Below are 72,089 nucleotides of genomic sequence, written 5' to 3' on the forward strand. Positions count from 1 at the left end.
TTCTTTTTTTTTTTTTTTAACCCCAACCACTCAAAATTTTTGAAAAAGCATTCTTAGCTGATTGGCCATACAAAAACAGATGGCAAGTCAGGTTTGGCTCATAAGTTTGCCAACCTCTGTTCTGGATAATGGGTTCTGGAGTGTGAAGAATAATGACACGGGACAGAGAACCCAGGTGACCCATGAGGGACATGTGGCATGATGACAAAACTTTCTTGTGATGAGCCACTGAGATTTCAGCATTTTTTGTTACTGTAGCATAACCTAGTCTATCCCAACAGACAAGAAATCCTAAAACATTCTACCTGGAGAAATTTAGATTTTTGTAAAATGTTACATTTGAGATAAGGGTAAGATGCATAAGATACTGCATCCTTAAAGAAAAAAGGAAGTAGGCATTTTAAACAGAGAATACAGTTGGGCAAAGGTTTGGATTCTTGAATGTGTATGGGTAAGGATAGGGAGAGGGACAGGTGGACAGGAAGGGCCAGGCGGGAACACTAATTGAGAGGACGGCATTACTGCATTATCATCTGAGATGCTAGAGCAGGATGTGCTTTACAGAGCCTACCTGCTTAGAACATTACTGATGTTTATTTGTAGAAGTTTTTTCCAATCATTGAGGAAAGTCATAACAGAGAATAAGCAATGTTGTAGTGTAGAGAAATAAAGATATCCAAGTCCATTGTATGGAAGCTAAATATTCTTCAGAGTCCTTCAGGACTATTTTTATGATTTGAGCAGTACTTCCTAAAGGAACTAAAGATTTTATGGAGGTTTTGATGACAGCTGAATCTCTTCAATACTTCAATCCTCAATAACCAAGAGTGAGGCTAGGATCATGTTAGTAGTGATTCAAATGAGTTTTTGGCATACTAGCTGTTGTCAAAAACTCAGGTGAAGCAGAACACATACATTACCTTATAAATATAATAGGAATAGGAATTTGGGACAGGAATTTTAATCCTTTAGCCTAATCAGTGGAGAAAATATTTTTTTTCTAGTGTATAATTATTAAAGTGTAATTTCCCAACCTAAATATTGAAGTATGGAGTAATAGTGATGAAGATACAACTAACATTGAAATTGATCACCTTATTATCAATCAAAAAACTCAGTTGATAGAGCCTTATAGTTTATAGATAAACTAATGTGGGTAATTTGCATTTTAACTCTCTGACTCCATCCCAATTATATTTTTAAAAAATTATTCCAAATGAATATTTGATTATACAGGGATTTTTTTGATTACTCAAATTAATAACTTTTACCCTTTTAACTAATTTATAAACTTCTAAATGTAAAATTCTAGCATTTTCCATCTTGCATCTTTAGTTTTCGACTAAAACAGAATATTTCTGCAGAGATTGACATTAAGATTGGCAAAATATAACTATTAATACATCCCAGTTACCCTGGATACTAACAATGCATTTTCATTAACACATTTATGAAAATTTCAGGGTAAATGTTAATGTCTTGACAAATTGAGAAGTCGACCCAGTAAACAGAAACTCACAAACACTTCATTCTATATAATGTGACATTTCAAATTGTTCAGTCATGAAAAAGATGGGAGATGGAATAAAGGGGGGGCATTTCTCTGGAAGAAGAGAGAGTTAGGAACCTTACAATTATGATATGAAGACCTCTCCAGTGATCGAATATTTTTCTAATTTTAACTGGGAACCAATACGATAATTTTCAACAAAATTTTAGCTGGCAGGCTGCAAAAATCTTTCTACTAGGTGTCTAAAATGAGCTCAGCACACAGACAAATGAGGCAAATCCCAAAGCTTAAAAAAATCTGTCTGGGAGGATGGAGTATAGAGTCAGCCATGTAAAAGGAAACATGAATTCCCCTGAGGTGAGCACAACGATAAAGTGCATAATGAGGCACACGTGGCAACCTAGGGAATCCTAGAAGGGCAGAGATTCAAGAAACATTTCTTGACATAGGAGCAAGTTGTCTGGTAGAGTCTTAAGTGATATATAAGAGGCAGGGGGATAAAGGGAGAAGCAAGCAGCTTGGGCATCTCAAACGAAGGAAAATCCTTGTGAGAAGTTCTTTTCTAGGATTACCATTTTCTTACATACAAAGTTATTTGGAAGTTCCATGCATATATTGCAGTAAATGTATACTGTAAGTATATGTTACAGTGTAGTATACTGCATAAACTATACTGTAGTATAGTGTCCAGGTCCTCCTGGGGAGAGAAGGGAAAGAACATGGAAAACCAGCTTGTTGGTAGAAAAGAGCCTTGACTTCTTCCCTGCATCAATCTGAGATATGGGTTCCAGAGAAAGTTTCAGCCCAAAATTTACTCTTTATATTTTGACATCAAACTGTATCAAGGTTTAGCTATGCAAATAATTTTGATATATGTAAAATAAGTAGAACAATAGAATACAATAATATAGATTTTTTATTATTAATATAGACTAAATTATTAAATGAATGAACTATTCCATTTCTTAATTTATCTTGATGGAAAGCAACAGATTCTTAAGAGAAAACAAAGTTTAGGGGTGCCTGGGTGGTTCAATTAGTTAAGCGTCCGACTCTTGATTTCGGCTCAGGTCATGAGATCGCTCCCTGCATTGCTCCCAGCATGGAACCTGCTTAATATTCTCTCTCTCCCTCTCCCCCCATCACCCCACCTGGCTCACACTCACTCTCTCTCTGAAAAAAAAAAAAAAAGAGAGAGAAAGAAAATATACTTTTTCCTTTTACTTGGCACTTCCAAATAGTTACTATGTATTAAGTAGTCAGCTGAGAACTGTGGAAAATCCATGAGAAATGGAGTAAAATATGTAAGACCTAGGTAATTAATAAGTGGGTGATCTATGGTAAATTAGCCTCTATGGAAAGGAACAACACCCGCCTTATCTGCTTCACAGAATTATGATATCTTGGGAGAGGACAATTGGAACTAGAAAACATCAACAAATGTCAACTATTTTCATTCTTGAATTTATTGTCTTTTGAAGATTTTACTGTCTTTTTCATTTCTCACTGGCTTATCTATCTCCTTTTCTTCAACTTCTGTAGCATACAATTTATAATTTAATTGTATAATTCATTGTCTTGTTTTTACTGCTTCTTGGGCTTGTGTCTCCAAACTGGATGCAGACTGATTACCATATTTTTTTTTTCCTGTCCTCAATTCACCTAACATGGAGCTGAGCCCATTTCTTATAGTCTCCCTCCTTTAGTTAATTTCTGTCCATATGTCCAAAAAGAGTCATGAGTCTCCTGCTCATGGTAAATGAATTGGGTTGGGTTATTTTTCAGAGCATTTGTTTCCCAGGTTGCAAAGGCAAAGAGACCCTGGCATTGGATCCAAGTTCCAAGTAACCAACTAGGTGTGAAGGTTAGTGACACTCGCAGAGACCCAACTATTCAACAAGAATGAAGACAAAGGGTCAACCAAGACAGAAGGAAGACTGGAAATTAATTAGCTTATTAGTAACATACACTTACTGAGTGCTGTGGGAAACCCAAACCCATGGCAGTGGCCTTGATTTAGACATGAATCTTACTTTTCAGAGATAAGGCAAGAACATCCTCTTCTCTCATAATTATTTTGCACAACACACTGCTAGTTTGTTTTGTTATTTTTTTTCTCATGCATTATTCTATCCAAGAGAAACCCATGTTTAAAGATTTAGAAGATTGTCACTCACATCTTTCCCCCAACTCAAGCCAGATGTAAACTTTCCTCTGGGATTATGCAGAAAGGAGTTCCTTTCGGGGCGCCTGGGTGGCTCAGTCGTTAAGCGTCTGCCTTCGACTCGGGTCATGGTCCCAGGGTCCTGGGATCGAGCCCCGCATCGGGCTCCCTGCTCAGTGGGGAGCCTGCTTCTCCCTCTGCCCCTCCCCCCACTTGTACTCTCTCTCTGTCAAATACATAAAATCTTTAAAAAAAAAAAAAAGGAAAGGAGTTCCTTTCTCAGGATCACATTTGGTTTATAGAGATGTGAGTAGATGCTTTCCCCAGAGCACAGAAGCTGAACTGGAAGACTCATTCAGCAGGATGTGTCCTTTGTCTGCTTTGGAAATAAAATATGTTCGCAAGATGAAATGGTTTATCTTCATCCAAAACTTCTTGATTTGCAAGTTGGAAGACTCAAAATTTCCTAAAAGATTCTAATATACAAGAATCCCAGTTTTCTCCTCAGGGTCATTGGTCTTATATGCTAGCATTCCATTATTGAGACTCCAAGGCCCTTTGCCAGGAGAAATATTTTTCAAGTCAGAAACTCCATCAACTAAGTAATAAAGTTCTCTATTTTATTTTTGTTTCATGGAACAATGGGATGGGCCTTTTCTCTCATGGATGTAAAATATAGAACTCTAAAAAAGGAAAGATTAAAGGAGTAAAATCTCAACACTGGAATATATTTAGTAGACATTATACATTTCTGTGTTGTATGGACCCTAATAGATGGCAGTCTTTCTTATTCTAAGAATTATATATACATTCCCTACCTACTTTATTGAGAACTTAAGGTCACTTTTATAAAGACCTTCAGTAAAATAGAAATAATATGAATAATCTAATATCAAAAATATTTAAAATAAAGAGCAATAAAACTCATAAACATCTATACAACTATTATAGCTGAATGGAAAATTAGGCATTCAACTTCCTCATTCATAAAAGACAGAGGAGAGGAGAGACAGTCAGTTTGTATTTAACTTTCTCCATATCAAAAAGTCTTAAAAAATTTTTTTAGGGAGAGGGCAATGTTTCAGAAATGAGATCATAAAAACAATTTCTCATGTGGGTTTTCAAATTCTGCTGTGCATTTACTGGCTGTGTGAGATCTCTACAACTTACTTAACATCCCTTGTTTTTGTTTCTTCAAGTGAAAATGGAGGTAATAATATAACAAATTCATAGGGTTATTAAGAAGATTAATACATTAATATGGGTGAAATAGAATAGTGCCTGACACACAATAATTGCTATTTAAGTGTTTACTAAATAAAATACAGAAAACACATAGAGATGTAATGGACATCTTCAGTAATGTTCCTGCAAAAAATGCAACAGTAAGGATTGCATATGGAAATCATGTATAGAGGCCCTTCACAGAAACGGAGATCACAGTAACAAATCCCAGCCTAGTGAAAGTATTAGTTGTAAGGTACTTTAAAAAATGCATTCCAAGTATATAGCTTTCTCATGCTCTGGCAAAACCCAGTGATAAAAAATAGCCTCTCTGTCACATTAGATTTTAAACCAAGCTTCATGGTATCCCATTAAGATATAGAGTCTACCTTGAATCTGAAAAGTTTCCTGTCTGTTAATCTGTTTTAGAAATCAATCTTCCAAAACAAATCAATTGATATGTCTTACAAACCAATTTCCATTATGAAGGAAGGAAGAAAAGAACAAGGAAGGAATGAAGGAAGGAAGGAAGGAAGGAAGGAATGGAATGGAAGGAAGGAATGAAGGAAAAAGAAATGAGAAGTTAAAATCAAATGTGAGAATGTGTCTTTGCTTACATAATATTTTTTTCTCTCTCCTCACTTACTAACCAAACCTGAGAATTAACCAAATCCAATTCAGTTATAAATTCTGATTATCCAATCATAGCAATTCCATTTTACCTTACCATTTATTGATTAAGGGTCGAGCATGAACACAGCTCTGGCCTAAGAAATGTGAGGGAAAATTCTGTTGTGGGATTTCAGGAAAAAGTTTCCTCTCTCTTAAGGATATACCAGAAAAATTCTCTCTTCACCATCTTGGATCTTCTTGTATCTGCATTTGACATAGAACACCTGCATTCACCTTTCAGTAGTAAGGGAAGCCAGCTTGAGGACAGAACCAGGAGACTAGATGCATTCCAGTAGAAACACAGAAAAAACCCAGGTCCCTGCAGACATTGTTAAGTCATTAAATTAACTGCCCTGGCATCACGCTATCTCTGAATTTGTTATGTGAGATAAGTCACCTCATTGTATAATCCTGGGGAGCTGAGTTTTCTTTTACTTGCTGACCAAAGCTTCCTAAATTTAACCAATGGTTCTGATGTTTAAAAAATGAGAAATTATTATTATTATTATTATCTCTTAACAACGTGCTCATCAGTTAATCCTCCACAAGTATCAACTTTTTGAGAAAAGTGTTGGAAAACACTTAAGAATTAGCAAGAAGTTGGGATAGGGGAACTATTTGAGAGAGACTAAAGTAAGGTTATTTCAACTGATTACAGATATAAAAAGAAAGAAGATAAACAATAAGAAAAAAACAACAGGAAGGCACTCTGAAAAGGAAACAAAAACCCTCATATAAGAGAGAAGTTGAAATATAAACATTTTAGTTGCTGAGAGCTCAGACTCCTCACAGAGTCTCACTGAAAGAATTAGTAAATGATGTAGTTGCATGAGACTTTTTATACCAGAAAATACTTTATTTTTTAAAATTTTATTTTATATAAATCAATTAATTAACATATAGTGTATTATTAGTTTCAGAGGTAGAGTTCAGTGATTCATCAGTTGCATATAACACCCAGTGCTCATTACATCAAGTGCCCTCCTTAATGTCTACCACCCATTTACCACATCCCCCACCCAGCTCCCCTCCAGCAACCCTCAGTTTGTTTCCTATAGAGTCTCTTATGGTTCGGCTCCCTCTCTGATTTCATCTTATTTTATTTTTCCCTCCCTACCCCTATGATACTCTGTTTTGTTTCTTAAATTCCACATATGAGTGAAATCATATGATAATTATCTTTCTCCTTCTGACTTATTTCACTTAGCATAATGCAAGATGAGATTTTAAACCAGAAAGGAAGGAGTAGGTTGCACAAAGCAAAGGAAAACAAAGACATTGGTAAACATGTGGTAAAAAGAATTGGTAAAAAAATTAGTAAAAAGATTTCTTTTTATATAATCAGTTACAATCTAGTAACATTTGCACAGGGTCCATGGAAGGAATCTGTATGTATGTTGTGTTTGTCTCAGACCTGTCAGTGGTGACTTTTTTAGAGCTTTGCCAAAATTTCTAATAAGGTGACTTTATTTTGTATAGCTGAGAGAACCCGCACATGCTCTCTATCTTAAATAAATATTCACTTAGCATGTAAAGAGACCGATTTCTTAACACAAAGCTGGAAATAGAATTTGTAGGTTGAATTCCTTATTTTCTTCCAGTACACATATTTTGTGACTTATAGGACAATAAGTAACATTTATACAGCCTGTGATAAACATTTTTTTAATATTTTGTGAGCTTCACAAACATTATGGTTGAAGTTATATGCCTGAATAACAAAGAGACATTGGGGAAAGAGACATTTTATATTTAAACTTTAGTATACCACGGAAAGTCATTCTGCCTTCTTAAATATAAGGAGAAAAACCAATCATTGTCATAAAATTCATCAGATCATGTAGTTTTGAGCTTAAACACAACCCATGCTCCCGCTGGCTAATCTCTAATGGTATTCTTTGTGTGTAGAACCCATGTGGTCACTGGAGTGAGATTTTTAACCTTCTCTTTATCTTCCTACTTCTAACATGTACTCGAGTACTGTCAACAAGATAATTCATCCGTCAAGATTTCTCATAAAATTCTAAATTACATTTCTAAGTTTACATAATTTGCATTTAAAGTTATGGTATCTGATTTTCACAAGGCTCAGAACTTTCTATGAGAGCTCAGACTGTCCATTTCTGAAGTTTGATGTAACCCTGTATGGCTTTGAAGTGAAGGGAGACTTCAATAGTTTCTGTCCATGTTTCCAAGTTTACTGCTCTGAATTTTTATGGTTTTGTTGCTGGAATAAATGAAGTTCTTTTTTTTCCTCTCCATATATTTTCTATTAGTTTCTCTATGTAACAAACCTTTTGATTTTTATATATTTATTTCATAGCTGATCTTATTAAATGCTTTTATTTCTAAAAGAATTTCAAGAGATTCTTTTGGATTTTCCAACTGATTGATTTTTTTTTTAATTCAACAATTCTGTATTCTTGCTTACTCTTTTTAAGTATGTACAGTTCTAATTCCAGAAGCAGCATCCAGGTCACTGGTAATCAGCATTGACTGTGTTTTTGAAAGGATATGGATTTGCATTCCAGCTCTGTAATTCCCTAGCGTTATCACTCCCAAGCTTGGAAAAGTGACTTACTCCTTCAAGTCTCAGTTTCCTCATGGGTAAGCTGGGGAGGATAATACCTTGTTGTCAGAAGCAAATGAAATAACACAGGTAAAAATTTGAGAGGGTTCTTTTTTTTTTAAGATTTTATTTATTTATTTGACAGAGAGAGACACAGCGAGAGAGGAAACACAAGCAGGGAGAGTGGGAGAGGGAGAAGCAGGCTTCCCGTGGAGCAGAGAGCCGGATACGGGACTCGATCCCAGGACCCTGGGATCATGACCTGAGCCGAAGGCAGACGCTTAACGATTGAGCCACCCAGGCGCCCCATAGAGGGTTCTTGACACATAGTAGATACTCAAAACATAGTAGCTACTATTATTTCTACATAGGTATAAGGTTCTTAATAATATATATTAATTTTGATAGAAGAAACTTTTGTCTTATTTCTGATTCTAATGGGGAGGTCTCTAGTGTTTTGCTCTTATTGTTGATATTAGCAGTTTGAGATAATCTCAGGATGTCGGAATAGGAACTGAAGCATAAGGGCATTTGTGAAAAGCTTATAATAGAAGGTACCAGTGTAATTCTATATTTTTCCTTCATTACTGCATAACGGGTAAGGAGGTAGAGTTTAGTTGTATCTTTAAATTTATTGTTTATAGGATGGGAAAGTATCGAATCTGGATTCAATCGAATATAAAATTCTTCAGGATTAAATGAAGAGATAAAAACCATTATACATATTTTTTAAATCAACTTTATTGGGGTGTAATTTACTCACAATAAAATGGCTGCTTTTAGGTTTACGTTTTATAAAGTTTGGCAAATATATATGCCATAAAGTCACCACTATAATAAAAATACAGAATTGTGGTGGGGCACTGGGGTGGCTCAGGCAGTTAAGCGTCTGACTCTTGATCTCAGCTCAGGTCTCCATCTCAGAGGTTGTGAGTTCAAGCTTCTTTCTCTGATCGTGCCTATGGCGATACTGGAAACAAAGATCCCCATGGAATCACTACCATTTTCTGTCTTCCCTTTCCTTAATCCATCTCTACATACCTCTAGATTTGAGACAGTAATTATCTAATAGATTTAGGTTTGGGCTGTGAACTTTAGTTTTTGGGGTTTTTTTTTTTGTTTGTTTTTTGTTTTGTTTTGTTTTGTTTCTCCCAATACCTCCCTACATATTTTAGCCGACAAGTAGCTTTATCTGGCTGCTGGTTTAGAAGCTATTTTAAGCCTGACATCCTCTTAAGGTATTTTGTAAGGCAATAATTTGAAAGCAATACCAATGACCCAGTGAAAAACTTCATTTTTAAAGATTCTCAGAAAATCAAAGAAGTTATTACCCCGTCACAGTTCATTCTGATGTTAGGAAAGCTCAGAAAAAACTATTTTCTTACTTAGAACCTAATCCTTGGAGGCTTTGTAAAACCTAGTCTTCACTTTGTCCCCAAAGTTTCTGAGTATTTTTCTGAGACAATTTCAAAGAGAAATAAATATCTCAGTCACCTCCACTGGGAGTCTTGCCTTGCTTCTATTCAGTAACAAAGATAGTTTATTATTATTTTTAAAGATTTATTTATTTATTTATTTATTTATGTTAGCCGGGGAGGAGCAGAGGAAGAGGGAAAGAGAAAATCCCAAGCATGGAGCCTAACATGGGGCTTGATTCCATGACGCTGAGGTCATGACCTGAGCAGAAATCAAGAGTCAGATACTCAACTGACTGAGCCACCCAGGCACCCCCAAACATAGTTTAAATAGAAGAGAAATGACCCCTGAAAGGGTAAAGTCTGAATATGCAGATACAACATTGGATAGGTATCAGAAATCTGACCGGGTTTGGAAGAACTACAGCAGGACAGCTTCTTATGAACCGATAGAGGGAATATGTGCATTGTGTCTGTTCATTAAAACAAAATTCACTCACAGAGAGCTTATCATCTTCCATTCTAGGTCCAACTCCTCAGGATCTTATTGAGAAATAGTACGTGTTGGAAGGCCACAGTAGGGGTCACCAATTAGAAATTGGTAAGATGGGCATTGCCATGGCTGAGGCCACCCAAAGATTCTCTTTTCATCTTCTCTCTATAAGTGATGGAGGTCGTACATAATGGAAGTTATGTAACTTCTTTCTTATACGCATATTTTTTTATATGAATACCTGAGCAGAGATTGCTGTTTCCTTTAAAATCAATGAAAAAAGTCCACTGGAAAGGTACTGTCAAGAGAATGGCATTGGAGGTTGTGCCTCAATTATTATGAATTCATTTGGATATTACTTTAAGACATTTTAGATTTGTGGTAGTCTAAGTATGTGAAAGAAAAGGGATTCCATCAAGTTTGAATGTCTTGAGAATTCCATGGAAAAGGCATTTCCATATGCTAACCACCAGAGAAATGCACACTCCAACAAAGGGATATGGGGTAGAGAATTGGATGGCTCCTGTTAGACCACTTCCATCTTGAAATTATATCATCAGTGATTGAGGTTCAGTGAATCCCCCAGGAATCTGTCAGCCTTTTAGTCAAATTTCCTTTTCCTTAAAATGCTAGCTTCACACATTCTGATAAAGCAACCTCAAAATTACATGGGATGTTATCCCCCTAACTTGTGTGAAATTACACAAAAGTTTCTTGGTGGGTGAGCATGTTTTAAATCTGGAAAGATTTAGAATTAAATATATAAATGTCTGGGAGAATCAAGCCCATACCATTGATCATATTTTTTTGGCAGTCTGTGTATATTTGTGATTTTATATAGCAGCAATATTTTAGATATTTTGACATATTAGAAAAATGGGTTAGTCATATATTTCATAGATTTATACTTGTGATTTATATAGAGTTTTGAAGCACTTAGAACACAAGGCTCACCATATATGTTCAAATTATCAGATATATAAAAGTTATTTAAGTACTTGGAAATAATTTGTTTATTAATTCAGACAACCCAAGTACTTAGAAAGAAAGTATAAATTTCATGAAATTGTAAATGAAACCAAATATTTTCCAAAGGTAATTAGGTGGTTGGTAAAATTTGCTATAATTTTAAATAGAATTATATGAAATGTAACTCAAACAAAAGCTTCTTAAAAGAGATGATATGTTCTTGTATTTTGTAGCTTTAATGAAATGACAACTTTTAAAACAAAGTAAAACTATGAATTGACTTTTTCGCATACAAAACTCTCCTAAAATTTACCCCCAAAATCTTATGTAACATGTAAGTAATAAAAATAACCCAGTTGTTAAAAAATGTTTTCTGTTTTACCTACTATAATACCTATTTAATGTTTACCTATATTAAACCTTAAGGCATCTATTCAATCTTTCAAATTCCCCGTGCATAGGCAGTGCTTGGTCTTTACTTAGAGGGTTTTGGGTGGCGGTGATAAGCTTCCTGTACAAAAAGCAGAGAAAAAGCACTAGTTGATTGGCATGACTGATGGGAGAATGCCTCCAGTTACCCACAACAAATAGCGCTGATTCACCATAAAGCCCACTGCACATTTTTTCCCTAAAAGAGATACATACTGAGCTTCAATTTTAAGGAGACTCCATGACCAGCATGGAGCCCAGCACAGGGCTTGAACTCACAACCCTGAGATCAAGACCTGAGCCAATATCAAGAGTCAGAGTATTAACTGATTGAGCCATGTAGGTGCCTTGTATTGACCCTCGATATTAGATTATAGAATTAGTTCTGAAGTGCTGCTAAAATGTTGGACCCAAAGCAAGAGAACTCAATAAATTGCTATTCCAAGAGTTTCTTTCCCAAAAGGCTGTTACTCAAAGAACCAAAGTTGTACTAATAATATACTGTAGGCTTCATGGGTACTTATTCAACAGGCATTCATTGGGTACCCACTATGTGACAAGCACTGGAAATGCAGAGATGAGGACATGGATGTCCCCCTCCCACCAACCTTTAGATAGAACCTTCTAGATAGAAGGTAAACAATTAAAGAAGCAATATATAGTACAGTATGATAGGAGAATACCTCAAGGTGAGGGAACACACCGTAGGGATCCCCAATCTAGCCTGCAAAGATATAGAAAAAATTTCAACAGATATTAACCTTGAATAGTAAATAGGAGTTATGTTTGCTTATTTTATTCCATAGGAAGGAAAAAATTATAAAGATGACATTTCAATGAACTCTAAGGTTGCTTTGGATACTGTCAAGCAAAAGGAAAACACGCCAAAAATAAATTCCTCCTTAGGCATCATGGTAAAAGTGGAATTAAATATATTTGCATTATTGGACTAACAAAGCTCAAATTTTAGATTTTAAGGGGAGAATAAATAAGTTGTACCTTTCCTGCACTGTAACTGGGTAGGACAAAAGGTTGGGGAGGACTGGGCATGCATGGCAAGAACTAGAATATGTAACCAGTGTCCTAGTTTTTCAGAAACCTGGAAACTCGTTGTTAGGCGATGATCCAAATTGGACAACTGGTACAATGTGAAACTTCTCCCTGATGATACACTATGCTCTGGTGGAAATTCTACAAAGTGCCATAATCATGTCAGAGTCTGATAAAAGTGATCAGTTTTTTTGGCACAGACGTATAAAATATCAAAGCACACAATTCTAAGGGCTAAATTTAACATCTCCTATGCCCTTTTAATCTAAAAATATAAAGACCAAATAACACCCCAAGGAGTGAGACAATGCATTCATGGAATTTCACATCTGGGCTTCAAACAATCGATTTTTATTTAAATTTTATTTGATTCTTCTTTAATTTAAACTTAAATTTTTAAATTTTCTTGTATATATTGAATAATCAATAGATAATTTTTAAGAACTTTTTTAAAAAGAGGTGTTTCTGTGTCAATGTTAGGACCGGCATTTTTTTCTGCTTAGGGTGAGATAATTTGTTACATTCATAAAAGTTGGCATGCTCTATAGTGTCCTAATCTATGCCTCATTAAAAAGACATGTTTTCCAAACTGTTTTGTAAAATCCTTATGAGTCATTGAATGTTTAATTGCTGAGCTTGGTCTGTGATATATATGAGATGCTCAATTAAAGTTTGTTTAATTGGGGCAGCTGGCTGGCTCAGTCAGCAGAACATGTGACTTGATCTTGGGGTCATGAGTTCAAGCTCCATGTTGGGGGTAGATCTTACTTAATTTGTTTAATTACATGTAATTGTGTTATGTTGAACTTGTGTTGCCTTGCACTGAATTGGTTTGGACTAAGTTGAGTTGCATTTGGAATAAATTGACTTGGATCACAGGGAATTGAGTTGCACTGAAATGAATTGAACAGAATTGGCTAGACTGAGAAAGATCTCAGGGGCCATGGCCATAGGATGAGTAAATAAGCAAATATACAATATAAAACAGTATAATTGGTGTTGTAACAACTGGAGAACGATTCACACTGTGGGCTATGAGATCACTACATTCTAGAATTGCTCATTGTAATGGCCTTGGGAAGTAATAGAATAAATACTAAGTCCTAAACCAGGACTACCACCTGATTGTGCCCTACACAAAGGTCCCTGATGTGCAGGGTGGTGAGTAGTAACTCTCTCTGTGTTACACTAACCAAGCTATTGGCCTTCCGAGATCTGTCTTCTGACATTCCCAGAAAGAATTTTCCAACTCAGTTATATTGTCACATAGGTCAGAGCCATGAAGAGTATTGACTGAAATAATTATTTTAAGTGAGTGAACAACTTGATCTTTTTTCTTTTTGAAATCAATATGAAGAATAGTTGAAAAGCTGGAAGACCATCTAACCGTTAGTTCAATAATGTTTTGGGGGTGTTTGCATCAGAGAATTTATTTCTCCCATCTTTCTGGTTGCTAAATTTCATTTTATTTGCTGGATCTTCTTCCTACAGTCTACCTTCTAAATGTTGGAATTCCTCAAGGATCCATCTGAAATCAACTTACATTCTCTCTCTATGCTTAGTCCTAAATAGTCTCCTTCATCTTCTGGTTTTATATACTATCTGGTGGTCTTCATGCCCCTGATCCTAACCTTATCCCTCTGCTCCACTCCCGCTTTTCCAACTACCAACTCGTCTTCATTTGAATGTCTCCCAAGAAACTCAAGAATAAAATGTCCCAAATTGAAGTCTTGATTTATTTTCTCATTGAAATCTCTTCCTTCCTGTGTCTTTCCAATTCCACTGAATGCTGTTATCATGTATCTAATTCCTTATGCCTCAGACCTGTGAAGTCACTTTTGACCCTGCCCCTCTTGCAAACCTTATTCTCTATTTTCAATCCCCGTAAAGGCAAGTGGTTTTCAAAATGGGATCTGAGGAAAATGGGTCATTGCAAAATAAAAAAATGCTTCATGGTCTATGAAGAAATCCATGTTATCTTTCCATATCCTAAGAATATACTGAGACTCCCAAAAAAATGCATATGTTAAGGATATGAACACTTGCCTATTTTTAGAAAAATTATGATATCTGTACAATTAGTCATTGTGCAAAGTGCTTGGGACCTCCTACTCCTACATATGCATTTTTTAATCATTTGACCCTGTGATACTGTGATTTATAATATGAAATCTATTATTCGGTCTTCCTGTCTTTTCTGGCACCGAGCTCCTAAAACCCTTGGAATTTCCTAAGTGAAGAGAGACAAAGGTGTTTCTTACTATGTTAATGAGCAAACTTAAGGATGGGGGCTGGCTGCCAGGAGAACCAGCTGTGTGATTAGAGAGTTGGAACTTTGAATCCCACCCCCTGACCTCAGGGGAGAGGAGAAGGTAGGGAGATTAAATCCATTGCCAATGGTCAATGATTTAACTGCTCATGACTACATAATGAAGCCCCCATAAAAACCCAAAGGCTAAGGTTTGGAGGGCTTCCGGGTTGGTGACTATATGGAGGTGCTAGGAGAATGGCGCTCTGTGGGAAAGCATGGAGGCTCTGAGCCCTTTCCTCATACTTGGCCCTAAGTGTCTCTTCCATTGGCTGTTCAAGTTATATCCTTTGTAATAAACCAGTATCTAGTAAGTAAAATGTCTCTCTGAGTTCCGTAAGCCACTCTAGCAAGTTAGTCAAACTCAAGGAGGGGGGTCCTGGGAACCTCTCATGTGTAGCTACTCAGTATGAAGGATAGTTGACAATCTGGGCTTGTGAGAGAGTCAGTCTGAAGTAGAAGGAGGGTTTCACTGAACACCCGATCTGTAGCCAGTCAGTCAGAAGCACAGGTAACGACCTGGGCTTGCCACGGGCATTAGAAGTGGGGGAAGCGGTCTTGTAGGACTGAGCCCTTAACCTGTGGAACCTGATGCTACCTCCAGGTAGATCATGTCAGACTTGCTTGTTAGTCTGGTGGGGAAAACCCTCCCCCTCCACACACTGGAATTGAGTCCAGGAACCTAAAAGAAACTCAAAGAGGGTAATGCCAAATATCTGACAGAACTTTAGGTTACAGCACAGTAACTACTATGTAGAGGCCATGGTTGACAGCACAGTCTCCAGCTTTACGAGGATATTCTTGTGTTTTCATGATGCTCCCTGTTCATTGCTACTAAGAAAAAATAATGCTTGTTTAGTACAACTATCCCCAGAGAGTAGGTTCTCATTCGTCTAACCTAGCATATGGTCAATATAAAGTAACTGTTAAATTCTCTGACTACCAATTCAATTAGCTAGTGAGGCCTGAAGTGCTGTAATTAACATCTAACATAAAAGTCCTAAGACTATTACTGGGATCTAAACTGTAGGCCTTGTAAATTATTCAAAGACTAGTTAACAGCGACTTTGGTCTCCCTGCCCATTATTGAGGTACATTTTCCAGGTCAGACAGTGGGTCACAGAATGTGGTTTAGGAGCAGTGAAAGGCCATTAAGTTTCTCTGTAGACTGTTTTCCTGCAGCATTCCTCTGTATAAAATGGTAGTGTCTCTACATATCATGTAATAATCATTGACATGGGGACAAGGACTCTACCATCCTGGGTACAGTGCTACAATTACTATTCTGTTCATTCATTACTATGTCTGTTCTTAGTCCCGTGTGACACTGTTCTTAGTCTCAGAGCCTTGTGACCTATTACTCTAGCATGAAGACTTGTTATGTCTTAGTATCTGCTAGGACAACCCCTCTTTCTTTTTTAATTTTTTTTAATTATTATTTTTTAAAGATTTTATTTATTTATTTGACAGAGACACAGCGAGAGCGGGAACACAAGCAGGGGGGCGTGGGAGAGGGAGAGGCAGGCTTCCCGCAGAGCAGGGAGCCCGATGCGGGGGCTCGATCCCAGGACCCTGAGCAGATGCTTAACAACTAAGCCACCCAGGCGCCCCAACCCCTCTTTCTTTATACTGTTTTTTTCCACATTTCAATAAGAAATAGGTCCAATTTTCTTGCTTCTTTTCATGTCTCATAATTTTTGATTGACTGCTAGGCACTGTGTGTAAAATAACAGTAGAGAATGAAGTAAATATTTACACCTAAAAAAGAGAACGTTCCTTCTGTCTGGCCGCTAGGGTGGCGTCTGAGTCCTTGGACACCTTGGGTGGACAGCAGCCTCCAGTGCTTGCGCCTGAGGGAGGTCTCTCTTAGCTCACCTGTCCTGCCTCCTATCTTTTTCCTGAGTTCCAAAAAAGGCTGGTGGCAGGGCAGCCTCCCTTCATATCTGGGGATCCTAGACCATAATGCCAGCCCACATTCAGGCTTTACAATTGTGTTAGAATTTCCACAGACTTTTTACTCTCTCCTGCTGTGCACCGAGAACGCAGCAGCTGTGGGTCCTGTCTCTCCTAGGAGGGGCTCATCACTTTCTGGATTTTTGTTTGTTAGGTTTCTTTGCATCCTCAGCTATTGGCTGAGTTTAAATATGCAACATGATTTTCCAGATTGTTCTCATTATTAGGATGAGAATGCAGCATTCTTGCAATTTTCTCAATTGTGAGCTAAAGTGGAACTCCTTTATTGGTATTCATAACTCAGGTGGGCCCATATTGTCCTTTTCTTATCGAGTTTTGAAATCACCGTTATACCCTGCTCAGTTTACTCTTTTTAAATTTTCTGTAACAACTTGTGAAAAATAGGAATTCCCTGTTCCTTGAAAGTTTGTTGGAACTCATCTGTACAACTATCTCAGCCCTAATACTTGGGAGGTAGGAAACCTGACTTACACTTCTATTTCTGTAATGCTTATTGAGCTGTTAAATTTTTCAGTTGTGTGTGTGTGTGTGTGTGTGTGTGTGTGTGTGTGTGTGTGTGAATGTGGTATTTTTAACATATTTTTACATTATATAATATTTCAATTTATTGGTATATATTTTTTTAAGTCTCAGTTCTGGAAGACTGGAACACAGAGATAGACCAATCTAAGTCCCTGCCCTCTAGGAGCTAGTAGTTAAGAGGGAAAGGCAGACGTATTGCTACTTAGAACTACATGTAACTACAAAGACAGGCTGAGTAGTAGGCTTCACAGGGGTAGCAAAGAAATCACATCTCACAAGATGAATTTATCTCAATCTAAGGTCTTTCCTTAATAAATAAGAAATTTAGCCTTATTGAACCCAAGGAGACTGACTGTCCATGTAACAAAATTATAAGAGACTTGATATTTAAGCAAAGATGATCATTTTTTAATTCAGGGTAAGACCTCTCCTTCCCAGTGATGGACAGCTGTTAATCTGCTAAGCAGACCACACTGTGTCCTGGTGCTGAAGTACCAGAGGAAGATAAATTAGCCATTAGCTTGAGGTGACAATGTGGCCACCAAGTAAATTATCTTTAAAAAATATTTATCTATGGTTATTCTTTTTGAAATATTTTCATATTGTTTAGTCACATCTCCTTTTTTCCACAAGCTTATCTTTCCACAAGCTTATTTTCTTAATCTAAGGAACCAGTTTTTCTTTTTGTTAATCTTCTCTATTTCTCTTTGGTTCTTTATTTCTTCGATTTCTGCAATTGTTTCTTTGTTTCTTTGCATTTATTCTGTTGATCTTTCTCCTAACTTTTGTTGATCACTTAGCACTTTCTTTTAATTTAAAATTTAATATGAAAAACTTAACAGATGTAAAAGTAGAATAATATAGTATGCTCCAGTAAACCCAACCAACTCTAAGTATGATCAGCTCATGGTCTCTTTTATTTCTTCTGTACCCTCATCTATCCTCCCTTTATTATTTTAAAGGAAATCTTAAACATTATATCATTTTATTCAAAAGTTTGAGTGTCATTTCTAAAAGATAATGATGTTTTAGAAACTTAAAATACCATTTTCACACATTTAAAAAAAAATCAAACTAATCCTGTAATATTATTAAATATCTAGTCAGCATTCCAATTTCTATATTCATCTCCTGTTATGTCTGAATCCGTACCCTGTAATTGGTTGATATGTCTCTTAATTCTCTTTTAATTTATAGATTCTTCCATCCTTTTTCTTCCTTGCAGTTTATGTGTTGAAGTTATGTGTGACAAATCCAGTCATTTGTCCTGTAGCATCTCCCACAGTCTGGATTTTTTTTTTTTTTTAAGATTATTTATTTATTTATTTATTTGAGACAGAATGAGAGAGAGAGAGAGCACATGAGAGGGGGGAGGGTCAGAGGGAGAAGCAGACTCTCCGCCAAGCAGGGAGCCCGATGCGGGACTCGATCCAGGGACTCCTGGATCATGACCTGAGCCAAAGGCAGTCGCTTAACCAACTGAGCCACCCAGGCGCCCCACAGTCTGGATTTTTTTGTCCGCACCCCGTCGTGTAAGGTGTTCTTCCATCACCTGCACCTATTTCTTGCCTCATGTAGTTGAATCTAGAGATCTAATCAGATTTCAAGTCGATTTTCTGGCAAGCCTGTTTCACAGGTGGTGCTGTATCCTTTCACTGGGAGGGGCATAATGTCTAACTCTCTGCCATTTAGTGAAGTTAGCAGTCACTGATGAGCATTGCCTACATTCGCTAGTTCTTCAGAGTTTTTTAAGTGATATTCTAACTTTATAATTTCTCCTTCATTTTGGTAGCTTGAATAGTATTACCATGGGAGACTTCCACTATCAGAAATTTGGTTATGTTAAGAATAATTCGATTTGCAAGCAGAGGTTACATGCTTGATTTTTTTACCTATATAATACAGTTTTCAACAATAATGAGTTGGTTCTCTACCATCCCCCAAAGATGACTACTGAATTTTTCATGTTTTATGAACGTCTGGATTTAAACATATGATGTATTTGCATCTATATTGTAATTATTATCCTTGTTGATGTTCAAAGTGTCCCTGCTGTGTCTAGTGGGAACCTCTTCAAAGCAGCTTCTGAGTCCTGTTGGTATGACCCTAGTCGTCTTTGAGAATTTTTTTCTTGCTTTTATTTTTTAAATTTTTTGTTTGTTTGTTTTGCTGGGGTGCTTTGGTTTTTGGTTGTTGTTGTTTTGTTTTGTTTTTGCAAAGAAGATATCAAAATGACTAGGCCATGAGAAAATGTTCCAGATTTACCTTGCACATATAGTCCCCAGATCCAGAATCGGCCATTTTCTCCAAAAACCATGCTTCCCCTTAGTGGGAATTGGTATTTAGAAAGCAAACAAGCTGGATGCTTTGATTACTGTTTCTAGGCATTGTTAATGGACAGCATTTTTTGATAAACATTTTTGTGATCCGATAAACTTATTTAGATTATATGTTTACTTCTAAGTTCCGCTTTAGCCATATACTACAAAGTTTTACTACTACTGTTTTCACTATCATTTCATTGTAACTATTTCTTAATTTTCTTTATAATTTTCTTTTAATTGAAATGTTGTTTGGCAACATGTTATTATGTAGTCACTGAACATGTGCTTTTAAGCTCTTTGTGTTGCCTTAATTTCTCACTGTGTTGCCTTATGGTCAAAGAACATAGTTGGTCTGATATTGATAATTTGCAACATATAGGGGCTTATGTCATGGCCTAATAACAGTCCATATTTATCAATGTTTTCATTTTGATTTAAAAAAGTATAATTCATTGGTCCTGGTAATTTGGAGGAGAAGCCTAGGGGTAAATTCCCAAGAATGACTTCTCAGATTTCATCTGTTTTTACCTTATTCTTCAGCCCAGTGGAGCTTTTGTGCTGCCCAGTTGATACCAGTAGATATAGACATCAGAGACCAGGGCCACTATTGCCACTGATATCTGTGGTGAAAGGGCAGGCAATGATTTGGCCAAGGCATGTGGGAAGAAACTTTCTTCCAACTAAGCTTCTCCTTGCTGCCTCTGGTTGCCTTCGCTCCCAGGATCCAGCAACCCATTACATACACAAACACCACACACACAAACACACACACACACACACACACACACAGATATATACCACATAATCCACGTCTGATTCCCCTACCCCCTACACACACACACACACACACACACATCACAACACACCACACCAAACACACCACACACATACATACCATACCCCATACACACCACACCATACCACACATGCACATATATCATACACACCCCACACACATACACACACACACACACAAACTTATATCATGTACACCATATACCACAAACCAGTTCAAGATAGATTTCAATCCAGCCTAAAGTTTTTATGGTTTCTTGGTTTCCTCTGGCTTCTATAGATTCTCCAGCTTTGATTTTGACTCAGTAGCTTATGCTAGTTCATCATCATGGCAAGAAGCAGAAGCTTCCTCATGTCCATTTGTAAGCTAAGTTATTGGGTTAACAGCGTTTGAAAATTAAGTCAAAGGGGGCACCTGGGTGGCTCAGTCGTTAAGCGTCTGCCTTCGGCTCAGGTCATGATCCCAGAGTCCTGGGATCAAGCCCCGCATCAGGTTCCCTGCTCAGTGGGAAGCCTGCTTCTCCCTCTCCCACTCCCCCTGCTTGTGTTCCTGCTCTCACTGTCTCTCTCTCTCTGTCAAATAAACAAATAAAATCTTTAAAAAAAAAAAAAAAAGAAAGAAAATTAAATCAAAGGCAGCATCTAAGACATTAACCTCTTAACTTAAATGTCATGTGAAATGGTCTTGAAAACCACATCAATCTTTAAGTCTCTTGATTTAGGAAGACAGGGGACTCAGACTATTGTGAAGTCATAAAAATCTTCAGAACTATAGTATTTCCAGAAGCTCTTAAGAAGGAAAAAGAAGATAGCAAAATTAGAGATGTGAGCCTTTGTGTCAATGAAAAGATGTTTTATTTAATGGGGAGGGGGTGGGCAACATTGTGGAAGAGAAACAAATTTGGAATGTTCTAATAGTAAGTGTTAAGAAAGATCTAGCCAGGGGGATGCCTGGGGGGCTCAGCTGGTTAAGAAAGACCTAGCCAGGGAGCCCCTGGGTGGCTTAGTTGGTTAAGCAACCAACTCTTGATTTTGGCTCAAGCCATGATCTCAGGGTCCCCAGATGGAGCCCTGCGTCTGTTGAGCCTTGTGCTCAGCAGGGAGTCTGCTTCTCTCTCTCTCTCTCTCTCCCTTTGCCCCTCCTCTCACGTGCTCTCTCTCTAAAATAAACACTTAAATCTTAAAAAAAGAAAGATCTAGCTAGGCTTTCATTATATACTTAGCTAAATTTCCTAATATTATTTATTGAACAATGCATTCCTCTCTAATTACGCTATGATTCTTTCTTTACCATATAGCAAGTTCTTACATGATTTAGACTGGTCTGTTTAGCTGATATACCTATTGAACAATTCATACCCTTGTTTAAATCAGCCATAAAATATATTTTAATATGGCAAGTCCCCCCACTTTATTATTTTCAAAATATCATTCATTTTTTTCTCATCCATTTATTATTCCAGAAGAAAAACATGAAGAACACTTTGTCTTTAAACTTCTCAGTTAAAATAATCTTTTTCTTCATAGTATTAGTAGTAATTTCCATAATGATTAACACTTTGTCTATCAGTTTTAGTCTATAAGATGTTCCAGGTGCTTTTTTTGCAATATATTTCTTCCTTTCAAAAATTAGTTTAGTCAGAAAAATTATAGCCATTTTTAAGTGAGGAAACGAACGTTCAGAGAAATAAGTAGCTTGTTCAGGGTCACAACATTAGTAAGTCGAAGAAATAGAATTTAAATCCAGATATTTTTACTTCAAAGACGTTATAGTCTTCCTTGCACTGATTCACACCATACTTTTCAACTGGTAAAATAAATAATTGCTTTATTAACTTATTTTGTAAGGTATGTTTTTAAAATGAAAGACAGTTACACTTAAAAAAAAAGAGAGAGAGATGCCTAAAGGAAGGACTGGTTGAGAAGGAAGTGTCTGAGAATGGGTCTGAGTTCAATGCCATTGGCAAGCAAATGCTACATGTCTCAAGGACAGCAAACATGCCCATTAAGTATATCCAGTACATCCAGTTGCCATGCTCCATTCCCTGATCTCTTTTCAATGGCCTTTGTCTCTTGCTCCCAAATTCCATTTATATGTGCTTGGTTTGATTAAAAAATGCAGAGGTAAATAAACATAATGATGACTGAAGAATAAAGATAATGAGCACTATCATTTTCTAAGCCATACCGTGTGCCAACTCTTCAATTAATTACTTCATCTAATCCTTATTTCTCTCAATTTACACATGAGGAAACTCAGCCTCAGGAAGACTAAGTAATTTGCCAAAAATTAAAAAAATAAGTAAAAAGTCCCAGCTACTAAGTTGTGGAAATGGAATCCAAACCAATATCTGACCTTTTTCCAATTGCCTTAGCATGAAAAAAGTTGGGGTAAAATGGTGATGTTATCAACTGTAAGTCAAGTTGTAAAGGCCTATCTAACCCATCAGCTTATTTTGAGACACTTCCAGTCACAGGAAGTGACAAAAAACCAAGCTGAGTGCTGAGTCTTCCTCTCATGTTTCCAGGCAAAACAGTAGCCAAACCCAGAGGTCTTCTTGCTCAATAAAGGGGAAGAAAAAAGGAAGAAATCCGGAGCCAGAATGAGCAATTAGCTAATGGTGCATTTATGTACTAGTAGGATGTGATCCCTTCTTATGTTCTCAAGGAGAACTTGTCTTTATTTGCCTAAGAGCACTTCTTTCCCCATATCTAAACTCTAGAAACACTAGATCTGACCAACATAAGCTATCTTTGTAATTTCCTAAATAAATACCAAAGTTAGGTAGGAGTCAGGGCGGCAGGAAGGATACTACTCCAGCTGGTTACAAGAATACATTTTTTTCTGCAGACCTAGCAATAATTGCTCAACAGTCCTTCCCCCATTAGACTGCAAGGTCCTTAAGAGCAGCAGTAATAACAATTAACAGTTGTTCACATTGTGCTTTCTCAAGATAGGCTATCATACCGAATCCTTACAACAGCTCTGGGAGGTCGAATATATTATCATGGACCTTTTGAAGTTGTTACAAATGCAGTACAGAGAATTCAAAGCAAACTGCCTGAAGTCACAAAGGTGGTGAGTGGCAGGTTGTATTTGAATACAGTGAATAAGCTAGGGAACATGCTGGTGTCTCGGCAACATAGGGAAGTAAGAAAGGGAAGGAAGCTAGGACTGGGCCATCATGAGCAGAGCTACTACCTGTGGGAGGTTGGCTCTTGGCAAGCGGAGATGGTTGTCAGGGAATGTTCCTAACGTGGATATAATTTGGATCATTTTTCCTTCAGTGAAGTATTTAGTAAACCTTCTAGTGTCATGCTTACCGGTGGCTAACATAGTATCTGCAACATGGTAGACACAAAATCAACGTTTAATGAACAAATCAGTTGGGGATAGTTGCAATAATGCAAATGGAGACCCTGGTAGAGTCTCTCTTGCTACATATGGTCTTCGTGTGAACCCTATGTGTCTTCAGCGTGGTCGAGCCCGTAGTAGGACATACGAAGGGTTTTCCTGTTGAGAAGATTTGGAACATACAAGAACAAGTGTTGGTAAAGGAGTGGGCACAAATGTCAAGCTGGGAGCATGCTAGTATATAGTAACGATTAGGAAATGGAGAAAGAAAGGGTAGAAAATGAACTTAATGACTTTGCAAAGCTTGAGGAAATTAGACAAGTAGTTAAAGAATATAAACACATTAAATATAGAAAAGAATTAAAAAACAACAACAAGATTTAACAGTGTGTTACTCTTCTGTGGCTGCTGTAACAAAGTACCAAATGGGGTGGCTTACCCATAGCAATGGAGTGTATCACAGTCCTAGAAAGTAGAAGTCCAAAATCCAAGTGTCACTGGGACCAGGCTCCCTCTGAAGGCCTTAGGGAAGAAGCTTCCTTGCCTCTTCTAGCTTCTGGTGGTTTCTGGCAATTCTGGATATACGGTGGCTTGTAGACCTCTCACTCCAGTCTCTGCCTCCATTGTCACCTAGTTTGGGGTATTTTGTCATGGCAACTCCAGGACACTAGCACAGACTCTGGTACTGAGTAGTGATGTGCTACTGTTGAAAATAATTTAAAATGTGGAGGTGGCTTTGGGATTGGGTAATGGGTAGAGTCTGGAAGAATTTGGAAGCACATAACAGAAAAAGTTTAGATTACCTTGAAGAGACATGTGAAAGATGAAGGAGTGAATGTGAAAGAAATTAGCCATAGCTACTGTCACATGTGCTGTAGAAAGTTTAGGACATGGGAGTTCTGCTCTCTGGAAGTTGAATGAAAAGGGAGCCTGGTACTCTCATAGACTGTGGACACAGCTACCAGAAAATCCAGCTGGAAGATTACTAAAAGAAAGGACTCCTGCCAGTATCCTTGGTTGTCAGACTATTTTACTGAAAATAAACACAACTCAATATATATGATGTGGAAAGAGAAGTCATGCATGCATCAAGTTCTCATGTATCGTATCTGTTTTTAGAAAGCACACCCAGGTCTTCTTGGGTGTCTTCTCTTGTTCCCATTTAAATTCTAGCATTGAACAGCACTGTGGAATGAATGGGAATTTTTTGCTCCATTAAATTTCTGGGGTGTTCATGGAGGTTCCCCCACACTGGCTGATTCTTGAATGTTTCCAGCCCTGAATGAGCTCCAGTGGTGATTTAGCTCACAGCTCCTTGTAGTTGTTTGTTCTCTGTAGATCTACTTTGTCTGGCTTAATGGAGACTTGCCCTTATGAATACAAAGCTTCTATTGTAGATGAAAACTCAAGGGGACACAGATCGGTTTCAGCCACTATTTCTCTGCAAGTTCTCTTATTTCTTATTATCCTACTTTGCAAAGTCCAGCTGCTCTATCATCTTTTACTTTCATATCTGTCTTCTGACCTCAGCAACACCATGGTGCTGTTTGTGGTTCTCCACCTATGCAGCCACAGGAAGTGTCCCCAGGGAGAGAGATTTCATCATCCTGGGGCCCACCTCACTTGAGTTCATTCTCTTGGTAATCATAAGTCTGCACTGCCAGTTTTCCAACATCTAAAATAGTTATTTTGTATACTCGCTCCAGTGATATAATTGTTTTTGGCAGAAGCCTAGACCATTACAAGCTACTCTATCATGGCCAAAAGAAGGATTCTCTGAGAACATGTTTTAAATTTGTTTCTTGCCTTGGGAGTAACTGGAACATCCAGTTAGTATAAATTTAAATTTCAACCTGGAAATAATTTAATTTGACTCCTACAGTCTCAACCAAAACAGGATATCTATCTTGTCCTCTTCCTGTGTTGACTGGAACATTATTATTTCTAGAATATTCTCTCACTGAACATGGAACCCTTTCAGCAGGGGGGGTCTTTTTTTTTTTTTTTTTTTCCCCTTCATTTGTTGATGAGGGTTAAAACCTAAATCCCTAGATGATGGAGTCTGGATTTCCCTTCCATGATAGTCAGTTTCATTACATAGTTTCTCTGATTTTAAGTTTCTTCCCCATTTCTGGCCCCTGTTTGTATTTTGAGTTGAGTTATACCTTTAAAAGAATATTTATTACAAATGGGCAGGGTATGGGGAAAGAGGGAGTCCCATGAATTGCTAGTTAGAAGAGTTCATTTTTCAATCCTTTAGGGGAAATTTTTACAAAATCTATCAACCTTTCAGAGGTATATACCCTATGATGCCAAAATATATTGCAGCACAATTTACATTAGCAAAAGTTTTCAAACAATTTAAAGGTCAGTCATTACAGAACTGGTTAGATACCCTTTCATAGGCCTATGACGTAGCTTAAAGAAAGAATGAAGATATTTTATGTTAGGATGTGAAACTATCTCTAAACTCTATTGGTAAGTGGAAAAGGCACAATGAATTATAGCATGCACATTTTGTGTTCTATCTGAATAAAAACACAGTACAGTTGACCCTTGAACTACATGGGTTTGAACTATATGGGTCCATGTACACCCAGGTTTTTTTTTTTTAATAAATACAGTATGGTACTGTAAATATGTTTTCTCTTTCTTACAATTTTCTTTTTTTATTGAAATATAATTAACCAGTATTATATTCGTTTCAGGTGTACAATATAATGACTCAACAATTCTTTAAATTTCTCAGTGCTCATCAAGATAAATCAACTCCTAACCCCCATTATCTCTTTCACCCATCCACCTGCCCACCTCCCCTTTGGCAACCACCTAGCCTCTGTATTTACAAGTCTGTTTTTGTGTTTGTCTCTTTTTCTCTTTGTTTTGTTCTTAAATTCCACATATGAGTGAAATAATGTGATATTTGTCTTTCTCTGTCTTATTTCACTTAGCATTATACCATCTAGGTCCATCCATGTTGTTTCAAATGACAAAATTTTATTCTTTTTTATGGCTGAATAATATTGCACACACACTCACACACATCTTTTTCCATTCATCTACCTATGGACACATGGGTTACTTCTGTATCATGGCTATTATAACTAAATCTGCAATAAACATAGGGGTACATATATTTTTTCAAGTTAGTATTTTCATATTCTTTGGGTAAATACTCAAAAGTGGAATTACTAGATCATATGCTAATCCTGTTTTTAATTTTTTGAGGAACTTCCATATTGTTTTGCATAGTGGATATACCAGTTTGCATTCCCACCAATGGTGCCTGAGGGTTCCTTTTTCTCCACATCCTCATCAACATTTGTTATTTCTTGTTTTTGATTTTAGCCATTCTGACAGGTGTAAAGAGATACGTTATTGTGGTTCTTATTTGCATAATTCGTGATGTTGAGCATCTTTTCATGTGTCTATTGGCCGTCTGTATGTCTTCTTTGGAAAAATGTCTATTCAGGTCCTCTGCCCATTTTTTAATTGAACTATTTGGGAGGTTTTTGGTGTTGAGTTGTAGGAGTTCTTTATATATTTTAGATATTAACCCCTTATTCTTGCGATTTTCTTCACAACCTTTTCTTTTCTCTAGCTTACTTTATTGTAAGAGTACAGTATATAATACAAGAACATAAAAATAAGTGTTAATCAGTTATTGATGTTATCAGCAAGGCTTCTATTCAACAGTAGGCTATTAGTAATTAAGTTTTTTGGGGGGTCAAAGTTATATATGAATTTTTGACTGCATAGAACTTCATGTTCCTAACCTCTGCATTGCTCAAGTGTCAACTGTATGTAAATACTTTACTTTTATATGCATAGCCTATACCTAGAAAGATGTATGACGATCTGGTGGTTTTTATGAATTCTGTGTAAGAAAGCTGGGTAGATAGGCATGAGGACTGGGGAAGAAACTTTACTATAAATGTTTTGTGTATTTTCTTGTTAAACCATGTAAATATATTAACCTTTTGAAGAAAATGCTATAAAACAAAAGAAGTTGTTATATTTTATCTACTATGTCTACATGTTCTGGAGTTTTTGAATTATTGATTCTACTGTATATTCAGAACTGGAAGTCTACGACCTTCCTAATCACAAACTCCAGTATTCTTCTTTTTCCCAGTTTTATTGAGAAATTATTGACATATGATATTGTGTAACTTTAAGGTGTATAATATGATAATTTGATACATGTATATATTGTGAAATAATTGTCACAGTAAGATTAGTTAACACCTCTATTATTTCACGTACTTACCATTTTTTATGTCGGGGGTTGATGAGAACATATATAATCTACACTCTTAGCAACTTCCAAATATGTCATACAGCATTGTTAACTATAGTTAGTATGCTGTGCTCTAGATCCCCAGATCTTATTTTTCTTATAACTGGAAGTTTGTACCCTTTGACTGTCATCTTCCATTTCTCCCAATGCCTAGCCCTTGGCAACTACCATTTTACTTACTGTATTAGTTTTTTTTTTTTTAGATTTCATATGTAAGTGAGATCATACCATATTTGTATTTCTGTGTTTCACTTATTTAGTTTAATGCCTTCTTTAGCTCCAAAATTTCTATTTGGCTCTTTTTTTTCCCCAAGATTTTATTTATTTATTTGCGAGAGAGAGAGAGAGTGCATGTGCGCACGAGTGGGGGAAGGGGCAGGGGGGGAGAGAGAGAGAGAGAGAGAGAGAGAGAGAGAGAGAGAGAGAATCTGAGCAGAAAGCTGAGAGAAAGCTGGGCATGGAGCCCAATGTGGGGCTTGATCTCATGACCCTGAAATTACAACCTGAACTGAAATCAAGAGTTAGATACTTAACCAACTGAGCCACCTAGCTGTCCCTCTATTCGGTTCTTCTTCTTTTCTTTTTTTTAAAAAATAATTTCTGTCTTTCTGTTAAACTTCTCATTTTTTGCATGTATTGTTATCCTGATTTCACTGAATTCTCTCTGTGCATTTTCTTGCTGCTCACTTAGCTTCCTTAAAACAATTTTGAATTTTGTATTGGGCAAATCACAGGTCTCCATTTCTTTGGGATTGGTTCCTGGACAATAATTGTGTTCTTTTGATGGTGTCCTATTTCCTTGGCTTTTCATGTTTGTAAAGGCTTGTCTTCTGTCTTCACATTTGAAGAAGCAGCTGTCTTCCTCCATCTTCACTGACTAGCTTTGGGAGACAAATACCTTTGTCAGCCTTGTTAGAGATTCTGAGGCTTTCTCAGAGCTTTTCTATGCCCCCACCTGCTCCACACTTCTTGTGCCCTCTTGTGACAGAATTCCTGAGTTTGCATTCCTTCTCTCAGTCCTACAAGGCCAAGCTAGAGCTGGCAGCCCTCCATTTTTCCCCCCTAGTATGATGCTAAATGTTCAAGTTTCTTCCCAGTCCTATAGGAGTCAGGCCAGCTCTCTGCACATGCTCACTATTCATCTGTAAAGATGCTCCTGCTGTCACCTGGAGCACATCCAGGGAGCCAGCCATGGGGTGGAGGTTGGAGGGGTAAAGAGTGTGAAGTGGTTTTGGTGCTTGTGGGCCAGTGGCAGAATCTGCAGGCAAAGAGTCCTCAGGGGCTCCTGGATGGCCTTCCTGATGGAGATGGTGACATGGTTGTAGGACCAGAATCCCTGTGATATCCTCCAAGAGCCCTGCTGTTCTCTCAGCTTCTCCCTGCCCACCAGGTACACAGTATGCTTCAGTATTCTGGATGGGGCAAGAGAAAGATGAGACTCCTTGGCAGCTTCCCACACACGCTTTGACTTTCCTGCACAGGAGGAAGCACAGGCTGAGAAGGTGTTCTCAGCACTGATCCATGCTGCCTTGGGTGAGGGCAAAGTGAAACTGTTCCTTTGACCCTCTTCTGTACATCCAGTTTCCAGCATTTTTTGCCCCAGTGATGTGCTGGATCTTCTCCATTGGACTCCTGCGCTTTCACAAAAGCGCTCTCATCCGTGGGTGTTTCTCTAAATGGGTGTTCTTCAGGGGGAATATGGTAGAAAACTCTTCTTCTGCCATGATGATGATGGGTATCTCTTTACTATTCTTTACAGCAAGGAAAGCAGGAACAAAACATAAGTGCTAAATTTTCCATTACTTCAGATCCACTGAAGAGATTCTGTTTTTTAATAGCTCGTACAGAAAAGTGTATGAGGGGCTTGATTGGCAGTGAGAGCAATCCATGGGGTGATATGGTTGTCTAAATGTAGAATGCAAACATGGGCTGCAGTAGTGGAAACACAGTGCCTGGAATAAACCGGCAGTTAGTTCTATTTTACTGTTTACTGATTAGACCACTCATAAAGTAATGTTTGTTTTGATTGCTATTTATTACGGGGAAGATACATTGTCTTAAGGCCAGTTACCAAGAAGCAGATTCTGAAATGAAGACTTGTGTGAAAGTGGTTTATTAAGGCAGTGCTCCGAGGAATACTGATGAGGGAGATTGCCTAGCAGCAGGACAGGAAAGAGGAGGGAGCCAAGCAGAGGACAATTTAAGTCCCACTTCAACCTGATTCTACAGGGATGCTCTCAAATGAAAGAGAGACTTCAAAGTTGCCCAAAACTGAGAGAAGGGAACTAGGCATTCAAACTTCTCCAACTTTGTGTTGTTGGCCAAAGGCCCTGAGCATGGGCAGTAAACTTCCAGACACACTGCTTCTCCACTGACCCACAAAAGGGTCTCCAGCAGGCCAAGCACAGTCCTCTGAGAAGCAGGACTAAAGGCAGGGAAGGGACACACCACAGTAGATACATAAACCATGATAGAGGACTGATTGAGCTGTGGAGTATTTGTGCATGATGCTACAATATTCTCAAGGGAGGAACAAATATCTTCAAATAGTGTCTTATGGAAAGGGGTTAAATGTGTCTGTGTGGCCTCCAGATATTAGACTAAAACTTCTAGATGGAAGGAACCTCAGAAAGGTTAGAAATTCTCTGAACATTTTCAGAGTTCCCTATAGATGTCACAGCCTATGTCTGTGGTGGGAGCATCTTTGTATTCTGTGATATTTGGGGGTCATCCTACCAATGTAGTAGTGAGTTAAGATGTGGTTTTCAAAGCCCCCAAATTGTGAGCAAACCAGACAATCAAGTGGGCAGATTTGATTCTCTGAATATATTTTAAGGAGAGAGAAAATATCCTGTTAGCTACAAAATATTAAACTCCCCCCCCCCATTGGACTTTTATTAACATAAGGCATTCTCTTATCAGTTATTTTCTCTGCAACACTGTGCATCCCATGTTCAATCTTCTGGAACAGTTTAGGTCCAAATAATGTGGAGCTGGAAGAATAAAAAGAAAAAGAATTTAAAAACCCACTTTTTATCCTCCTGCTTTCTTGTTTGCTGTGCTATGCAATAGGTAAATGGAATCAAATTAAATCTCATGAGGAGACCATTTACCCACTCTGAAGACCATCTGAGAAAGAACTTTCAATCTTTTATGCTCTCTTTCCTCATTTTTTTTTTTTTTTTTTTTAGAAGAAAACTTTCTACACCAGTGAGCCTGTAAACATAAAATTTCAGGTGTGGAGAATGGGCCTCTAAGGAAAGATTTGAGGGACTTTGGCAAAAATGTAAGTAAAGAACCCTCACTCTGATCAAAGATGCCAAGTACCACTGCTCTGAGGAGACTTTACCTTTAAAAATTAGGCAAATGGGGCAGTCAGAATTTGAGAGAGACAAGGACAACCATTTTCTGTTTCTAATGGTCCATGTCCAATCCTTCAAACTGAGGCTGTATCAAAAAATTTTTTTTCTAGACAGCAGAAAATCCTCACTAGCAGGAGCTATTTAAAGGCTCTGGCCTTGCATTGAAACTGCAGATTTGGCAGTAGCAGGTTTCAGCTGGATTTTCTGGGCAGTAAGTAATGCAGCAGCAAATTTACTCTTTTTAATATAATGGCAACAGTCATTGGAAGGAATGGGAATGACTTCAGGCAGTGCCAAATTTTAAATGAAAAATCTAACTATAGCTGTTCCTTTCACTCTCTCGGAGAGCTCTGAATGATTGTGTGGGAAGCAGGGGTGAAGGGTGACCTCAGCAGGCCTGCTTTGGAGACTAGCTCGAGGGAGAGCTTAGGTCAGCTTGCCCCACACCTGGCCCCCAGGGAGGATTTGTGTGTGACAATGGGAGCCGCAAGGAATTGAAAAGCAACTTCACTGGGCTGAACCCTTTGTAGAGTGGGTATCAAGGCAGGGAGGTTTACCCTTTGATCTCTGAGCCCTCGAGAAAGAATCACTGAGTTATAAGGTAAGTACCTAACCTAGTGCTTAAGCCAGGCAGTAGTCTCTCTCGTGGGCCTTTCTGGATCCCATACTGGGCAGGGGTGAGTCACTGATGGAGCAAAGGGGACAGCCCCATGTGAATTTATAATTTTCTAAGTGAGGGGAAACAGCTGCTTCCTTTCAATGGTGTTATTCCCCACCCCACCCCCCACTCAACAACCTTCTATTCCCTGACTTTTGATCTCCATTCCACCTTAAAGATGATATTTTTATAAAAGTAGACTTCTTTGTGCATAATAATGTATATCTCAAGTAATCCCAACAATTTTTCTTTTAAAGATTTTATTTATCTATTTGACAGACAGAGACACAGCGAGAGAGGGAACACAAGCAGGGGGAGTGGGAGAGGGAGAAGCAGGCTTCTCCGCGGAGCAGGGAGCCCGATGCGGGGCTCGATCCCAGGACCCTGGGATCATGACCTGAGCGGAAGGCGGACGCTTAAGGACTGAGCCACCCAGGCGCCCCTAATCCCAACAATTTAAAAGTAGAGTTTTGGAGCAGTTTTGAGCTACCCTGGAATTACGACATGTCAGACAATGTCTAGAAAACTCACAGGATAGGGTCAGCAAAGACTTCTTTGTAAGAGGAAAGGAAACTTTCTCCCCTTGTTTTTAGACCTGGTCTTTGAGTTTTGCCCTTGGGGGGCTCAGTGCATCAGAGATGGGCCTCGTAGGAGACTTTGGTGATTGCCATTAGCAAGTGACAGAGGCAGTGTCCACCTGGGCCCTAGGCAAAGGGCCAGTGCTGCCAGGAAGGTGCAGGAACGCGGCCAAGGCACGGAAGAAGCAGTGATGTCAGACGTATCTACAGCTGAGGTAGCCGCGGCAGCAAAGTTGCCGCTGGAAAGCGTTATGTGAGATACTCTAATGCTTGGGCAGAGGGAGATTTTCAGGAGTTTGAAGTACTGCATAAGCGAGTAGAGGAAAGAGCCCCCAAAATGTGGGGTTTTTTTGGTTTTTTAAAAACATTTTATTTATTTATTTGGCAGAGAGAGGGAGAGCACAAGCAGGCGGAGCAGCAGAGGCAGAGGGAGAAGCAGGCTCCCCGCTGAGCAGGGAGCCTGACATGGGGCTCGCTCCCAGGACTCCGGGATCATGACCTGAGCCGAAGGCAGCCGCTTAAACGACTGAGCCACCCAGGCACCCCCAAATGCTGTTTTGTTTTGTTTTGTTTTGTTTTTTTAAGATTTTATTTATTTATTTGACAGAGAGAGACACAGCGAAAGAGGGAACACAAGCAGGGGGAGTGAGAGAGGGAGAAGCAGGCTTCCTGCTGAGCGGGGAGCCCGATGTGGGGCTGGATCCCAGGACCCTGGGATCACAACTTGAGCTGAAGGTAGATACTTAACTACTGAGCCACCCAGGAGCCCCCCGAATGTTTTGTTTTTAATGTGAACCGATTTATACTATCAGGTTGGTGAAGTCGACTAGAACAAAGCCATGTTCCTTTTGAACAGTGTCCCTTGCGTCCCTCGACACAGTTGAACCAGGCAGCAAAACGATCAACAGCCTTCGGGGAACAGTGGGAAGCAGGCAGAAAAGACAACCACGGGACAAATGCGGATTCACAGGGCTCTCAGCCGCCCCTTTTGCAGGCGAGTGGAGCATCACAGCAGAGAGGAGCTCTGAGTTCAAAGGCCCTGTGGTTTCACACTCGAGAGGGAGTAATGTGATTGGAAGGGCTATTCCCTCCATCAACGTGGACACAAACAGGAGAGCCAGCAACCAGCAGTGGATGCAGCTGCTGGACGCGGGTGCCAATCAGTCCTCCCTTGCTTGCAAACCCCGTAGACACACCAGATTCTCTTACTTGCTCCACCCACCCGTGCTCTCCCTGGAGATGCGAAGTGTGCCAGGGAACAGCAAATGAAAACGCCTCAAGACTGGTTATAAAAAGGAGAAAGAAAACATTTTTGGGAAGCAGCCAATAACCTATGTAAACATCCTAGCAGGTGTTTTTTTGTTTTTTTTTTTTTTTTAAGATTTTTAAATTTATTCGACACAGAGAGACACAGCGAGAGGGGGAGAGGGAGAGGGAGAAGCAGGCTTCTGGCTGAGCAGGGAGCCCGATGCGGCGCTCTATCCCAGGCCCCTGGGATCATGACCTGAGCCGAAGGCAGACGCTTAACGACAGCCACCCAGGTGCCCCTAGCACGTGTGTTTTAAGTTTAGTGTACAAATAACCCATTCTTCAATCCGTGGAAGAAAATATGTCGAAGACTGTTTCATCATTCTCAGCAGATGCCTAAAAGAATCTCATGTTACTTCTGTGAGACATAAAACATCATTTTTATGTCAAAGTGTGCACCCAGTAGGCCCTCAGGAAATATGCGGTGGAAAGTGACTACAATTCACTGAACACGCTTGACATACTTGAACTTCACAGTGCCCTTACTGTCTTCCTTTTAGAGATTTTGCAGATAAAGTTTTTATAGATGAAGATTAAAGGGATTAATATCCAAAGGGTCAATTTAATAAATAATAGGGACAAGGGAGACCATGAAAGATAAATTTAGAAATACTTAGAACAGTGGATCAGCTCACAAATGGCTTTTAAGGAGAATTATTTTTTTCAAAAATGAAAATACATTTTTTTCTGATTGTTAATGTGTGCCTATAGCTAAACTTCCCCCAAATCCATAAGGTTATCCTAGATTAATTCCCAATATTTCAACAATCTCTTAAGACCTAATAGATATACTTTGGGTGGGGATGAGGCACTTAGAGATCTTGAAGCACCAACCACCCTCTTTCTAAGTTCAGCCCCACTTGCTAGGCTTTAGAACTTGATCTTGACTCAACTAACAAGTTGAAATCTTTGATCTTTCCTGAGATCTTTGAGTTTTTATGAATCTCTCTTACTCAACTGAAAGAACAGGCTATTTTACAAAAAGCATAACACGTCACCTTGGTGGAGGCGAACACAGCTGGGGGAAAAATAAAGAGTATGTTTATGTGCCTCACCCTCAGTCATCTCTCCAAACCATCTCTGCTGCAGGAGAATTACACCACTCGCCATTCCTATGGGAATAGGATATTTTTGTTTAAGAGTCTGAGAAGCCAAAAATAAACTTTACAATAAAATCAGCTCACACATTAAATTTCCTTTGGTGATGAAAATTGTCTCAGATGAATTTACTAAACAAAAATTACCTCAAAGAGAGTATAAATAGGTTACATTACTTTACAATACAGTATTAGCTTTCTAAAAATGAGAATGCTAGCTAAGCAAAACTATAAGTACCATGAGAACTTAAAAGCTCCCTGCAATATTAATATACAGCTGACCCTTGAACCACATGGGTTTGAACTGTGCAGGTCCACTTATATGTAGATTTTTTTTTTTTAACTGAAAATGTATTTTCTTCTTTGATTTATCTTAACATTTTTCCAGCTTTATTGTAAGAATACAGTATATAACACATATAACATACAAAATATGTGTTAATCAACTGCCTGTTAATAGTAAGGCTTCCAGTCAATAGTAGGCTATTAGTAATTAAGTTATGGGGGAGTCAAAAGTTATACACGGGTCTTTGCAGGGGGGCTCAGCACCCCCAACCCCAGTGTTGTTCAAGAGTCAAATGTAATATGATTTCAACTATGTATTTTGATATGTATATTGATAGATTTTTACTATATGCTAAGCACCATGCTGAGCACTTCATATGTATGATCTCATTTAATCTTTACAGCAACCCTATGGAGCAGGTATAATTATCTCCACTTTAGAGGTAGGGAGCTGAGACCTAGAGAAGTTTTAAAAAATGCCAAGATCACAAAACCAATAGGTGCAAAGACCAAAATTCAAAACCAATATGACTCTGTCCTCACCAACTTGATCACTGAGCTATTCAATGTAATGTTAGGCTGCCATGTTGGTCACTCAGTGTGTAACAGAAGTTTTTCATTGTTTTTCATTGCTGAGCATTTGATTACATACAGTTTGTTTATCCATTTGCCTGTTGAAGAACCTTGGGCAGTTTCTAGCTCAGGGTTCTTAGAGGGAAAATGGTGATAAGCATTCTTGTGCCAGTCCTTTTGTGGATGTATGTTTTCGTTCCTATAGGGTAAATATCTAGAACTGGAATCACTGGGGTAGCGAAGGAATGTTTAGTTTTATAGGAGAAAGCCAGATTATATTGCTGTACATAATCAACAACAATGTGTGAGTGTTCTGGTTACTCTACGTGATCACCACATTTGGTGTTTAGTGTTTTTGACTTTTGGCACTCTGAGGAGCATATAGCGGTATCTCATTCTGCTTTTCCTTTACATTTCCCTAGTGACTAATAAAGTTGAGCATTACTGTAAAGCTACTGTAATCAAGACAGCATGGTGTTGGTGAAAGTATAGACACATTAATCAATAAAACAGGATGGAAGTCCTAGAAATAGGCACACACAAATGGAATCAACTGATTTTTAACAATGGTCCTAAGGTAATCAATGGAGAAAGGGTAGTTTTTCAACAAATGGTGCTGAGCAGACACCCATGTGCAAAAAGAAAAACCACCTTGTATCTAGACCTTGTGACATATACAAGAATAAACTTAAAATGGGTCATAGATCTAAATATAAAACCTAAAACTGTAAATTTCTAGAACACAATGAAGGAGAAAGTCTTTACTACTTTGGTAAGGCAGAGTTTTTCGATATGACACCAAGAGCATGATCCACAAAGGAAAATGAATTGTAAATTGGAGTTTATCAAAATTAAAAATGTTTGTTCTACAAAACTCACTATTGAGAGAATGAAAGGAGAAGCTACAGACTGGAAGAGTATTTGCAAATTTTCAATATGACACCAAGAGCATGATCCACAAAGGAAAATGAATTGTAAATTGGAGTTTATCAAAATTAAAAATGTTTGTTCTACAAAACTCACTATTGAGAGAATGAAAGGAGAAGCTACAGACTGGAAGAGTATTTGCAAATTGTATTTCTGACAAAGGGTTTTTATTTAAAATATATTAAGATATCTGAAAACTCAGTAATAAAACAATTCAATTTTAAAATGGTCAAAAGAACTGAATACACACTTCATCAAAGGAAAAAAGAATAGAAAGCAAGAAAAGATACTCAACATCATTTGTCATTAGGAAAATACAAGTTAAAACCACAAAGAGATATACCACTGCACATTTTTAGAATGGCTAAAAAATTAAGCACCAAATGTTGGCAAAGATGCGGAGTGACTAGAAGTCACTACATCCCTAGTAGGAGTACAAAATGGTACAGATATTGTGGAATCACTATAGTAGGGTTTTTTTAATTTGAATTTTTATTTTGCTATGAATTTAAACTTACACTTATGAAATGACCCAATAATTTTCTTTCTGGATATTTATAAATGTGCAGTGAAAATCTTATGCAAAAATCTGTATGTGGATGTTGATAGCCGATTATTCACACTTGCCCAAATTTAGAAACAACTTGGATATTATTCAGTTGGTGAATGTATAAACAAACTGGCACATCCATAAAAAACAAACATGTGTGAGTTTCAACTGCAGTTTGCTAACCATAAGTAACCAGACCCAAAAGGCTACATGTTACATGATATGATTTATATGCCATTCTAGAAAAGGCAGAACAATTGGGAAGAAAAACAAACCAATGGTTAACAGGGAGAGTGAAGGGATTGTCTGACTACAAAGGGAAACATGAGGGAATTTTTAGGATAATGGAATTGCTTCATAGCATGACTTTTATGGTAGATACTCCACTCTGCATATGTCAGATCCCTTAGGACTGTCCACCACAAAGAGCAAATTTTACAGCATATGAATTTTTACAAATCATCGATGTGTGGGAAAATCCCAATAAATACAACCTATAATAAGTGAACCTAATCATATTAAACGTGAAAATGTTACCACACAAAATGGAAATAATATTTTGACTGGCTAATGTAAGGCAAAAGAGAAAAAAGAAACACAGACAAATATTTTATTCTACTTAGAACATTCGTTTCTCACAGATCTGTGGTTTACCAGTTCTGACGCTATTTTTATACTAGATTTGAAAATTAAACAAATATATTACAGATAATGAGAGCCAGGTTTTTCAGTGTTAGACAAAAAGATTATACATAATGCAGGGAGTGGGAGTGGGAAAGTTAGAATAAGCCAAGAGGAGTTTGATTGGAATCATAAGTATCAATATGGATTCGTGTTTTTGTTGTGTGTGTGTGTGTGTGTGTGAGTTTTCATATGGCTAGATAAAGAAATATAGATGTGTTTATGCATGTGTTTGTGTGTGTGTATATATAAATATATATCTCCAAACTGTCTCCTGAGAATGTCTAGAAACAATGAAATCTTAGTAACAATCTATCTAGCACCCACATGATGGTTCCTAAATACCATTCTCAAAAAAAAAAAAAAAAAAAGGGAACCAAGGAATTGAACTAGGTTTAGACATGAAAATTCAATGAAATGTGTGATCCTGGCTTGGGTCCTGGTACAAAAAAAGCCTCCTTGGAGAAGCAGTTGGTTCCTGGCTTGGGGCAGGGAAAGCACAGGATCAGCCTGGATTATCTTTTGGTGCCAGAAATAAGGAAATGCTCCCAAAAGGGTGGGGACATGTCGAAAGGGCACAGGAACCAACTGGAAAGAGTTTCCAATAGCCAAAGCTGAACTTTTTGAGCAGTAAAATAATAATAATACTGTATTATAACCCATAGAATTAAGTAAATATCCATGAGTTTGTACTGATAAATCTATCTAACTGAATAAATAAATACATGTGAGGGAAAGAATAGCTCTTCCTTTCAAAATAATTCCAACTGATCAATGCAGAGGAAGGAGGGAAATAGAAAGTTACTAGTACACCACGGCGCTAATTGTTGTAGGCAGGATGCAAAAATTAGTAGGCAAAAGTTTGAGGAGAAACGGTATTTTCATTGCCTCCAAGAGTCTCCCCCAAGATTCTTATTAGTTAAAAAGGGGAAAACAGTAACTTTATAGTGCGTAAACTGCTGACACTACCTCAGCCCAGTTAACACTGTTAGCAATAGATCCATACAATGTATCTTATGAGTATCATGTATCCCCTGATGTTCTGCATTGAGAAGAGTGCATAAATTCTGTGGTATTCCTGCTAAAATACATGACCTTCATCCAATCATGAGAGGAGGACACATCAACAAACTCACACTGAGACATAATTTACAAAGTAGCCGGCCAGGACTCTTTCAAGGTCGCAAAAGACAAGAAAGAACTAAAGCACCCTCAGAGACTGGAGGAGACTAGGGACACATGAAAACTAAATGACATACGGGCTGGATCCTGGAACATTAAAAGGACATCGGTGGAATAGCTGGTGAAATCCAATTGCCTTCTGTAGTTCAGGTAATAGTATTCTACCAATATGAATTCCTTTGTATAATTGTACTATGGTTATGTAAGATGCTCACCCGAGGGGAAGCTGGGTGAAAATTATATGGGAACTCTGTGCTCTTTTTGCAACTTTTCGGTAAGCCTAAAGTTCTTTCAAAATTAAAAAAAAAGCCCCGTCTGACCTAATATTGAAACTTCAATCTTCCATGTAATTTTATCCCTCTGGGCCCCCTTTTCACTATGCAGCCTTTGGCAGCTAGAGCGTGGGAGCTGGGCAAGGGGCAAGAGGTAAGACTCAGCAAAGCACTAACTTGACAGGTATGCAATACTCTGAATTTAATACCACCCGGGTGCAGCAAATGATATCCAAATACTGCTTCCTTTTTCTCATCCTTTCCTCTCTTGCTTTTGTGCAAAAATCCTCCTTGCTGGGGAACTCCAACTCATTTTCTGGCATGGGTAGCAAGCTCCAGATAATCACTGATGGCCGCTCCCCTCAGTGGCTACATCTGACAGTTCATCTCTAGTGTTCCTGGAGCTAATGTGGATTTACTCCTGGCAGGAAACACTCCCTCACGGAGGGCTCCTTCCCAAGATGGCTCCAGGCCAGCTCTCTTCTGTTCTCTAGGAGATATTCACGTTGCTGCCCGTTCCAAGGTGTAAGACCAGAAAGATAGCAGGATTTTGCCTACTGGTCCAGACCTAAATATTACAGTGTTGCTATTTTCTTCTTATGCGTCTCATCTCTAACAATGACAAGGACAACAACAAAAGTACATTTAAAAGCTAGTAAGAGGTAGTAAGTGGAAATTAATTATAACATACTTAATGAAAAATTATGTTGATCAGCTTTTAGTGTTCTGTGCTATTTTGAGCACACCTGCAAACCCGTGACCAAAGTTCCTGCTGCTTCCTGTGTCTCTGTCCCGGGGAGTCCTGATCACCCACCATTTGCTCAGAGATGCCTCATTTCTCATGGAAACACGACTGACTGCTTCTTCGCAAACATCCATGCTTAGAGCTCACTGCTGGACAAGCTATCCGGGGGATCCTTTGTAAATTTTTAATCACACTTTTAAAAATGTAAAACTAACATAATACCAATGGTAAGGCACATTTTTCAAAAGAATAAAGTGCCCATATTTCTACATTCCGATACAAAGATTTTAAATTTTGGCATTATCAGCCTGTGTCCAGAGGCAATCATATTGTTATATGGTCATAATTATTGACATGAAAGGAATTTTATAGTTTTTATTTTTCATTTAGCAAATCATAAACATTTCCCCATCTACTGCCTAGTCTTTATAATTTTTAATAGTTGCATAATGTTCTAGCTAGTGGGTATTGTGTAATGCATTAAGCCGTATTTTCAGTGTTGGTCTTTTAGGTTGCTTTAATTATTTTTTTATTATGAATGGCTGCAATAACATTAGCCACTTGTGGACCACTTTTGGGTTTTTTCAGGTGATTTCCTCAAGATATATTTGCTTCCTCCCACAAACTCCTTGACTTCCCAGATCTCTGGGCTATGGACTATGGATAGACTGCGACTTCCTTTATAAATGATTCATTCATTCATTCGTGAAACCTTTAGGGAATGCATCGTATCTGGCTTAATGCTTGGAAATACGACAACGTATAAGACCCTCAAGGAACTTATCAGACAGTGAAAGAGACAGACTCATATGAGATCATTATATTTCAGTGGACTTTTACGATAACGAAGCACAGTATACGTTGGAAAAGAAACAAAGTGAGCACCTAACCGAGAATTAGTAGGTCAAGGGTAACTTCCTAATGGACCAAAATAGTCAAAAGATGAAGAAGCTGGAAATGGGAAGAGATAAAACGTGTGGGAGAATGAGAACGGGTTTTCTGGGCAGAAGGAACAGGATGAAGAAGGAGACGGAGGAGAGAGATAGCATGTAAATGACCTTAAGTGAATATCAAGGTGGCTGAAGCCTAAAGGGCAGAATATCAGCGTTTCAGTAGTGGAGGTTATGAAAGAGGACACCGTCGAGATCAGAGCTGCACCGTCCGACGCAGCGCCTCCAGCCACATGTCGTTAATTAAATTACAATTAAGTTAAATTAAAGTTTTAGTTCTTCCGTCATACCCACCACATTTCCAGAGCTGTTAGCCACGTGGGCTAGTGTTTAGAGGGTAGAACATTTCCATCATCACCAAAAGTTCTACCGGACAGCACTTCTATCAACAATGGGAGTATATATAGACTTTTGTTAAAAAGTTGTTTTGATTTTTCTTGCCTTGGGAGATGCAACTTTTCTAAAAATGCAAGTATTTATTTGTAGTTTCCTATGTCACTAACTGAAAAAAAAAGTGCAACATATTAGTTTTATTGACATTTGTTTTCTAAGAAACAGGGATACCTGAACCACTAAAGGATAAAGCCCCATTTCACTGAGAGCAAACTTGGCGGTGTCAGTACAAGGACAAACAAGACCTAACCAAGGGACGGGGCAAGCAGAAAGGGTATTGTAAGAGGCTGAGGCATGATCAAAGGAGGTGAACATCTGTGCACATTCTGCTTGATCAGAAGATGCTTTGAGAGTTGGCCCATCTCCCCACCACCCCTCAAGACATGCCGCAGGCATGGAGCAGAAGCAGTTAAGAGTAGTAGGAGAATGGTGGCTCCCATCACACGCACTGCGGTGAGGAGTCCTGGGCTCCGAAGATCTCCAGTTTGATACATAGACTGGACGGTGAGGCAGATGAGAGATAACACTACTTTTGTGTTTGTTCACTAAACCGGCGTTAAATGAGCTTCTGCCTCTTCTTGCCTCTGGGTTTGGGCGCTTAATTCAAGGCGAATGGGATAATAAGAAAGAGACTAAGTTGTTTGTAGTTTAGGGGCCAAATGATCCTTTCCATGGGTTTGGAAATAAGCAGCATGCAGATCAAGAAACGGAATATTAGCAGCAGCCCCCAAACCCCTGCATGCTTCTTTCCAGTTGCCATCCCCACAAGTATACCCATTGCTCTAGTTTTGCTTGTTTAAGAATTTTATGCAGAAAGTATGTCCTCTTCTACATCTGATGTATTTCACTCAGTACTATGTCAACTAATGGTTTCTATTACATAAATTTGAAGATGACTTATCAATGTCACATGCGTACAGGAGAATGTGCAGTGCGTACATAAATTTACAGGAAAATTATCAAATAAAAAACGCGTGTTCTCCCACAGGTTTCCAAAGTAGATTTTTATCAGGATCTTAGAGATTCCCAGTGGGTTCTCTTTCAAGACAAGCTTTCCTCTCTGAACTAGCTGGGTGAGGCAAGGGCAAGGTTGGCACCGGGGAGAAGATACACTGAACAGAATGTCCCAGTCTTGCTTCATCTCGCTGAGGGTTTACAAGAGTCCCTTCTGGGGACATCAGTGGAAAGGGTGCAATGAGTTCTGAGACCCCTAGAGCTCGCTACATTCAGGGCATGGGGCAGGGCTGTGCATGGGCAGGGAAGCTGCTGTCTGAGGGGAATGTACCCACATTATGAGCTGTTCAGTTTTCTGTTTCCCCTTTGCCATATCTGATCTCTCGTGTTCAAGAGTAGGACAGAACAGAATACATCTGCAGATCAAAATGAGTGTCTTCAGCGGATCAGGCAGCAAAGAACCGAGGATCAGGTGGAAACTTCTTCAGTGCGTGGTGTGAGACATGCCAGATTCGTCTTAGCTGGCCAACCCAGCCTCTCTCTGCCCCCTGCAGGTTCTGTTTTCCAGTTAAAATCCACAGGAATCAGCAGTGCTGATCTTGTAAGAACAGCCCTGAGCATGTTGAGTCACACTGCCCCTCTCTCCTTGCTCTCACTCTTCTTCTGCTAATGGCCTTCTAGGGCAATCTAGAAGTTTCTTAAGAAAAGAATAAGAGAAAAAGGAAATACTCTTCCTCAAGTAAAACCACCTGGGTTAAGCCCTGTGTTCAAAGGCCCTGGTCCTCAAGGGAACAACAAACAATTAAGACCACAAGAGGCGCAGGAATGCCAGCCTCCACGGGAGAGCGGTCCCCAAAACCAACCTCCCGTTTTTGCTACCGACTGCTTGTTTCCTCTGGAACTGAACGAATAAAGGCAGAATAAAATCAATTGCTTTATTTTCCCTCCTGAATAATAACCAATCCTATTTTCTCAATAGGATAGCATTGTAGGATATCATAGAGAAGGGGTGGTCAGAGGAAATTTCAGAGTTGGAAAACAAACTCTACCATGCCTGGGGTTTAAGGCCAAGGCAGAACCACCCCTTTGTTTCCTTCTTGTTTGCCTTTAATCCACAATAATACTCGCGAGGTGAGAGATGTACACACAGAGCAGGCTCTTAGAGAATTAGTCCTGTTCCTATGGAGAAGTCTGAAAAGCGCCATTCATTTCTAGCAGCAGAAGAGCAGAGCCAATGCAAGCGAAGCTTGGCTCTTCCATTTGGAATGTGAGTCTAAAAGCTTGTTTTCCATTCAGTGCCACAATGGCAAGGGGCCAAAGTGTCTCCGTGAGGTAAATGCATGTCCTGGACATTGGAAAAGACTCCTGAACTTATCCCAGGCTGAAACAGTGGCAAAATGAAAAAGGATTTGTTTTGTTTTTGTTTTTGTTTTGTCTTTGTTTTTGTGTGTTTTTTTTTGAAGTAGTTCGAAGGTAATTTATTCCCCCACTTAACACTAGGAAAGTAGGAAATTATACTCATTTCTAGTGTCATTTGGAGGGCATTGGTTTACTCTACCCTTTGCAAAAATGTATTCCATGGAACTGGTGAAGAATGCTAACAGTTACATGAGAAGGGATTTCTATGGTTAAATTTTCTTACCAAACAGATTAAAAGAAGTTAATCACGAAGTTTCTATTAACCATGATATTGAATTGACTAGAACATTACAATCCTTAGCTATGGCAGTGAGTGGACTATTTATTATATTACTTTGGTCAAATGTAAAAAATAGCTCATACTCAGTTTTGTCATTAAATATCAAAAGCATTATTTCTTGGATGCTATCATTTTATTTCCAGAGAAAAATACACACTTTCAACCACAAGAGGGCAGCAGCATTAGTTTTTTTTTTTTTTTTTTTTTTTAATCAAATGCATCTTTGGAAACTCAACACTGGGTCTAAAACCATAATTACAGTGTAATAATTACATGCCTTTCTCCAAATGACTTGTTAATTCTGATGGTATTTTATAAGTAGAGTTATTTTTAAAGTGTCTGTGACTAAGTTTCTTTACAAGTGAGAATGCTTTCAAGAGAAGTGCAATAAGATAATTTTAGTGAGTGAATTAAAGTGCCTCGTGAGGATGAATTTTGCAAAAGTACTTTAAATTTTAGTTTTAAAAATAGCATCATGAGAATTATACAACTATATCTTTTCATAAACATTAAAGAGTATAAAGAAAACAAGCATATTTAGCAATGGATAAAACTTGTCATGGCTTAGTTATATGTTTTTTTAAAATGAGACATAACTAAAATGAGAAAACCAGTAAGCATAAAAATTTACAGTGAATAGCCCCCACTTTAATGTAAAAAAATAATTGGGTATTTTTCTGCTGCTGAATCTACATTTTCTTCACGTTTAAGGCGCAATAAAATTTCAATAATTGTATTTAGCCACCAGGTGGTGCTGCCTATTTAAAGAATGAAATAGGAAAGAGAAAATTGAAGATCTGAGAAATATCCTGCCTGTCCGACACATATTTATATATTCACCAGACTTTTTGACAAGTAGAGAGAACCTTTGATTTCTGTAAGGGAGGCCTCTGAGAAAATATGTTAGAAAAATGCATTGTCTGGAGGAGATACTTCACAAAACTACATGAAGTTCATGAAATTCATTTAATGGTAAAACTGGAAACATGAATGCTGACCTTTTCACACACACAAAAAAAAGAGTCTATTCGAACCAGATCTCACTCTACGGAAGCTACTTATTTTTACCCATGAAATTGTTCCTTTTGTTTCTCAGGCGCTGAAAAACAATTGCATTTTATTGCCCTTCTTATTAGTGAAAAGTATAAGAAAATTGTCTCCTAATTCGGCAAAAAGAGGGGAAAGATAACAAATCACATTTAATCTGCATCATCTGTAGATAGTGAAGTAATTATATGGGTAGAGAAGCCAAACTTTATCCATAGTCACTCATTCACCAAAAACAGTTTCATTTAAATTTGGGGCATAGATGACATGACTGTAAGTCTCCTGCTATAGAATAAATTTGGAATGTGTTACCCATTTTGTGTGTGTGTGTGTGTGTGTGTTAGCCATTTTAAAAGAAAATGTGTTTTGCAATGACTACTTTTTATATAACTCGTTATATCATAACAGCATTATGAAATTTAATAAGTATGAACACAGTTATAGGTTTATCATGCATTGTTGTCCTACCACATACAGAAAAGAGGACAGCTAACACTTAGGGAGTTCCATAGAGATGGTAGAGTTTTCTTTTTCTTTCTTTCTTTCTTTCTTTCTTTCTTTCTTTCTTTCTTTCTTTCTTTCTTTCTTTCTTTCTTTCTTTCTTCTTTCTCTCTTTCTCTCTTTCTCTCTTTCTTCTTTCTCTCTTTCTCTTTCTCTCTCTTTCTTTCTTTCTTTCTTTCTTTCTTTCTTTCTTTCTTTCTTTCTTTCTTTCTTTCTTTCTTTTTCTCTTTCTTTTCTTCATTTAATCCTCAAAATTACCATTGAGGGTGTTATCTGTCCTCAGCATTGCAAAGAGAACTAGAATTTGAATGGAGTTTTTGACCTTCAAGCCATACTTTCTACCAATGTTGATAAAATCATGGTGGGGACAGTTCCACCTGTGCCTTCTCTCGGGCCATTAGCAGAGATCGCTAAATAATTTTGAACACCTTTCCCTCCGAACCCAGATGGAGCCTCAGATTCTCAGATCAGCCTTCCAAGTAGCCGCTATCAATTAGTGGTAGACTATCATGATGAAATCTATTTGCCATTCTGTTTTTTTTCAGTCACATTTGCTCCTAAGTAGAAACTCTCCTTTCTCAAAGTTTGTGTTCTAGAAGCAATGACCAGCCACGGAATCCTAAGGATTAACAGAAGACTGAAATACTTGATTTTAGTTTATGAAGAAATTATGTCTATATTTATTTGTAGGTGTTTTATTGGCAATGAGCAAATGCCTGAATCTTTTCTTAAGTTTCATTAATTCCCGTATAGGAAGATATTGTCCCTAAAATATGTCGTTAATATTTTAATTTTTGATTATCTAATTAAACAAGAGAGTAATAAGATATTAGCTAGCATTTAAAGAGTCCTGAACTTAGCCTGTGTCATCTACTGTTCTAAGTGCTTTTTATGAATCCTTTTAACAATCCTACACGGTATTTATTATTATCATATCCATTTAGTAGATAAGGAATTTAAAGCAAACATTTGTACATCAGTAACCACAAATCCAGGAATTTTGCGACACCTTTGGGTCCATATTTGCAGGACCATGGGGACACCTGGGTGGCGAAGTCCGTTACGTGTCCCACTCAGTTTCGGCTCAGGTGCTGATCTCAGGGTCGTGAGATCGAGCTCCCAGTCAGGCTCCGCGCTCAGCGCCAAGTCTTCTTAAGATTCTCTCTCTCCTTCTCCCTCTGCCCCTCCCCATGCTCTCTCTCTCTCAAAATAAATAAATCTTAAAAAATATATTTGCAGGACCACAGTTTTAGACATTTTTCTCCATCCGTCACAGGGTGATTTGCTGATCTTGACTCAATCAAATTAAACAATGTGCCAGATACGGATTTATTTTTTTTCTCAGCTACGAACCATCTCCTTTTTGCTTTGCCATGCTGGGGCTGCATCTCTGCAGACCCCATCTCTGCTTTGGCAGCTGTTCCTTGCCAGGGTCTGCCCAGAGGGGGCGTTGCAGCCCAAGGGAGGAGGGAGGAGCCTTCTTCCTCTCGGCTTGCAGTTACTGTGAGCTTCACCCAGGTGATACCTCACCCAGAAGCAGAGCCTTCGTGTCGCAGCAGCTGAACCCAGCCTGCCCGACGTTCGCAGCCCCGCTGCGCGCTCCTCAGAGATCCCTCCACCAGCTGCGCACAGGGCCCCTTCCTCGCGTCACTGAGCTTCAGCTCCTTGCCCCCCCTTCTCCAGGCTTTGACATTTGAGTAATGAACTCCTTCTCTTTGCTCTGCCGGCCCTAGGGGTGTTAGCTCTCCCTACAGTTACTAGCTCTGTGAAAATGCTTTGCCTTTTAGGTTACCTGATATTACGGATTGACTTATGTCCCCTTAAAAGATGTGGAGTTCCTAACCCCTCCTCCCGGTGAATGGGGTCTTATTTGGGAATAAAGTCTGTCTGTCAGAAACCAAGCTCTTCACACTGAGTAAAACAAAGGAGAAAAATGAGTTTATTGCTAGAATTTCAACCCGCGGGCCAGGAAACTCCAGGCTCTAGGAGCAATGAGTTGCTCACAGACTAAGGGACTTTTAATGGGGTAAATGTGGAAGTTACTTGGCTTTTTTCAGTTGAAAAAAAGTGGCCTTTTTCCCTATTTGGAGCAGGGTAGCTGAGTCAGGGGAACAAGGAAGTCCAGAGATGGCATGAATAGACTTGGTGTTTGGGGATTGGCTGGCATCCCCTACTAATTTCTGAGAAGAGCTATAAATTCCTACAACTTCTGCTAGGTAAGGTTAAGTTTCATTTTCCTTAATGCACCTGGCATTGGCCGATTTCATTTTTTCCCTGACACAAGAGACTCCTAAATGCTTTGGTTCTATAGGTCTTTACAGATGATCAAGTTAAGATGTGATCTTTAGGGTGGGCCCTAATGCAACATGACTGTGTCCTTATAAAAAGGGGAAATGTGGACGCAGAGATGGACATGCACACAGAGAGAATGCCACGTGAATAAGCAGAGATAAGGGTGATGTTTCAGCAAACTAAGGAATGCCAAAGATTGCCAGAAAACTACCAGAAACCAGGCATCTCTCCTGTAACATACTCCCTTACAGCCCTCAGGAGGAAACAACCCTCCTGATACTTTCATCTCAGACCTCTAGCCTCTAGAACTAAGACACAATAAATTTATGGTGTTTAAGCCATCCAGGTGGTACTTTGTTATGGGAGACCCAGGAAATTAAGATAGCTAGTTAACACATTTTTTTTCAATTAACATTTTTGGATTCAATTCTCTCTGTTAAAATAACTGGCGTGACTTATCTCTTATGACCAGGTTCTGAATGATATAAGTACAGAGAATCTTAAAAAAAATTATAAAATCGTAAAAAATCATAAAATCATAAAAATATCATACTGCTTTTATTGTGGTAACTTTAAAGGTCATCGTCTTTACATTGCCGCCCTGTGATTAGTACTTAGCTTTAGCAGGTGTATTAGCTTGCTAGGGCTGCCTTAACTAAAACCACAGACAGGAGTGGCTTAAATAACAGAATTTTTTTCCTCAGAGTTCTGAAGGCTAGAAGTCTGAGGTCAAGGTATCAGCAGGGTTGGTTTCTTCTGAGGTCTCTCTCCTTGCCCGGTAGACGGCACCTTCTCCCCATGTCCTCACATGGTCTTCCCTCTGTGCGTATCTATGTCCTAACGTCTTCTTCCTAAAGGGACACCAGTCATATCGCTTCTTGGACTTTTGGTTAAGATCAAGTGTAGGACACCAGTCATATTGGATTAGGGCCCACCCATATGACCTCATTTTAACTTAGTCACCCCTTTAAAGACGCTGTCTCCAAATACAGCCATATTCTGAGATACTGGTGGTTAGGACTTCAACCTGTGAATTTGGGGAAAGACACAATTAAACCCATAATGGGAGCAAATCACCCTTTAAATAACCTAGTTCAGGGTATTGCCCAAGGTCAAACTCAAGTTCACTGGTATACGGAATTTCTTTTCCCTTTCCCCTCGAAAACTCAAAACTCTCTTTCCACACTTGGGTATCTCTCCCAGTCTCCAGCAGTGCTCAGAGTTTCAGAGAATAGACTGCCAAGCTGACCCACAGGCCCTGCTGTGAATGGTGAGTAAATTAAGCAAGGTTTGCTTAACAGGTGCATTTGGATCACGCATGGATCCATCTCCCTCTGTACTAGCTTCTCTCAGGACAGATGTTACTTTGGACTCATCTGTACTATTTGTTTTATTTATCTATTGTCTAGTGGAGAAGATGAATGCAATTTATTAAAAACTGTCTTATAGGCCATGACCATAGGCCACTGGTCATCATTTACGTGAAGTTTTCATGAACAATCAGTACATATAGAATTAAATACAAAGTTGTTGCTGAGAACTTGGATTTACAAAGCTGAGTCTACCAAATCGGGATATTAGAAAGAGTTCAATAGAACTTAAGTGGAAATAGGGGTTTTTGTCGTCCTTCAAGTCTCTAAGTGCTTTAAGCGCACTTCTATTTCCTCATCCAGGCTCTCTCTCACAGTGTAAGTCTGGATTGAATCTCTTCTTCTCCAGTTCTTCTATTATGTATCATCCCTCCAGGGTGGCACTTGCCAAAATCTGCCCCGTCATAAAGGTGTTTGTGTGGCGCTTTCGCTGGAGATCAGGGACCGTGGGTCAACGCAATTACATGCTTCTGGTTCTGCGGTATGTGCTGTGTAGTTGTACTCAAGAAATGCTTACTGAGATCAATTCAATCATTGAGTTTCCTTGGGCACCAACAAAGAACAAATACAGATTGCTTTATTAATAATTTAGAACTAAAGCGTTAGATAAGAAAGGCACATTTATTCTACTTTACAAAATAGCTGTCGTTAGACTAGATGATTTTTTTTCAGCTCTCTGACAACCCGTATTTCTACTGTTTTATGGAAATTAAATTCCAATGAATTAAATTAAACTTCGGGGCACCTGGGTGGCTCAGTCGTTAAGTGTCTGCCTTTGGCTCAGGTCATGATCCCAGGGTCCTGGGACTGAGTCCCACAGCGGGCTCCCTGCTCGGCGGGAAGCCTGCTTCTCCCTCTGACCCTCTCCCCTGCTTCTGTTCCTGCTCTCGCTGTCTCTCTCTCTGTCAAATAAATAAATAAAATCTTTAAAAAAATAAATAAATTAAACTTCGTCCATAAGTATTACTTAATGGAGCCTGCAGTGAATCCTTCTGTACATGAAGTACCTGGTAGTAGGCATAATTACCTCCTATATAACTTTTTCTAGTATCTCTCTTCACATTTAATTGAAATAATCTATATTTTCCCCTATTCTCTTAAGAACTTGGCTGCAGCATAGATCTTATTTTTATTTTTTTTTATTTTTTTTAAAGATTTTATTTATTTATTTGAGAGAGAGAATGAGAGCCAGAGAGCACGAGAGGGAAGAGGGTCAGAGGGAGAAGCAGACTCCCTGCTGAACAGGGAGCCCAATGTGGGACTCGATCCCAGGACTCCAGGATCATGACCTGAGCCGAAGGCAGTTGCTTAACCAACTGAGCCACCCAGGCGCCCTAGATCTTATTTTTAGAGTGGCATGTAATGGACACAATGGGACTCTCAATCTGATGAAATTCTGTCCTTTAAAAACTAACAATCACAACTATCATGATATGTAAGAATCTCTAATCAAAAACTTTACACTAACAAATGATTATATAGAATTCTTGATAACAGTGAAAGACCAAAAGACTTAGAATTCTAGAACCTGGCACACAGTCCTTGGTCAGCCACTTATTAGCTGTAAATTTGGGAAAATAACTTATTGTGGATAATTTTCATATATAAAAACGAAATGACAACTATTTCACAGAGTAACTGAAAGGACAAAGTGAGATTATGTTTTGTCAGTACCGATTGTCAATTTAAAGCCTTATGTAAACATTGTTACCATTATTTAAAGATTTTATTTATTTATTTTGACAGAGAGTGAGAGACAGGGAGAGAGGGAACACAAGCAGGGGGAATGGGAGAGGGAGAAGCAGCTTCCCACGGAGCAGGGAGCCCAACATGGGGCTCGATCCCAGGACCCTGGGACCATGACCCTAGCTGAAGGCAGGTGCTTCAACGACTGAGCCACCCAGGCGCCCCGTTACTGTTATTTAACAAGGAACACATTTGTATATGTCCTCCCTCTCATCTCATTAGTACAAAAATGCCAATAAATTATCTTCCTTAATTTCTTAGTTATTAACTTTGGTACCTCAATGCATAGATGGTATGCCCCCTAACAATGCCTGTAAGACTTGGTGGAATGGAGATTAAAAGATCTCAAGAGAGGGGCGCCTGGGTGGCTCAGTCAGTTGAGTCCGGCTCTTGATTTCGGCTCAGGTCATGATCTCAGGGTCGTGGGATCGCGCCCTGCAGCGGGCTCTGCCCTCAGCGTGGAGTCTGCTTGACATTCTCTCCCTCTCCCTCTGCCCCTTCCCCCATTCGTGCACATGTGCACGTGTGTACACACACTCTCTCAAATACATAAATCTTTTTTAAAAAGATCTCAAGAGATTATCTTTTTAAAAAAAGATCTCAAGAGATTAAACTCAAAAGTCACAGTTCACAGGCTCAGAAACAGCCCACAGCTAGTAATTAAAGGTCTTTATGAGTCATTATGATTTCTTTACAAGTGATTATACATTGTGTATGCATTACCCATGTGTCCCAGACGTCTAACACAAATGTGACTTTTTTTTTCTATTTTCTCTGTTACCATGGGCAACAATTTTGCTAAACTTTCTAACACATCACAGCAAGAATCTTTTTTCCTTCAATGTCCAATAACACTTTCTTCTGTCTGCCCAACCTTTAGCTGTCTCCCTGAGGTGTTTTCAGCTTTTACTAACAGTCTCCTGAAGGCCCATTTGGATCCCATCTGACCCAGTCGTGAAGCCAATGGTGTGTTTTTGTCATGGAGGCTCTCTGTTTCCAGGTTCCACGTTTCCCTACCATGAACTATTACATTACAACTGTTCCAACCCATATTAGTTGTTTTAGTTGTTTTACTGGCTTAAAGCAACCGTTTTACTATATTCACATATTCTGTGGGAAAGGAATTCAGAAAGGGCACAATAAGAATAGAGTGATGACTCTTCTCTGCTTCATGATGTCTGGGGCCTCATCTTCAAAGACTCAGAAATTGGGGGTTCTTAATGATTGGGTCCAAGAACCATCTGGAAGGTTATGCATTCATAGATCTCGTGGTTGTTGCTGAATTTGGCTGAGTCCTCAGCTGAAGACAAATGATGGGAAAAACCAGCTGATCCTACAGCGCACATATGGTGCGTGGTTCTCTTTTTACTCACTCAGTGAGTTCTACACATTTCAGCAGCCCCTTCATTGTGGTCAGCTCTGCCCAAGAGTAGCAGCCATAGTTCAGCTAATGATATTCACAGTTAATCACTGGATTTTCTTTCAGGTCAGTTCTTCCCAAAATGATTCTAAAGCCAGAGGTATTTCAATATTACAAGGGGAAAATGTCTTTATTTTATAGTATTATTGTTTTAAAAAGTCCTTAATCTACAAAATCTAAGATTTTATTATGTCTGATTTTAATGTGGTTGGGTCTAAGAGGTTTAACACTTGCTTAATTCTTGCCAGTTCTCACTTACTCTATGTATATAGTTCATTTATTTTTTCAATCCTAAAAGAGCTTTTCCTTCTTTCTAAATAGACTATCTTTAAATGGAGATATTGAATCTCAGAGAGATTCAATAACTTGCCTATAGCCGTATAATAATTGGTCTACTCAGGATACTCAGCTACATCTGTTTTCATATTATGTGAGAGATTTATTTATGTTAGACAGTTTTTTCCTTTTCTACTGTAATAGTTCTCCTTTTTTGGTTTATCATTTTTATTGACAACTAGATAGCAAACTAATGACCTGGGTGGTCAATACCTGCTATTATTACTTATTATTCATCATTGTGATGCTGTCATAAAAGCCAGTGAGGGACCGATGAAAACCGACCCTGCCTCTCTCTCGAGGTTTAGTTATACTTGGATCACATTTGGAAAACTACACTGTGAGAGATTTAGGACCCACAGTCTTTGAAAGGAAGTAGTAAAGAAAATGGTTGGGTAGGTAGGTATTTTGCTTAACAGTGTTATATTCAAAATAATTTCCCATTGATACTGTTGACATTCTCAGAATATTTTTGAAAAAATTGGAGATGTTTGAGAAAATTTGGAAATCAAGATAAGGAGTGGATTTATTAGGATAGGACTTTGTACATTTAATGGGCTATATGATTCTATCGCATGTAAGCAGGCATTTTAATGTACCTTTTCACAGAGCCGAGGGTCTAAAACATCCTCTGTGTATGGATGTGTAATTTGGAAGAGACAATACTAAGAATTTTGAACGTTTTTCTAAGGACGGTGGGAAGCTACTAAGAATTTTAAACAGGGCAGGAGCATCAAAATTTTTTAAAGAGAATTTTGACTATGGGTAGAGAATGAAGTGAATAGGGAAGGATAGAATGGGCAAAAAGAGGGAAATCAATTATAGTGATTCAGGTGAGCAATAATTGTGGCTTGGGTATAGATGACAGGAGAGGGTAAAAGGAGATAGAGATAATTTGCAGAATCAGTAGTACCCAGTGACTGATTAGGAGTCTAGGATATAAGAGAGGTGGGTGTCAAGAATGACTCCAAGGTTCCAGACATATGCAACTGGGTATGAGGTGGTGCCATTTATGAAAATAAAGATTATAACGAGAAGAGCAAGTTTGGATGCTAGGAGTCAATATCATGAGTTTAATTTTACATATATAAAAATATAAGATGCTGGGGCACCTGGGTGGCTCAGTCGGCTAAACGTCCAACTCTTTATATTAGCTCAGGTCATGATCTCCAGGTCGTGACATCAAGCCCCGTGTTGGGTGTGCTCAGCGTGGAGTCTGCTCGAGATTCTCTCTCTTCCTCTCCCTCCCCCAACTTATGCCTGCACACACTCTCTCTCTCTCTCAATAAATAAATAAATAAATAAATAAAATCTTTAAATATATAAATATATATGATGCCTGTGAGGCATGCATTTTTGCAGGAATTTATAATAGTTCATATTGCACCAGACTTTTCTATCTTCTTCCATTCTTCGTTGAGCATTTCTCTTCACTGTGTCATGCTGACTTAACCTACATTAGTCCACGCTGTATTACAGTGGGAGGCATGAAAATATCAGTGTATATTCCTATGAAAAGCAAAGTGCTGAGTCTGGTAATATTCAGATAGTGATGAAGAAATGACCCAAGGTGACTTTCCTAAGATCTGTAGATGAATCCTAACAGGTCAGCCTTCTAGCAAAGCCTAACAAGGGGAAGAATATGCAGAAAAAAATGGCTGGGATGGGTTACCGGCTTCAGGACAACAGCAGCTAGGTGGACAGTAGTAAGAGATGTTCCTCTGCTTCACAATAATGCCTGAGTACATTCCTGTGTTACGGAACTGCCATCACTGTAGCTGATAGCTTCCTTTCTCCCTTTTCACATTTCTTATGTGTCTCAAACGCCTCCACTCTCTCTCCCTCATGGGAACAGGGCTTTCCTGATCATCCGTGTACTCCTTACTCTATACCCTTATCTGTTTGTTCATCTTTGTATCACTTACCACCACCTGATGTGTATATATATATATATTTTTTAAATTTATTTTTTGTAAGCTCCTTTAGGGAAAGAACTTGTTCTGTTCACAACTGTATTTCTAGCTCAGAGAACAGACCCTAGCACAAAGCAGGTGCCCAATAGGTATCGGTTGAGGGAGTTTTTAAGTAAATATTGGGTGAGTGGATTGCTGGAAACGGCGAGAATGTGGCAGCGAACTTGAAAACCTGCCCCTTCTGATTAATAGAGTTCTGTTTGTGTCTTGTGTCAATAATTGTCACACAGAAGTTTCATTTTTTATGTGGTTATTCATTTTTAAAATTTTCTTTATGTGTTTGGGCCCTAAGCTTCGTTGATTTTTTTTTTTTTTTAGGGTCATTGCAAAAATTTGTGAGTTGGTTCTGAACCAATAAGCATACTTTTTATTTTTTAGTAGCCCATTGGTTCCCCATTTTCACTCCTTGTGTCCTCAGTGTTCATGCGCCATTACTGTACACACCGTAGTCTGTAAGTAAAAAATCCACCAACTTAAAGAAAACGGTTACTTGGAAAAGTCTGTCAACTGATTTGTGTAATTCTATACAATCACCAACAGATGGCGAAATTGTAACAGCATCTTGACTTTTTCAGCTTGCCCTGAGAAACTCAATACTGTTAGAGAAATGCCAAAATTTTCCGGAAGTGAAAATTTCTGGATATTAGCCGTTTTAGTGCCAAGGTAAGGGACATCGTTCATGCTATTTCTTGCACATAATGATAACTACTGAGTGTATAAGTCTCACCTGTGACCCAGAGCAAGTTTCATTTTCTCACATGTTGTGGGATTGAAGACTCAGGGCTCATTTTTCATGAGCTTAAGGAAATGCCAATTGTAGTTTGGGCTCCTGCCTGGTTCACTATTTACATAGGGTCTTCATCTTTAAATAATGTCTGCTTGGGTAGTCATTTGAGCTGCTTCTCCTTTAAAACTTTAAATTTATGCCCCTCTGTTGAGGGGCATAAATGCTTTTAGACAAAACATATACTAATAGTAACTAAAAGTAGAAGATATTTGTAAAATTTGCATTGAAATAAAGAGACTGTGGAGCATGAGAGAAGGCATGGCCTCTTAAGAGAGACAGAATGGAATTGTTATTCTGACTTCATTGTTTTCTACCTATTTTGACTTCAGGCAAAATACTTAGCTTCTCCAACTCTCAATTTCCTCATTTATAAAATGTCAATAAAGAAACCCATTTTTCAGAGTGGTTGCAAGCATTAATACTTGGGGTACATTAGTTTTAGTCTTTTTTTTAACAAACATATGTTATATAGAGCATTGTATATTAACCCAGGAGCCCCAAACTCACATTAGAACAACATATTTGAGAGGTCCGTGTGTTGGGAAATTTTTACAAGGGATCAGATAGATGTATTTTGGATGGGCTTAGAAGGGAGGAATTATTGTTGATTTAAAGAGAGGGATCTTGTTGAGGGGGAAGAGATGCCAATGAGTAGGACCTGCTTGCTTGTTAGCAACTGCATGCTAAGATTTGGGTGCTATCTCAATTATTGTGGAATTTAAGAATAGACTCAGTTATCATTTTGAGAAATACATTTGTAACTCCCTGTCTTCTCCTTTGTTGACTTTCACTTTCCTCAAAATGCTTTTGTGGTTAGAACAGAGGTGAGTTCTCTAAGTCTCCAAATACAATAAAATTATTTTTTTAATGATGAGAAACTACAGGAGAATTCTGTCACTAAGTCGGTGAGCACTTTATGAACATAGAATCTAATAGACTCTACATCTATACACTCAATGGTATTTGTACATATCCAAAAAGCAACAATCTTGTGTTGAGATGTAAGAAACTGATGGCCATTGCCTATATATATATATATATATATATATATATTCATTCCATTAATGGTCTCAACAATCTTAGGTATAGCAGTCATTGTTTTATAAATGATTAAACTATCATACAAGCAACTTAAGTTTGCCTTTTCCAAAATCACCCAGGTAGTAAATGGCCCAGGTGGGATTTAAATTCTTTTGAGTGATTTCAAGGCCCATGCACTTTCTACAACTACTATTTGATTCCTTGTAATACCAAACTGCTTCTTAAATTGAACTTGGGTATGATAAAGCTCCATTGCATTTAAGTAGGACCTTCAGTGCCCTGCATCAACCCTAGGGAGAAGCTAATTAGTTTTCCTTTCTACATTTCTTTCCAACACATCCGCGTCTTGCTGCCCCCCGCCCCCCCAGGTATTCAGTTAATAACTCCTATTTCCAGCTAGCTGACCCTTATCCTAGCTCTATCCCTTCCTCTTTTGTGTTTGTTTAACACATCCACTAATTTTTAAAATTGCCTGTAAGTGCTATTTTGTTAAAAATCGACTTTATTTCTTTAGAGCAGTTTTAGGTTCACAGAAAAATTGAGTGAAGGATACGGAGGTTTCCCGCCCCAACTCTTGCATAGCCTCTCTCATTCTTGACATCCACACCAGAGTATATATTTGTTACAATGGATGAGCCTATATCTACGCATCATTATCACCCAAAGTCCACAGTTGAGGGTTCACTCTTGCGGTTGTATATCCTATGGGTGTGGACAAATGTATAATGAATGACATGTATCTCTGTCCTAGTTTCACACAGAGACTTCACTGCCTTAAAAATGCTCTGTACCCCACCCACCCATCCTTTCCCCCCTCCCCCACCTCTAACCCCTGGTAACCACTGGTCTTTGTTCTATTTCCATAGTCTTCCCTTTCCAGAATGTCATATATCCCTTCCTCTTTTTATACATTATATATTGCACTTAACTCAAGCCTCCTCGCCCAAAATTTGGGACACTATGGCATGTCAGAGATGGAGAAGTTTTTGGACAGAAGGGCCTTCTTTGCCTGTGAGACAGCTAAACCATGTTAAGCACTACACCTGTCACTTTATATGTATTTATACATTAAGACTAATAATCTGCGAGGAATCATTTAAGATTCCTTTTATCAAGGAAACAAATACCTGGCAATTAAAAATATTAACCTCAAGATGATGTCGGTGGCCTAAATTGTGAATAATATCACAATGTTTGTCTCAAATTTTCTTGTATGGTCTAGTTTTGTTTATTAAAGAATGTTTAGATTGTATCTTAAGTCCACATGCAATATATTGATATTGGCTAAATTTTTGTTATTATCTATACTTTAAAAAAGACCCCCAAAGCTTGAGAATTCTTCTTGTGTCACATTGAGAGCAGAAGACCCAACTCTTTATGGCTACCTTATGTACTAGAAATTTTTTTAATATTTTATTTATTTATCTGTCAGAGAGAGAGAGAGAAAAGCAGGCAGAGGGAGAAGCAGGCTCCCCACTGAGCAAGGAGTGCGTTGTGGGACTCAACCCCAAGACCCTGAGATCATGACCTGAGCTGAAAGGCAGACGCTTAACCGACTGAGCCACCCAGGCACCCCCGTACTAGAAACTTTAATCATTTATCATATTTGTTATTTGTTTTCTCTCATAGAATATAAACTCCAGGAGGAGAGTAATTCTCACTTGTTTCATTTATCACAATAAGCTCCAGTCCTAGACCAGCGTCTGGTGCATACGTTCTCCATGACTATTTGTCGAATGAGTGAATTTCCCTTGCTTCCTTCAGCTATTTCCTATTATGACACATTTTCTTGCTATTTTGCCATAGTGGCTTTTATTCTCTGGCAGTACTTTAGTTTGCCTATCATCTTTTTCAGATGTGGGTACCTTGGTAAATAATTTCTAAGTGCATAGAACTAGCACAAACGTGTCTGTCATTAGTGTGCCCAGGAAGCCTGTGCATTGAGAGTTTGTGTTCTGTTTATATTTAAAATCCTTTTCAGTTATTAGCTGCACTGTGACCACAGATGGGATGGGAGCACACAGTGGATGGGATTGCTCAAGTAGATTTTGCAATCACCATTGCGATAGCTTGAATGATTGCTTTTGGTGTAGAAGTTTGAGGCCTTATAACTACTATATCAATGATTTACTTTAACTTGAAGAACATTTGGGGCCTTCCTCTATTGACAGAAAGAGGTGACAGTCAAAGCTGCAAATCATCTGATCCCAAGAATAAACCACTTTATATTTGCCCTTCAGCTTTCTTAGTTTACTCCTTAATATTAGAGGATAGTTTGCATAAGTGGTCATTTTGACTGTGTGTTTAATAATTGCATATGCCTCTTAGCAACACTTGAATCATGAATCTGGAGAGATCAGTAGGATATATGACCATTTATGTGAAAATGCTGTCCCATTTCATCTCATTTTCAGTCCTCAAATGCTCCATGACCATCATCTGTTACAAAACCTCTGTAAAACATAGTTTGTTTCAGGGGTGCCAGGGGCGGGGGGCTCAGTTGGTTAAGCGTCTGCCTTCGGCTTAGGTCATGATCTCAGGGTTCTAGGATCCAGCCCCACATTGGGCTCCTTGCTCAGTGCGGAGTCTACTTCTCCCTCTCCCTCTGCCCCTCCCTCTCTCTCTCGTAAATAAATAAATAATCTTTTAAAAGAAAAACATAGTTTTTCCAGTAATTATATAAGAACAGAACCTCAGTGTAATACATTTTCACACAAAAGATGAAATTCATGAATTGGATTTCACTAAAGAGCATTTAAGTCTTCTGTGCACTGGCATTTCAGAAATTACCTTGATGTCTTTATAATTTTTTAATCGAATCATCATTGGACTTTTGTTTTTTGCCTATGGTGTTTGCAGTTGTACCTAAACTGCTTATATTGAATAAAGTGAATATCATTTAGGATCCAGAGCTACTTAGCCATCTCCAATCACTAGCTATTTGCTGAAAACTTGGAATTCTCTATTTTTAGGCTAATTCTTTTACTTTTAAAAGTCTTTCTTTTAAAATGAGGAAATTTTTTTATTTATAAACACATTACTTTAATTCTTTATTTTTGCCGATACAAAATCAAAAATGAATATTTGTTAAATTTTGGACAAGTAGTCCCAATACAGTTTGGCTTCAGCACAAAATAATAAGATTTATAAGCTTTGAAATGAAATAAGTTATTTTACTCCACCCTTTCTAACCTTCACTCTAAAAGAAGTTTAGAAAATGAGAGAAATAAAAAGATCTGATGAGCTTTAAACTAAAAAAAAAAAAATCCCTACACTTGGATATATCAAAAATTTCCCTTTTCTACCCAGTCTTACCGTACCTCCAAATGCTGTCTCTTTAAGACCTATGAAAATTCAAAAAAAAAAAAATTAAAGCAACTTTTCTTTAATATCAGGAAAAGCAAAGCATTCACACTTCTCTGTAATCCAATTTTGGAGCGCTAATTAGATCATGGTGTTTGACCTAATACAATTATGCTTCTCTTCTCTCCATTCAAACTCCACTTACATTTTAGATACGTCTGTTTAAGAGTTTATTTTTTAAGAGCAGTGTAGATTTAGCACAGAATTGCGAGGGAGGTACAGAGATTTCCCATATACCCTCATTCCCTCATATGTATAGCTTCCCCCATTATCAACACCTCCACCAGAATGATAATTTTTATTCTTAACCAAGGATGACCCTACATTCACACATTATAATCACTCAAAGTCCATAGTTTTTCTTAGGGTTCACTCTTGGTATTCTACATTGTATGGATTTGGACAAATAGATAATAACATATATCCATCATTATAGTACCACATAGAATAGTTCCACTGTCTTAAAAATCCTCTGTGCTCTGCCTAGTCTTATCTTTTCCCCACCCCCAGCTCCAACCCCTCATAACCACGGATCTTTTATTTTCTCCATAGTTTTGTCTTTTTCAAAATGTCATTGAGTTGGAATCATATAGTATTTAGCCTTTTCAGACTGGCTTCTTTCAGTAATTATGCATTTAAGGTGCCCTCAGGTCTTTTCATCGCTTGATAACTGCTTATTTTTTAAGGTCTCAAATTTTCTTTACACACTTAAAAACCATTGCTAAATTACTCCTGCAGACGGCAGTACGATCACATCAGTGGACATAGCCAAGTAAGACTGCAGGAAATAGGACAGATGAAATCAAATGCTATTAAATAACAAGAGGCTGCATCTTTTTCTAATTTTTTTGCCTATCATTCTCAAGGAGAAAATCGCACACAGAAGATCTCAGAGGGGATCATACAAAGGTGAGAAGAGGCATTTTGTGAGCATAGCAGTTAAGGAAAGCTAAGAGATGGAAAACAAAGTTTTAAGGGAAAGGCGTTGTTCCAAATACCTACATTTTCTCCCTCGTGCCTTTATTCCCCATGAAAACACCGCTCTTTCTTGAATGTTCCCGTGTTAGATGCATTTCCTTAGGAAAGTTTTCTAACGCACTCTAACTAACTAACTCTTGAGTTCCGGATCAATAAGTACTCCTAGGGCATCCTGTATTGCTCATACCCTATTATTTCTCACATTGAATTATTATTGTTGTTTACTTATCTATCGCACACACTGCACAATAAGCTCCATGAGAGTCTCTGTCAGCTCTCTGTGCAGGTCCTCTTAAAGCTTTTGGCACGGAGTATCTTCTCAACAAGTATTTTATGAAGAAAGGGAACAGTTTAACTAATACTTCCCTTTCTTTGTGCTTTCTCTTTATAAAGCTTCACCCTGGCTTCTGTCAGAAGAGCGCCCCTAACCACTTCTGGCTTGGCACTGCCTGATTAGAATCTATAAATGCTCAAATAAAGTGTTAACAATTTTAATATAACTCAGGTTATCTTTTTTTTTTCAGGAACAGTATTTTTATTTGTAAATCATGCAAAGGCCTATGAAATAGGTTTTCTTAGAACAGACCCATCTTGGCTAACTCAGTGGCACAATTCAAAAGTGAAAAATTAAGATATATTCTTTGTACAGAAGAGTCTTTAATAAACCCAAGGAATGTTTTCCACCAAGATACAAACTAGACCCTAGTTTTGCACGCAAAGGCTGATGACTTTTATCACACACCAAGATTTGCTTTAATAGTTAAGGGACAGCAGTCAGGCTAGCAAAAAGTCACCAAGACAGCAAAACATTTCCATGAGAGTAGTCATTTATTAACTGGCCAGATTACAAAAATAATCATGGCAGATACCTTAGTTCATCCTTCTAATAAGCCTATTGATCGGGTCTTCCCTGTTACCAGCATCTCCACCTTCTACAAAATGGGTGGTCTTTTTCTTCATTCCCCCTCGTGGAGAAGATAATTTGAAGGGCCATAAAAAGTTGTTTGCTTCTTTGAAACGTTTTCCAACAGTATAGATCTCGTGAATCAGATCCTCCATGCAGATGATGCCATATTTACCAAGAGATCGGGCAATCAATGTGTTATCTGTCAGGGCAATTCGCTTCTTGTTGATTTTGCCATAACCACGCTTGTAGATCAATTCATTCACCAACTGCAGATTTGGTACCCCCATGCTATATAAGGTTCCACAATCCTTAGCATGTTAACTGAAGCCTTGTTGAGCTTAACAACGGTGCCATTGAAGATCTGGCGAAGGCGAAGAAGCTGCAACACCTTTCGAACCTTTGGGCTCACACCATTGATACCTCTGATCCTGATCACAAATGCCAATTTGGGTTCCGCAGGTACATAGAAGTTGCCAGCTTTTCTTGCCATCCTTGCCATTCGAATCTCAGTTCTGTACATCTGCCTATATTCCTTGTGGTAATGCTTAGCTTTTTCATAGATAAGCTTCCTTCTTGCCTTTCGAAGCATCTTCTGAGCAAACTTCTTCCTCAGACGCTTGATCTTCAACTCTGCGAAATTCCTTCGCTTCTTCTTAAGGGTTTCTGGCACAGCAGGAACTTTCTTTTTCTTCTCTTCTGCACCCTCCATGGTTCCAGCTGGAAAAGAGCCTCAGGTTATCTTTTAACAACACACACATACATCCTTTTGGCAATTATAAGATATGTGGGGCAAATTTCTGTATCAGAACTGAACTGTCTGGATACAATATGTTAAAAATGTTTTTAAATGCATTACTGGGGCGCCTGGGTGGCTCAGCCGGTTAAGCGGCTGCCTTCGGCTCAGGTCATGATCCGGGGTCCTGGGCTCGAGCCCCGCATGGGGCTCCATGCTGGGTGGAAGCCTGCTTCTCCCTCTCCCACTCCCCCTGCTCTCTCTCTCTCTCTCTCTCTCTCGCTGTCTCTCTCTCTCTGTCAAATAAATAAATATAATCTTTAAAAAAAAATAAATGCGTTACTGGGTTGCAGAAAAGAGTGATCCCAGAAGTTCAGAAGGATGAGAACACTCAAGTCCAAAGAGAAAGGGATGAAGTTATTGCTCCCCTGGTAGCACCTGTAGATTCCTGGTTGTCCAAAGCTGGAATTCAATCAAACCTTGCCCCAAAGGAAGAAAACACAAAATACTGGACTTATTTTAACTTGGGAGTTCAGATCAAAGGCTCTTGAAAACACACACACACACACACACACACACACACACACACACACACACACACACACACACACTACATACACAGTGCCCCCAGTGGAAACCAGGGGAAAAACACAACTACTTGCTTCTTTTATTTTGACTGCAGGTAAAGGAGAAATAAAAAATACATATGTCTGTACTTGAAAATCATCATGAGTCAGTAGTTTAAAATTGATCCCAGGTGCCTGGTAAAAGCAAATGTAAATACTTTCTGGGAGAAGGTGTCTTAAACCCAAGTATAAAAAGTTAAAAAGTAAGATAGTGTTCTAAGGAGCTTGATTGGTTTCCAATGTACTTAAGTCATTTTAAATATGCATGAGCGTATTTGTAAGATATATTTCTATATATGGAACTATGAGATCAAAAGGAATCGACAGTTATTGGCAAGGATGCGGAGAAAGGGGAACCCTCCTACATTGTTGGTGGGAATGCAAGCTGGTGCAGCCACTCTTGAAAACAGTATGGAGGTTCCTCAAAAAGTTGAAAATAGAGCTACCCTATGACCCAGCAATTGCACTACTGGGTATTTACCCCAAAGATACAAATGTAGTGATCTGAAGGGCTACGTGCACCCCAATGTTTATAGCAGCAATGTCCAGAGTAGCCAAACTATGGAAAGAGCCAAGATATCCATCAATAGATGAATGGATAAAGAAGGTGTGGTATATATACACAATGGAATATTACGCAGCCATCAGAAAAACAAAATCTTGCCATTTGCGACGACGTGGATGGAACAGGAGGGTATTATGCTAAGTGAAACAAGTCAATCAGAGAAGGACATGTATCATATGATCTCACTGATATGAGGAATTCTTAATCTCAGGAAACAAACTGAGGGTTGCTGGAGTGGTGGGGGGTGGGAGGGATGGGGTGGCTGGGTGATAGACATTGGGGATGGTATGTGCTAAGGTGAGAGCTATGAATTGTGTGAGACTGTTGAATCACAGACCTGTACCTCTGAAACAAATAATACATTATATGTTAAAAAAAATAGTAGGAAGGGAAAAACGAAGGGGGGGGGCGGAAATCAGAGGGTGAGATGAACCATGAGAGACTATAGACTCTGAGAAACAAACAGGGTTCTAGAGGGGAGGGGGGTGGGGGAATGGGTTAGCCTGGTGATGGGTATTAAAGAGGGCACATTCTGCGTGGAGCACTGGGTGTTATACACAAACAATGAATCATGGAACCCTACATCAAAAACTAATGATGTAATGTATGGTGATTAAAGTAACATAATAAAATTTAAAAAATAACAAAAAATAAAAAATAAAAAAAGAAGGAATACGTATTTGTGCTTTTAAAAGATTTTATTTATTTATTAGAGAGAGAGAGAGAGCATGAGTGGGATGGAGGGACAGAAGGAGAAGCAGACTCCCTGCTAAAAAGGGAGCCTGATGTGGAACTCGATCCCAGGACCCCGGGACATGACCCAAGCCTAAGGCAGACACCCAACTGACTGAGCCACCCAGGCGCCACCGTATTTGTGTTTTGATAGATATTACCAAATTTTCTTCCATATACTACACTTTGTACCCCAGCCAGTAATGTATTAAAGGATCTATAGCCCAGACTTTTCAAAGAAGTGTGTCAGCAAACTTTTGGGAATTTTTGCCTAAGTAGCAGGTGAAAAATAGTACAATGGTTTTTTTTTGAGCATTTGTTTTTTGAGCATTCAGTGAGATTGAACACTTTTTATATTTATGTCTTTGTACTTTCTTATGAAATCTCTGTTCATCTTCTAAGTCTATTTTTTCTACTGGTCTATTAGTCTTCTATGACTTAATTTCTGAGTTCTTTTTATGTTAGGGAAACTAGGTACTGTCTGGGTATGGACTACAGCATTTTAACCTATTTGTGATTCATCTTTTGACTTTAATATTTTGCTCAGCAGAATTTTTTTGCTCTTGTGTATCAAATCTGTAAATCTTCTCTTTTATGGCATCCGGACTTTGAGTCTCATTTTGAAATTTATTTACCACCCCAAGGATATAAATTATTTAATTCAGAGTACATATATGGCTTCATTTTTTAATATGTAAATGATTAATCCATTTGGAACTTGTTCTGGTATATAATGTGAAGTATGGGTTCAATTTTTATTTTTAGAAGATTATCCAATTCTGGCAACATGATTTATCAGGTGAAGCATCATTTCCTCCTTGATCTGAGATGCCATTTTTATTATATACTGACCTGTATATATTTTGATTTATATTATGAATTTTTGTTCTTTTTTTTTGTGTCACATTGTATTAAACATGGAGAGTTTATTATGTTTTAATATATGATATGACTAGTTTCTCTCATTGCCCATTTCCAGACTTTTATTATCTATTTATGTTTGTTTATCTTTCAATATAAATTTAGAATTAACTTGTCTGGTTAAAAAAATTTTGTAAATTTATTGAGATCACATTATATTTTTATTGGGATCTCATTTTTATTATATTGATTGCAGTATATCGAAATGTTCTTTTGTATCATTCAGAAATGGTTTGAAGTTACTCATATAGGTCTTCAATATTTTTTAAGTTTGTTTCTAGACATTTTAATCTTTTCTGTTGCTATTGCATATGATTCTTTTTTCAATTAGATCTTCTACTGGCTTATACCAATGATTTTTAATATCATTATCAAAATCATACTAATCATATATTGAAATCATACTTTTCTCTGTTAATATTTCTATTTTAGTCCTTTTATATTTTTCTATGCACATACACATATCTTTCTACTTACTTAGAATTTTATGTATTTACAATTTTAAGTCTGTCTTTTTTTAAAGATTTTATTTACTTGAGAGAGAGAGAGTGTAAGATCCCATGAGCAGGGGGAGGGCAGAGGGAGGGGGAGAAGGAGATGAAGACTCCCCACTGAGCAAGGAGCCTGACACAGGGTTCAATCCCAGGGCCCTGGGATCATGACTTGAGCCGAAAGCAGACGCTTAACCCACTGAGCCACCCAGGTGCCCCTTTAAGTCTGTCTTTTTATGGTTAACCTTATGTTTTGAGTATTGCCTCTAGTTAAATACTCTTTGAAAAATGATTTTTGAATACTTACATAATATTCTGTCATAAATATTTTTAAACATTAGTTTAGTCAGACATGTTTCCATCTTTTCCTTTTCCAAATAATGCTATAATCTACTTCTTTGTATCTAATTTCTTGTATGCATTTCTGATTCTTCTTTGGGATAAATTTCCCAAGAAGAAATTATAAATGGGTTAAAAATACCATATTCTAAAAGTCTTTGATATATATTGCCAGATGTATTTGTGAAAAGGTGATCTAGTTTGTAATTTTATTAGCTAGAAATAAAAGTTTTCAGAAACATCAAGATGTGTGACATTAGTTGAAATTTGAGTGGAAAATAATGTTGAGCACTTTCTATCTGCCAGACACTGTGCTAAATGCTTTACATGGAATAACCCATTTAATTCCCCCCTATAATCATATGAAACAAACAATTTTATTATCCCCATTTAATACTGAGGCACTGAAATTAAATCACTTTCCCCAGGCCACGTATTTAGTTAAGGGCAGAGCTGGGTATTCTGGCCTCAGAGTTGGCCTCTAACTGCTCTCCTATGTTGCTTTTGTGTAAGACTTGCCAATCTTTTTATGTCTTGGTACCCATCAAAAATTGAGTATTTCTGTAGCACCCTGGGATAAATGTGAGAGGCTGACTGAGCCTGGAGGCTGTTTGTCCAGAACAGTAACTGGCAGGCATCTGCATATAGCCAGGTCTCCACCTGACCTTTTTGAGAGCTGAGGGAATTAATAATTGATATATATCTAAAATCTATTATTAGCGCACTGCTTAGGAAGCTCTGCTTTATGGTAGTATAAAAATCCTTTAAAACCGCAAGTTAATAGTAATGATGACATATGTAAGTTTGCTAACACCTTCAGGTCAGCTATATATTATAGTTGAAACTGTTTTTCTTTTAATTGAAGTCTAGTTGACATATAATATTATATTAATTTCAGGTGTACAACATAGTGATTCGACATTTATATATATTACCAGGTGATCCCATGGTAAGTCTAGTTACCATCTGTCACCATACAAAAGTATGACTATATGATTGATGGTATTCCCTATACTGTACTTTTCATCCCTGTGATTTATTTATTTCATACTGGGAGTTTTGTACCTCTTAATCTCCTTTACCTATTTTGCTCATCTCCCTACCTACTTCCCTTCTGGGAACCACAAGTTTGTTCTCTGTTTTTATGAGTCCGTTTCTGTTTTGTTAATTTGTTTTGTTTTTTAGATTTTACACATAAGTGAAATCCCACAGTATTTGTCTTTCTCTGTCTGACTTATTTCACTTAGCATAATACCCTCTAGGTTAATCCATGTTGTTAAAAATGGCAAGATATCATTCTTTTTTATGGCTGAGTAATATTCCATTATAGATATAAATAAACATATATATGTGCCACATATTCTTTTTCCGTTCATCTACAGATGGACACTTAGGTTGCTTCCACATCTAAGCTATTATAAATCATGCTGCAATGAATATAGGCTGTATATATCTTTTCAAGTTAGTGGTTTTATTTTCTTCAGATAAATATCCAAATGTGGCATTGATAGATCATATGGTTGTTCTGTTTTTAATTTTTTGAGGAGCCTCCATACTGTTTTTCATAGTGGCTGCAATTCCCACCAATAGTGCATAAGAGTTCTCCCCTCACATCCTCACCAACACTTTCTGTCTCTTGTCTTTTTGGTACTAGCCATTCTGACAGGTGTGAGGCAATAGTTCACTGTCATTTTGATTTGCATTTCACTGATGATTAGTGATGTTAAGCATCTTCTCATGTGTCTGTTGGAAAAATATCTATTCAGGTCCTCTGTGCATATTTTTAATCAGATTGCTTATTTATTATTTGGTGTTGAGTTGTAGGAGCTCTTTATATATTTTGGATATTAATCTCTTTTCAGAGCTATCATTTGCAAAAATCTTCTACTCTTTGGTAGGTTTCCATTTTGGTTTACTGATGGTTTCCTTCACTGTGCAAAAGCTTTTGAGTTTAATGTAGTCCGAATTGTTCATTTTTGCTTTCATTTCCCTTGCCTGAGGAAACAGATCCAAAAAATAGAAATTCTAAGACTGATGTACATGAGTTTACTGCTTATGTTTTCTTTTAGGAGTTTTATAGTTTTAGGTCTTACATTTAGGTCTTTGGGTTTATTTTTGTAGAGGGTATAAGAAGGTGGCTCAGGTTCATTCTTTTGTATGTGGCTGTTCAGTTTTCTCAACACCATTTATTGAAGAGACTTGTCTTTTCACCACCGTATATTCTTGCCTCTTTTGCTATAAAGTAATTGAACAAATAAGCATGGGTCTATTTCTGGCCTTTCTATTCTGTTCCATTGATCTAATGTGCTTGTTTTTGTGCCAGTACACTATACTGTTTTGATTACTACAGCTTTGTAGTATAGTTTGAAATCTGGGAGCAGGATACCTTGGCTTTGTTTTTCTTTCTCAAGATTTCTTTGGCCATTTGGGGTCTTTTGTGGTTCCATACATTTGTTCTAGTTCTGTGAAAAGTGTTATTGGTATTTAAAAAAAATATTTTAATTTATTTATTTGAGAGAGAGAGAGCAAGCACATGAGCGGGTAGCGGGGGGTGGGGAAGAGGGAGAGGGACAAGCAGACTCCCCAGTGAGCAGACTCCCCATGAAACCTGATGTGGGGCTGGATCCCAGGACACTGAGATCATGACCTGAGCCGAAGGCAGACCCTTAACCAACTTGAGCCACCCAGGCACCCCTATGGGTATTTTGACAGAGATTGCATTGAATTTATAGATTGGGTAGTATGGACAGTTTAACAATATTGATTCCATGAGCCTGGAATATCTTTTCATTTGTGTCATCTTCAACTTCTTTCATTAATGTCTTATAGTTTTCATGGTACAGTTGCTTTATCACCTTGATTAAATTTATTCCTATGTATTCTTTTTGATGCAGTTATAAATGGGATTGTTTTCTTAATTTCTCTTTCTGATATTTGCATACTGTTTTTGTATGTTCTTTATGCCACCCCTTACTGGAGTATCTTACTTCATGTAGCAGTTTTTAAATTGTTTTTCTGTTTCTTTCAAGTATTACAATCTACATACACTGAGAGTTTTAATTTCTCATTTATGATTTCCTTACCTGCAGTGCTTTTCTTTTGTCTAATTTTATTATTTTGTAACTCCAGAAAAATGTTGAATAATACTTTTGATACAGGATGGTCTTGTTTTGGTAATGATTTTAGTGGAAATGTCTCTGGTATTTGCCATTAAGAATGTTGGCCTCCAGATTGAGAGAGAGATCATGTTAAGGAAGTCTGTATATTCTTAATGTATTAACCATTTTTATCAAGAATTATTATTGAACTTTGTCAAATGACTTTACAACATCTATTAAGATGATCAAGAGATTTTTATCTTTTTCATTTGCAATATGATTAATATATTACTTAATATTGAACCATCCTTGCATTTTAGAATTAATCTCACTGTTTCAAGATGTATTATTTTTTTAATGTGCTGCTATATTCTGTTTCCAAGTATTATACTTAGGATTTTTTTTATCCTTGATAGGCATAAGTGACGGGTCCTCTTTGTGTCTAACATTATCACATTTGGGAGTTAATTAATGTTATATTCACTTTACAAAAATATTTTGGAAAGTTTTTTCTTTTAGTGTTCTTTGAAGCAATCTAAATAACATTGCAATTTATTGGCTCTTTGAAGGTTTGATAAAATTTCCATTTGAAACTCTGAACCTTGTGATTTTGGTGGGGTATTCACTGAAAAATTGATCTTCTGTGGGATCAGTCTACCTAAACTATATGATTCCTTAAGAATCTCCTTTTATAAATTCAAACTGTCCTGGAAAATTCTATATTTATTCTTGTTTTCAAATTTATTTTGCACAGAATTATGTAAGTAGTTTTTTTTATGGTTCATCAGAATTTTAAGTACCATTATTAACTCTATTTTAAAAATTCATTTATTTGAGGGTTGCCTGGGTGGCTCAGCTGGTTAAACGGTTGGGTTCGGCTCAGGTCACAATTCCAGCGTCCTGGGATTGAGCCCCATGTCAGGCTCCTTGCTCAGCAGGGGAGTCTGCTTCTCCCCTCCCCCTCCTCATGCTCTCTTTCTTGCTCACTCTCTCTCTTTCAAATAAATAAGTAAAATCTTTAAAAAAATAAAGTTTATTTATTTGAGAGAGAGAGAAGGAGAAAGAAAGAGAGCAAGCATGGGGGGAGGCAGTGGGAGAGGGACAGAGAATCCCAAGCAGACTCTGCGCTGAGAATGGAGCTGGATACAGGGATCAATCTCATGGCCCTGAGATCACAACCTGGTCCAAAACCTAGAGTCGGCCACTCAACTGACTGCACCACTCAGGCACCCCTATTAATTCTATTTTTGAGGTCAGAAAGCTGAAGCTGATACAATACTTAGTTCCTATTTACACAGTTAAAAGGATACAAAGCCTCCCTTCAAGGCCAGCCCTTCTGACTAATTTTTGCCTCCATTCTTCTAAACTTGATTTTATACCCACCCAATTTTTCAACAGCCTGTCTTGCTAGGACACTGAAATGTAATGTTGTCAGAGGGCGATAGAGTCTCCTTAAAATAATGCTACTTTTCCTATGACAGCATTATGAGTTCTGTCAAATTTCCTCACTGAAGATATATTCTGACCATCCTTTACTGAAATTAAGCAGCCTGAACATAGCTATGGGGACACTAATCAAAATGACATCCTGTCATATATTGGGCTAAAGGAATTGATTTCTTCTTTAAAATAAAAAAAATCTAATTAGGCTACGTTGCAACCTTTGCAGAAGGATATTTGCAGATAGGTAGTACAATTCAGTACAACCTGCTACAAATTTACTTAAGAAAAGATATCCCACAGAAATACTTGCTAACTTATTCCTCAACCAGAAATAAAGGCTTATTGCAATCAATGTTTCATTACAAAAATAAGTATAAGCAATATGTAGTTTAGAGCGAATACTCTTGGAAACAAGCTTTGTAGCATGGATTTTGACATATCAATTCATTTAAGTTTTTAGACTGACATAAAAAATTGATTCCAGCAGGGGAAACATTATAAAATATCTCTTGTAAGTATAGTGAAATGACAAATTATGCTCCACAATTAGTGCCAGGCAATTTCCAATCCTATATTCAGCAGCACTGAGCACAGGATAGAGTACACTGCTCCCTCAGTCTTGTGAGCCTGAACTTGCCGAAACCTTGAGTATCATTGTTATGGACTTAATTCAGGAGGCTGAAAACTCCACAGAGAGTCTAGATTATCTCTCCCTTACTTAACCTGTCCAGCTTTCCTGTAGGCTCTTTGTGTTCACTAACCTTCAATCCCTGTGGATGGCTTTTTTTTTTTTAATTTTTTATTGTTATGTTAATCACCATATATTACATCATTAGTTTTTGGTGCAGTGTTCCATGATTCATTGTTTGTTCATAACACCCAGTGCTCCATGCAGAACGTGCCCTCCTCAATACCCATCACCAGGCTAACCCATCCCCCTACCCCCCTCCCCTCTAGAACCTTCAGTTTGTTTTTCAGAGTCCATCATCTCTCATGGTTCGTCTCCCCCTCTGACATACTCCCCTTTTCTTCCTCTCCTGTTATCTTCTTCTTTTTCTTTTTTCTTAAAATATGTTGCGTTATTTGTTTCAGA

General features: G+C 38.1%; 1 long non-coding RNA gene and 1 pseudogene across 1 annotated transcript; one reads left to right on the top strand and one right to left on the bottom strand.

Annotated features, from left to right (window-relative positions):
* The first annotated feature begins 13,586 nt into the window (after positions 1-13,586).
* Positions 13,587-40,450, top strand: LOC113937719. Its single transcript, XR_003524689.1, has 3 exons — positions 13,587-13,656; positions 31,265-31,359; positions 40,262-40,450. It is a non-coding gene; the product is annotated as an uncharacterized LOC113937719 (long non-coding RNA).
* A 21,500-nt stretch (positions 40,451-61,950) lies between these two features.
* On the bottom strand, positions 61,951-62,766 carry LOC113937714 (annotated as a pseudogene).
* Positions 62,767-72,089: the final 9,323 nt, after the last annotated feature.

Source organism: Zalophus californianus, chromosome 4 (genome assembly GCF_009762305.2).
Source record: "Zalophus californianus isolate mZalCal1 chromosome 4, mZalCal1.pri.v2, whole genome shotgun sequence".
NCBI classification, from domain to species: domain Eukaryota; kingdom Metazoa; phylum Chordata; class Mammalia; order Carnivora; family Otariidae; genus Zalophus; species Zalophus californianus.